General features: G+C 43.5%; 1 protein-coding gene across 1 annotated transcript; it reads left to right on the top strand.

Moving 5' to 3' along the window:
• The first annotated feature begins 37,324 nt into the window (after positions 1-37,324).
• On the top strand, positions 37,325-63,404 carry LOC311112394 (SLAM family member 5-like). The gene is made up of 6 exons (XM_084155504.1): positions 37,325-37,446; positions 57,881-58,192; positions 58,284-58,559; positions 58,700-58,816; positions 59,230-59,300; positions 61,507-63,404. The coding sequence occupies exons 1-6, from the start codon at positions 37,377-37,379 to the stop codon at positions 61,624-61,626; spliced, it is 966 nt and encodes a 321-aa protein (XP_084011630.1). The 5' UTR covers positions 37,325-37,376; the 3' UTR covers positions 61,627-63,404.
• The last annotated feature ends 8,685 nt before the right edge of the window (positions 63,405-72,089 follow it).

Raw genomic sequence — 72,089 nt, 5'->3', positions numbered from 1 at the left:
CCGGATGTGTACCAAACTCACTAAAAGTGGCAGTGATAAAGCCTCTCTTGAAAAAGCCAAACCTTGACCCGGAAAATATAAAAAACTATCGGCCTATATCGAATCTTTCATTCCTCTCAAAAATTTTAGAAAAAGCTGTTGCGCAGCAACTCACTGCCTTTCTGAAGACAAACAATGTATACGAAATGCTTCAGTCTGGTTTTAGACCCCATCATAGCACTGAGACTGCACTTGTGAAGGTGGTAAATGACCTTTTAATGGCGTCAGACCGAGGCTCTGCATCTGTCCTCGTGCTACTAGACCTTAGTGCTGCCTTTGACACCATCGATCACCACATTCTTTTGGAGAGACTGGAAACCCAAATTGGTCTACACGGACAAGTTCTGGCCTGGTTTAGATCTTACCTGTCGGAAAGATATCAGTTTGTCTCTGTGAATGGTCTGTCCTCCGACAAATCAACTGTACATTTCGGTGTTCCTCAAGGTTCCGTTTTAGGACCACTATTGTTTTCACTATATATTTTACCTCTTGGGGATGTTATTCGAAAACATAATGTTAACTTTCACTGCTATGCGGATGACACACAGCTGTACATTTCAATGAAACATGGTGAAGCCCCAAAATTGCCCTCGCTAGAAGCCTGTGTTTCAGACATAAGGAAGTGGATGGCTGAAAACTTTCTACTTTTAAACTCGGACAAAACAGAGATGCTTGTTCTAGGTCCCAAGAAACAAAGAGATCTTCTGTTAAATCTGACAATTCATCTTGATGGTTGTAAAGTCGTCTCAAATAAAACTGTGAAGGACCTCGGCGTTACTCTTGACCCTGATCTCTCTTTTGACGAACATATCAAGACTGTTTCAAGGACAGCTTTTTTCCATCTACGTAACATTGCAAAAATCAGAAATTTTCTGTCCAAAAATGATGCAGAAAAATTAATCCATGCATTTGTTACTTCTAGGTTAGACTACTGCAATGCTCTACTTTCCGGCTACCCGGATAAAGCACTAAATAAACTTCAGTTAGTGCTAAATACGGCTGCTAGAATCCTGACTAGAACCAAGAAATTTGATCATATTACTCCAGTGCTAGCTTCCCTACACTGGCTTCCTGTTAAGGCAAGGGCTGATTTCAAGGTTTTACTGTTAACCTATAAAGCGTTACATGGGCTTGCTCCTACCTATCTTTCCGAGTTGGTCCTGCCGTACATACCAATACGTACGCTACGGTCACAAGACGCAGGCCTCCTAATTGTCCCTAGAATTTCTAAGCAAACAGCGGGAGGCAGGGCTTTCTCCTATAGATCTCCATTTTTATGGAACAGTCTGCCTACCCATGTGAGAGACGCAGACTCGGTCTCAACCTTTAAGTCTTTACTGAAGACTTATCTCTTCAGTAGGTCATATGATTGAGTGTAGTCTGGCCCAGGAGTGTGAAGGTGAACGGAAAGGCTCTGGAGCAACGAACAGCCCTTGCTGTCTCTGCCAGGCCGGTTCCCCTCTCTCCACTGGGGTTCTCTGCCTCTAACCCTGTTACAGGGGCTGAGTCACTGGCTTGCTGGTGCTCTTTCATGCCGTCCCTAGGAGGGGTGCGTCACTTGAGTGGGTTGAGTTACTGACGTGATCTTCCTGTCTGGGTTGGCGCCCCCCCTTGGTTTGTGCTGTGGTGGAGACCTCTGTGGGCTATACTCGGCCTTGTCTCAGGATTGTAAGTTGGTGGTTGAGGATATCCCTCTAGTGGTGCGGGGGCTGTGCTTTGGCAGAGTGGGTGGGGTTATATCCTTCCTGTTTGGCCCTGTCCGGGGGTTTCTTCGGATGGGGCCACAGTGTCTCCGGACCGCTCCTGTCTCAGCCTCCAGTATTTATGCTGCAGTAGTTTATGTGTCGGGGGGCTGGGGTTAGTTGGTTATACCTGGAGTACTTCTCCTGTCTTATCCAGTGTCCTGTGTGAATTTAAGTATGCTCTCTCTAATTCTTTCGTTCTCTCTTTCTCTCTGAGAACCTGAGCCCTAGGACCATACGTCAGGACTACCGGGCATGCTGACACCTTGCTGTCCCCAGTCCGCCTGGCCTTGCTGCTATTCCAGTTTCAACTGTTCTGCCTGCGGTTACGAAACCCCTACCTGTCCCAGACCTGCTGTTTTCAACTCTTAATGATCGGCTATGAAAAGCCAACTGAGAGACCTGAGCCCTAGGACCATACATCGGGACTACCGGCCGTGGTGACTCCTTGCTGTCCCCAGTCCGCCTGGCCTTGCTGCTATTCCAGTTTCAACTGTTCTGCCTGCGGTTATGGAACCCCTACCTGTCCCAGACCTGCTGTTTTCAACTCTTAATGATCGGCTATGAAAAGCCAACTGAGATTTATTCCTGATTATTATTTGACCATGCTTGTCACTTATGAACATTTTTGAACATCTTGGCATGGTTCTGTTATAATCTCCACCCGGCACAGCCAGAAGAGGACTGGCCACCCCTCATAGCCTGGTTCCTCTCTAGGTTTCTTCCTAGGTTTTGGCCTTTCTAGGGAGTTTTTCCTAGCCACCGTGCTTCTACACCTGCATTACTAGCTGTTTGGGGTTTTAGGCTGGGTTTCTGTACAGCACTTCGAGATATTAGCTGATGTACGAAGGGCTATATAAAATAAAATTGATTGATTGATTGATTGGGAATGTGATGAAAGAAATAAAAGCTGAAATAAATCATACTCTCTACTATTACATTTCACATTCTTAAAATAAAGTGGTGATCCTAACTGACCTAAGACAGGGAATTCTTACTAGGATTAAATGTCAGGAATTGTGAAAAACTGAGTTTAAATGTATTTGGCTAAGGTGTATGTAAACGTCTTCAACTGTAAACTGAACAAGTTCCACAGACATGTGACTAACAGAAATGGGGGGGGGGGGGGGGGGGGGTCAAAATCAAAACTAACAGTCAGCATCTGGTGTGGCCACCAGCTGCATTAAGTACTGCAGTGCATCTCCTCCTCATGGACTACACCAGATTTGCCAGTTCTTGCTGTGAGATGTTACCACACTCTTCCACCAAGGCATCTGCAAGTTCCCAGACATTTCTGGGGGGAATGGCCCTAGCCCTCACCCTACGATCCAACAGGTCCCAGACGTGCTCAATGGGATTGAGATCCGGGCTCTTTGCTGGCCATGGCAGAACACTGACATTCCTTTTTTGCAGGAAATCACCAACAGAAAAAGCAGTATGGCTGGTGGCATTGTCATGCTGGAGGGTCATGTCAGGATGAGCCTGCAGGAAGGGTACCACATGAGGGAGGAGGATGTCTTCCCTGTAACGCACAGCGTTGAGATTGCCTGCATTGACAACAAGCTCAGTCCGATGACGCTGTGACACACCGCCCCAGACCTTGACGGACCCTCCACCTCCAAATCGATCCCGCTCCAGAGTACAGGCCTCGGTGTAATGCTCATTCCTTCTACGATAAACTGGGAATCCGACCATCACCCCTGGTGAGACAAAACCGTGACTTGTCAGTGAAGAGCACTTTTTGCCAGTCCTGTCTGGTCCAGCGACGATGGGTTTGTGCCCATAGGCGACGTTGTTGCCTGTGATGTCTGATGAGGAACTGCCTTACAACAGGCCTACAGGTCTCAGTCCAGCCTCTCTCAGCCTATTGTGGACAGTCTGAGCACTGATGGAGGGATTGTGCGTTCCTGGTGTAACTCGGGCAGTTGTTGTTACCATCCTGTACCTGTTCCGCAGGTGTGATGTTCGGATGTACCGATCCAGTTCAGGTGTTGTTACACGTGGTCTGCCACTGCGAGGGCAATCAGCTGTCCTTCCTGTCTCCCTGTAGCGCTGTCTTAGGTGTCTCACAGTACGGACATTGCAATTTATTGCCCTGGCTACATCTGCAGTCCTCATGCCTCCTTGCAGCATACCTAAGGCACGTTCACGCAGATTAGCAGGGACCCTGGGCATCTTTCTTTTGGTGTTTTTCAGAGTCAGTAGAAAGGCCTCTTTAGTGTCCTACGTTTTTTGGAGCAGAATTCTGCTGCATCCCCGAGTTCCACTGGCATTGCTCATCTGTACAGGACACCCCTGTCAATCCTCCATTCACAGCATTCTCCACCTTCAACAAAAAACTACTGTTAGAATAGTCAATTACAGTACAGAACACTAGTTTACATGGTGTTCACAGTTCCCTTTTAACTAGTAGGTTTATGTTATGTTGGTCATTTCCTATTTGATTGTAAAACTCACCTTGATTCTGTACCTACAGTGAGGGAAAAAAGTATTTGAACCCCAGCTGATTTTGTACGTTTGCCCACTGACAAAGAAATGATCAGTCTATAATTTTAATGGTAGGTTTATTTTAACAGTGAGAGACAGAATAACAACAACAAAAATCCAGAAAAACGCATCTCAAAAATGTTATAAATTGATTTGCATTTTAATGAGGGAAATAAGTATTTGACCCCCTCTCAATCAGAAAGATTTCTGGCTCCCAGGTGTCTTTTATACAGGTAACGAGCTGAGATTAGGAGCACACTCTTAACGGGAGTGCTCCTAATCTCATCTTGTTACCTGTATAAAAAGGCACCTGTCCACAGAAGCAATCAAACAATCAGATTCCAAACTCTCCACCATGGCCAAGACCAAAGAGCTCTCCAAGGATGTCAGGGACAAGATTGTAGACCTACACAAGGCTGGAATGGGCTACAAGACCATCGCCAAGCAGCTTGGTGAGAAGGTGACAACAGTTGGTGCGATTATTCGCAAATGGAAGAAACACAAAATAACTGTCAATCTCCCTCGGCCTGGGGCTCCATGCAAGATCTCACCTCGTGGAGTTGCAATGATCATGAGAACGGTGAGGAATCAACCCAGAACTACACGGGAGGATCTTATCAATGATCTCAAGGCAGCTGGGACCATAGTCACCAAGAAAACAATTGGTAACACACTACGCCATGAAGGACTGAAATCCTGCAGCGCCCGCAAGGTCCCCCTGCTCAAGAAAGCACATATACAGGGCCGTCTGAAGTTTGCCAATGAACATCTGAATGATTCAGAGGAGAACTGTGTGAAAGTGTTGTGGTCAGATGAGACCAAAATGTAGCTCTTTGGCATCAACTCAACTGGCCGTGTTTGGAGGAGGAGGAATGCTGCCTATGACCCCAAGAACACCATCCCCACCGTCAAAAACATTGAGGGGGAAACATTATGCTTTGGGGGTGTTTTTCTGCTAAGGGGACAGGACAACTTCACCTCCTCAAAGGGACGATGGACGGGGCCATGTACCGTCAAATCGTGGGTGAGAACCTCCTTCCCTCAGCCAGGACATTGAAAATGGGTTGTGGATGGGTATTCCAGCATGACAATGACCCAAAACACACGGCCAAGGCAACAAAGGAGTGGCTCAAGAAGAAGCACATTAAGGTCCTGGAGTGGCCTAGCCAGTCTCCAGACCTTAATCCCATAGAAAATCTGTGGAGGGAGCTGAAGGTTCGAGTTGCCAAACGTCAGCTTCAAAACCTTAATGACTTGGAGAAGATCTGCAAAGAGGAGTGGAACAAAATCCCTCCTGAGATGTGTGCAAACCTGGTGGCCAACTACAATATTCCTGTAGGTTGTACTAATATTGATTGTGTGTTGGGAAATAGCGTTGTGTGAATGTGGTATGAAAGTCGTGGGAATATGGGAATGAGTTAATCTGAAGTTTTGAGAATAAGCGGTTGATATAATGATATCTTGGGGTTTGTAAAAACACTGCTTGTCATAGAATAGTGTGAGATGTTAGTTCAGGGAATAGTGACCAGTCTATAGGATTCTTGGAGGATTTTATGACTGAGGGGGCAGGGTCTAGGTAGTTAGCGTTGTTGTTCTGATTGGAACTAGATTATGGTAAACTAACTTGTGGCAATAAAGAATCATTAGAAATACGAATGGTTTGGTTGATATGAATAGATTTGACTAATGCCATGTTCTAGTTCGCGGGTAAAAGAGAGACAGTCCAGCGAGTACGAATCGAGCTTTAAGAGACACTTGAAGTAGAAATCTGAATAGTTTAATGGAGAACATTTCTTTGACTAATTCTAATTGTTGTTATTACTTTATTCTATAGTTTGCGTAACACCAGTGACATATGCAAATAGTTAATGAATTCTAGAACGATAATTTGTTTACGTTATGTGGACCAATGGAGTGTAGGTAGTTTCAAATATTATGCTGATGGGATAGCACCAACTTTATGTAGGTTCTAGATTTGTTAAACAACAAGTTGGTATTTGAAACTAAATTAATGCAATAGGCTGCAGTAATAACATTATCAGAAAAAGGCACAATCTAATGCAAAACAGCTATTACCTATGTCATTGATTCAGTAATGAGACCAGGATGATAGTAATAATAGAAATCTAGGTAGGAGAATTTAGGATAGGGACTAGCTGTCCAGATATAGACAAAAAAGGATGAGTTAAGGAATACATGCAGAGACGAAATATAGAACGATACGTGTGAGGTTTTGGAATTGGCAACAATTGAATTAGAAACCATACCTCACCTTAACAGTATTGGGGAAAAAATATTACATTCTTGTGTGACACAGGGGCATGTTGCACAGCGATCTGTGCAGCCGACAGGCCGAAGGGATTAGGATTAATTGGGAAAAAATTCTGGTACACTGGGCCTCAGGCCATCAACTTATAGAGCGATTACCATTCAGGAGGAGAAGCATGCATACCCGTACTGATATCAAGCCTATGTCCAGTTAAACTGCTAGGAAGAGACGCTATGACTCAGTTGAACGTAGCTGAATCACCGACTGAGAGGGGTATGAAGGCATATGTGGTACGGGATAACATGGTAGTGAGCGGGGAAGGAGAGCCAGGCTATAACCAGGAATTTGGGAAAGTTTGAACCTCAGGAAGGAAGCCAAATTTTAATTTATGTAGATGTGGTCCCATGTAGCTCAGTTGGTAGAGCATGGGTAATTTCACTGTGTGTGTGTGAAGTGGGAATCTGACCTAGGGTCGAATTGCTCGCTCTTACTTAAATCCATGGCTGTCCTATGTTATCAGTGACTGAAAGCAGACTGTGGCCTTTTGCTTCTCTCCTCAAACAAAGTGGAATAAGTGGCTAGGGTTGAGCAGAGTTCAGGCTAAGCCTTTGTCTCTCCTTGGCTATCTGCTTGATTGATTACAGCATGATGGGGTGGGGTTTGTGTATGTTTGAAAGATTTAAGTATGGACCTGTCATGTCCAACAATCAGTCTTCAGGTCAAGCCCGGGAGAGCCGTGGTTGAACAGAGTTTAAACTAAAGATAAGGGATTGATTGATTGTATTACTATTGATTCTGAACTGAATGAAAGTCGAATTTAGCCGCCATAATAGACAAAGGAAGTGGGCGGAGCGATAAAGAAGCAAGGGGCAGTCTCAAAAGAAGGGATATGGCATAAGGATAATTTACCAATATTACCTAAGTGATTGTTTAGATATGTGGCAATATTGACACATGGGCAGAGCCATGTGTCAACAGGGGGGATGATGGTAGATGGTAGGATTAAAGATAACTAGATGGAGGAGAGGACGAAATACTTAAAGAATTTTATTTTATTTTGGATACAGTCTAGAAAGAAAATACTAATATAAACGGTATGATTAGAGAGGGGTTAAGGAAAACACACAGGAGCACAGGTAGAAATTGGGTACAATGTTTACCAATAGTATTAATGACTATAAGGATAACCCCAGATAAAAATGGACTGTCCCCATTCGAGAAATTATTTGGTAGACCATACAGAATGCCCGAGTTAGGAGGACCAGCGCAGGCAGAGATAGAAACTGAGAACACCTTAGCCGAAAACATGAGAAGGTTGTTTGTTAACCACACCCGTATGTCAAAGGTTTTGTGCCCCACAGGTGAACTAAAGGAGAAGGTGACCCTCTTTATCCAACCAGGTGACTGTGTGTGGATCCCTAAAGAAGAAAGACTGGAAGCAGCCCCGTTGGGAAGGCCCCTATCAGGTTCTATTGGTCACCGCCTTTGCCATTAGAATAGCAGAAAGAGCAACCTGGGTCCACGTTACCCACTGCAAAAAGGTAAGAACACATACAAGCACCACTGAACACACGCAGAGTTAGAGAGAAGAACTAGACCAATAGGGTCCGGGGATCACCTCTGTTAACGAAGATCTCTTACCCCGACCTATCATCACTGTAGTGTGTTCTTAGGGTGTGAGTATGGGGTGGTACCAAGCAGAAAGACTAAGGGCAGGAGAGGGTTGGTGGTTTTTGGGAATATGGGTAACCCTGAGCATCATAGTCTCGGCAATGGTCCTGATCCACCACCACCCCGCACAAATTACGCTATGCCCTTACCATTGTTAAGAAGTAAAAGAGAAGCGACCCGACATACTGACCGTCAAGGACAAGTGACCTACAAAATAGGAGTCAGAGAAGGGGGGACGGCAAGATTCAAAATTAAGATTAGGGATCTTATCGGCGCGGGTAAGCAAGCAATTTGGGATTATAAAATCCCTTTATATTTATGTTCAGCTCCCTCTGCGGATTGTTCCTGGGGACGGGGATATGAGACCGGGCGGGACTGGACATCCAGATGGGGGATAATAAGGTATAAAGACATCCCCACGGAGATGGTAGTGACAATAGCAAAGGTCACTAAGGAGGACATGAAAATAACTTACTGGGCTTGCGTGGGCGCGAGTACGGATGGGATACCTGTCTGCGATTACAATTGGTAGAGACCAAAGAGACGAAGTCCCCAGGTCCTGTCATTAATCCATTAATAGCACCAAACCGAGTAGACCAGTCAAGGGAAGACGGAGTCAATTCGACTAACTCGTCCACTATGAAAGATTTTCTCCTCCAAGAAAGGAACCAAGGGGAAGTAGAGGGTATCCCTGATGAAAATCTCTGGTTAAAGTGGATGAAGTACACCGCCAGGGCTTTGGGGCAGACCAATTGTTATGCATGTTCCATTGGGCAACAGACAATGTTGACCGCCCCAATGCCACAGGCAATGTTTCCCTGTGTATTAGACCTGGGGTAATATAAAAAAGAACCCAATTGTACAGGGATTGGGCTAGCAAAGTTTAATTACTCGGCCAACCCACCTAGGTTCACTTTAACTCCTGGCAAGTACCAGTGTTACAGACATAGAAATGGCACCCGTAACTTGGGTGATTTTGATGGCTGTAAGGAGATAATGAATGTGACTGATTTAAATAGGGAAGTACAGGAGAAAGTTATGAACCTTACCATCCCTCTGACTGATGTGTGGTGGGCCTGTACTAACAAAGGGAGCATTCGACAGACATTACCAAAAGGGTGGGTAGGTACTTGTGCCCCAGTATTGTTGGTCCGGCCTGTAAGAATTGGTCATCAAAGACCAGTTACAGGGGGAATAGTCAGGAGGAGAAGAAATATAGATCAGGAAGGAAATAGCCCAATTTGGATAGATGGTATAGGCGTCCCCAGGGATGTTCCAGACGAACACAAAGCTATGAATCAAATAGGGGAGTGCTTTACCATAATGTGGATTGGATTAATTATATCTATTACAACCAACAACGATTTATTAACCAGACTAGGGATGCAGTAAAGGGGATCTCTGAACAATTATCCGCCACCTCACTCACCTCACTGGTGTCTGTAGAATGGTGGGGGGCCATTGTTGCACATTTATCCCTAACAACACCGCACCGGATGGGACAGTCACCAGAGCTCTTGCAGGATTGACTGCTCTAAGTGAAGAATGGGCTGAGAACTCAGGAGTTAATACATCTTTGATAGGGTGGTTTGATGAAATGTTTGGTAAATGGAAAACCATAGCAGCCACCATCTTGGGGGCTGCCATCGCTTGTATGGGTATGCTTGTATTATGTGGTTGTTTTCTTATTCCCTGTGTCCCAGGGTTGGTGAGTAAGGCGTTGGAGAATGCAGTGTCTCAACAAATGGTGAGATATGGACGGACTACAGACTCTGACCAGTGGAATGGGAAATACGATCCTCCAGGCTTGGTGGATAACGAAGACTTTGACCCTGATAATCTGCAATTAGATAAAACTTTTATTGGTTCTGACGTGTGAAGGTCATAGGGAAAATGACCTATGATTGTAGACCTATGATTGTAAAGTAGTTAATAGAACTAATCTCTGAGGTTAATCATGCTTGTAAATACATTTATACTGAGGGTGTAAACATTTAGTCAAAAGGGTGGATTGATAGATAAATTAGTATGTTTATTGTAATAACTAAAGGATTCCACCCCAATACTGTATAAATGTGTAAACTGTGTTAGAGTTATAAGACAATAAACCCACTAACAGAGGGGAGGGGTAGAAACTGCTGGAGACAAACATTCCAGGGGAAAGGAGACCTAGAAACTGTCAAACTTAAACATTCTATACTGGGGAAAGTCACAGGCCGCCTAAAGGTGGGCGGAGCAAAGTTCCTTTGTGTGAAGGCATGTAAAAGGGCTGTGTGTGTTTTTAGCGCCAGAGCTCTCATGAATAAAAAGACTGACCTATTGCAGAACGGGACTTTGTTTAATTCATTATTAAACCAGAGCCTTACACCCTCTGTGAATTATTCAAAGCTTGAGTGATAGTTGAGTTCCACCATTGAGATAACAAAATTCTCGTGACATTCCCACATATGCTGAGCACTGCTTTTCCTTCACTCTGTGGTCCAACTCATCGAAACCATCTCAATTGGGTTGAGGTCGGTGATTGTGGAGGCCAGATCATCTGATGCAGCACTGCATCACTCTCCTTCTTGGTCAAATAGCCCTTACACAGCCTGGAGGTGTTTTTGGGGTCATTGTCCTATTGAAAAACAAATGATAGTCCAACTAAGCGCAAACCAGTTGGGATATCGTATTGCTGCAGAATGCTGTGGTAGCCATGCTGGTTAAGTGTGCCTTGAATTCGAAATAAATCACCAGTGTCACCAGCAAAGCACCCCCACAGCAGCAATTCGACCATGAAGGCCTGATTCACACAGTCTCCTCTGAACAGTTGATGTTGAGATGTGTCTGTTACTTGAACTCTGTGAAGCATTTATTTGGGCTTCAATCTGAGGTGCAGTTAATCACCAATTTCTGAGGCTGGTAACTCTAATGAACTTATCCTCTGCAGCAGAGGTATCTCTGAGTCTTCCTTTCCTGTGGCGGTCCTCATGAGAGCTAGTATCATCATAGCGCTTGATGGTTTTTGTGACTGCACTTGAAGAAACTTTAAAAGTTATTGACATTTTCCGGATTGACTGACCTTGATGTCTTAAAGTAATGATGGACTGTCCTTTCTCTTTGCTTATTTGAGCTGTTCTTGCCATAATATGGACTTCTGTATACCAACCCTACCTTGTCACAACACAACTGATTGGCTCAAACGCATTAAGGAAACAAATTCCACAAATTAACTTTTAACAAGGCACACCTGTTAATTGAAATGCATTCCAGGTGACTACCTCATGAAGCTGGTTGAGAGAATACCAACCATGTGCAAAGCTGTCATCAAATCACATTTTATTTGCCACATGCGCCGAATACAACAGGTGTAGACTTTACCGTGAAATGCTTACTTATAGCCCTTAACCAACAGTGCATTTATTTTTAAATAAAAAAGTAAAATAGAACAACAAAAATGTGTTGAGAAAAAAAGAGCACAAGTAAAATAAAATAACAGTAGGGAGGCTATTTAGAGGGGGGTACCGGTACAGATTCAATGTGCGGGGGCACCAGCTAGTTGAGGTAGTTGAGGTAATATGTACATGTGGGTAGAGTTAAAGTGACTATGCATAAATAATTAACAGAGTAGCAGCAGCGTAAAAAGATGGGTTAGGGGTGGGGGGGGCAGTGCAAATAGTCCGGGTAGCCATGATTAGCTGTTCAGGACTCTTATGGCTTGGGGGTAGAAGCTGTTGAGAAGCCTTTTGGACCTAGACTTGGCGCTCCGGTACCGCTTGCCGTGCGGTAGCAGAGAGAACAGTCTATTACTAGGGTGGCTGGAGTCTTTGACAATTTTGAGGGCCTTCCTCTGACACCGCCTGGTATAGAGGTCCTGGATGGCAGGAAGCTTGGCCCCAGTACGTCCAATACGAGGTGAGTAATCGCTGTCCTGATATCCAGAAGCTCTTTTTGGTTATAAGAGACGATGGCAGAAACATTATGTAAAGAATAAATTACAAATAACGCAAAAAAACACACATAATAGTACAATTGGTTAGAGGGCTGTAAAACGGCAGCCATCTTCTCCGGCGCCATCTCAGAGGATAAGGCAAAGGGCGACATCAAGGCAAAGGGTGGCTACTTTGAAGAATTTAAAATACAAAATATATTTTGATTTGTTTAACACTTTTTTAGTTACTACATGATTCCATGTGTTATTTCATAGTTTTGATGTCTTCACTATTATTATTGCTATTATTAATTATTATTATTATTATTCAACAATGTAGAAAAATAAAGAAAACCCCTGGAATTAGTTGGTGTGTCCAAACTTTTGACTGGTACTGTAGATGGCGATAGAGAAGCATACATGCACACACGCACATGCAGGTGCACATTATGGGGGTGTTGTGGGGGGTTGGCGGAATCCATGTGTAGCCTGGTGAAAGTAAACCCAGCACAGGACAAACTAATTTGGGGTTGTTTATTCTGTTAGTAAAGTGCATAAAAACCAATGTGTGTACAATAAGTACAAAGTGAAATGGATAAACGGTTGTGGATCTACTTTCTATAAAAAAAGAAAATTCAAAGACCAATGCTTGAAATAATGTTATTATCAACTCCACAACGTGGTTCTGAGAGCGCTGGTATTCAGCTAGCAAGAAACTAACATCCTCATGTCAATCTGAAAGTATCAACAGCCTAACATGACCATCTGGCATAAATATTAAAAAAACAAACTCTTATACACTGCAGATGATGCAAAATATTATATATTCCGGTACAAGAGTAAGATAAAAAGTATTATTTACCCATCTAAAGTAATGTTGGACCCACGATGGATTTCAACAGCTCTCCAGTGTAATTGTTTGCTCTCACTCTTACACACTGCGCATGTGCAATCCCATAACCGATCACTCTTACGGACTAGGACCACAGGGGAAGTGTATGAGCTAGAGCTCGCCTGGATGACACCCTTCTTCAGAAGCTTGATGATGTGCTCCCTAAACTCTTTTTTCTGTGTAGGAGGAATGCGGCAGTAGGGCTGTGTTACTGGTGTGTCAGACCAAATGAATCTCGTGCTTGACTTTATCAGCGTAACCCAGGTCCTCATCCTGGAAAGCAAACCGTCTGAGTAACTTGCCAAAAGAGCAGCTAGCGCGGCTTGTTCGTCCTGTGTCCCACCGATGTTCTCTGAAGAATGACTCATGGATAGTGCTGACTTGGCTCCCGGTATCCAGCAAACAGTTTGCAGTGACCCCCCAATCTTGAGATCTACAACTGGACATGTGGCCACTGCGTGCTCAATAAACCTGTCACGACTACAAGTACTGTCGGGTAAGCCTACAGATTTCCCCCCGAATTGCCCGGCTCTTGGCAACCGAGGATGCTAGTTTTCCTGCACACCAGCAGCTTGTGTGGTAGTGGACTCATTTACTGACATGCTCTTCTTTGTGCACTGCTTAACAATATGTCCCACCTCTTTACACTTGAAGCAAATGGGCTGACCGTCATCAGTAAACTCTCGGTTTCCCACCTGTGTCATTACCAGTCTCCTCTTTGTTCAGAGCAAGACCCCGGACTGCTTTTGTTAGCTCCCCAATGGCTTTACTCTGCCACCACTTTAAAAACATCCTCCAAAGAGACAGCTGGTTTCTCCTGTACATCAATGGCAGAACACTGAGAATCCCTCACTGTCTTGTCACACAGCACTTTCCTACTCTTGACAGCCTTAGTGTTACTGGGCTGGTCCTCCAGTGATCAGGTGATTGCTTCCTCACGTACATCAAACAGAGTAGACTGAGGCCTCTTCCTGACTAACTAAGGATATATGAAGCCCTCAATGAACTGGTTTCTGACAGTTTTATCAACTTCATCCTCGGGAATGGCGTCTTGTTCTTGTTTCAGCACTCAACTAATTGTCTGCGAGAGTCCATATGAGTAATCACGGAAATCCTCTCCCTGATGGCGGCCATAGAAGTTGTGCAACAACTGAGATGCACTGCGCTTTTCTGTATAAGCCCCCCTTAGATACGAGAACAGGTCACTGGGCTGCTTTGACACCCCACCCGTGCGTAACCGCACTTCCTCTAAGGCTGACCCACTCAACAGAGACCATATGAAATCTACCTTTTCATCAGTACTCTGATCTCTGGAATGACATGTTCAACGTCCTCAATGAACTCGTCAACTGACCGACCATCCTTAGAGACATCACCACTAAAATAATGGATCTGACGCTCTCATGGTACATACACGTATGTCCTTGTGGACCCATTACCCAGAGCGGCAATAGTTGCCATTGCTTCGTCATGTTTCCTATCTAGCTCTGGAATATGTGACTGTAAATGAACTACAGGGTTACCCTCACAATCTCTGGATCCCGGCAGTCTGGTTACAGAAGTTCCACAGCAACCCCAGGCAGGCCTCACTGCCCATTCTCAGATCCCCTGGCACCGTCCCTCGTCAGATCTCTCTGGTCTGGTACCACTCTTCACCACTACCATAATTATGCAATTCACTACCCTAACAAAGCTATCAGAACCCCACTCCTGGTACCAAAATGTGTAGCCTGGCAAAAGTAAACCCAGCACAGGACACAAACTAATTTGGGGTTGTTTATTCTGTCGAAGCTTAGATTTTAAATAGGATAATGTAGGAGGGAAATCACTGCAAGGTGAAGACCCCATAAAGTAAAGTTCAGTCTAAGTCACAATCAAGTGAAATAAATATGTTAGTAAAGTGCATGAAAACCATGTGAGTTCAATAAGTACAAAGTAAAATGCATAAACAGTTGTGGCTCTGCTTTCTTGAAAAAAAAAAAAATACAAAGACCAATGTTCACAGTTAGAATGGAGTTTGTAACATTTCAAATATCTGACGTCCATGAACAAAATGACATCATGCATGAAAAACATTTTATCATAAAACAATATGAATACTTACAAAACACACTGTCCATGTGAGACCCTAACCCAACATGAAAAAGTAGACCATCATCTCACCCATACAGCACTGGGGGGGAAATATAATATCAACATATAGGTTACAATGAAAAAATGAAACAAAATACAACACCCTGACGCTTTACATTAAACAGAATGTCATTCTGATAATTACTCACGCTTCAAATACTGTTATTATCAACTCCACAATGTGGTTCTGAGAGCACTGGTATTCAGCTAGCAAGAAACTATCATCCTCATGTCAATCTGAAAGTATCAACAGCCTAACATGACCATCTGGCATAAATATTACAAAACAAACTCTTATACACTGCAGATGATACAAAATATGATATATTCCGGTACAAGAGTAAGATAAAAAGTATTATTTACCCATCTAAAGTAATGTTGGACCCACGATGGATTTCAACAGCTCTCTAGTGTAATTGCTTGCTCGCACACTTAAACACTGCGCATGTGCAATCCCATAACCGCTTGCACACATTAGGCCTTGGCCTTCAGGCCTTCAAACATATTCCTGAGGCAGATGTTTTCTTTGTTCAGTCACCTGCAGCCCAGCCTTAAATCAGGGAGATGCCAAAGACTCTTCCAAGCAGCGCTGTGTTACAAGTCCATTGGTTTTCAATTTCAACCAACCTACTTTAATAATAATATTTAATAATATGCCATTTAGCAGACGCTTTTATCCAAAGCGTACATACATTTTTGTGTATGGGTGGTCCCGGGGATTGAACCCACTACCTTGGCGTTACAAGCGCCGTGCTCTACCAATTGAGCTACAGAGGACCACAGAATGGACCACTTTCTCTCACTAACTTGGCTCTCTGCTTTTGAAAGTATTGATTGGTCATCCACCATCCATCAACATTCAAAGATTCTCTGGAGATTATGAAGTGAGAGAATGAATGCACACAGAATCGGTTAGACCGATACAGCTCTTTTTGAGGGACACGTACAGGATAAGTGAACTCTGTTAAAGTAAATGTATCTTACCCATTCTGTTGGCATCTCCCTATGGTGAATAGCACTGCAAAGATTTATGGGAACACCAACACTGCTGCTGGGATAACAGGATCAGGGGAGCAACTTTGGTTTTAGAAGGGGGGGGGGGGGTATATATAATTTGTATTATAATATTTTTTTTATACAGTCTGATAAACACTCCAAACAGCCTACCTGACCGCTCGGAGACGTCCGCATGGTGCTAAAGCACACTGTTGCCTGGTTTTGTATCACATTCCAATGATAAAACTGGGGGGGACAAGAATGCAATTTCAGAATGTGGAGGGAAACGTTGCTCCCCTTCCCCAGTGAAAGTTGTGCTCCTGAACAGGATAGTGTCTTTCTCCATGCCTCTCATCTTTGTTATATGTTGTGGAGTTGTGTGGGGGGAAAACAAATACAATACATTACATACATTGCTTTCAGAACCCAAGTTTGAATGAAACCCTAGTGCATTAGGAAAGTATTCAGACCACTTGACTTTTTCAACATTTTGTTACGTTACAGCCTTATTCTAAAATTGAATACATAGTTTTTTCCCCTCATCAATCTACACACAATACCCCATAATGACAAAGCACATTTTAGTCTTCTTGGGTATGACGCTACAAGCTTGGCACACCTGTATTTGGGGAGTTTCTCCCATTCTTCTCTGCAGTTTGGATATGGAACGTCGCTGCACCGTTACTTTCATGTCTCTCCAGAGATGTTCGATCGGCTTCAAGTCTGGGCTCCGGCTGGGCCACTCAAGGACATTCGGAGACTTGTCCCGAAGCCACTCCTGCGTTGTCTTGGCTTTGTGCTTAGGGTTGTTGTCCTATTGTAAGGTGAACCTTCTTCGCCCCAGTCCGAGATCCTGAGCACTCTGGAGCAGATTTTCATCAAGGATCTCTCTGTTCTTTGCTCCGTTCATCTTTCCCTCGATCCTGACTATTCTCCCAGTCCCTCCCACTGAAAAACATCCCCACAGCATGATGCTGCCACCACCATGCTTCACCCTAGGGATGGTATTGGCCAGGTGATGAGAGGTGCCTGGTTTCCTCCAGACCTGACGCTTGGCATTCCGGCCAAAGAGTTCAATCTTGGTTTCATCAGACCAGATAATCTTGTTTCTCATGGTCTGAGAGTCCTTTAGGTGCCTTTTGTCAAACTCCAAGTTGGCTGTCATGTGCCTTTTATTGAGGAGTGGCTTCCACCTGGCCACTCTACTATAAAGGCCTGATTGGTGGAGTGCTGCAGAGATGGTTGTCTTTTGGAAGATTCTCCCATCTCCACAGAGGAACTCTAGCGCTCTGTCAGAGTGACCATCGGGTTCTTGGTCACCTCCCTGACCAAGGCATTCTCCGCCGATTGCTCAGTTTGGCCGGGCGGCCAGCTCTAGAAAGTGGAAGTGTCTTGGTGGTTCCAAACTTCTTCCATTTAAGAATGATGGAGGCCACTGTGTTCTTGGGGACCTTCAAATGCTACAGAAATTTTTTGGTACCCTTCCCCAGATCTGTGCCATGACACAATCCTGTCTCGGAGCTCCATGTAAAATTCCTTTGACCTCATGGCTTAGTTCTTGCTCTGACATGAACTGTCAACTGTGGAACCTTATACAAACAGGTGTGTGCCTTTCCAAATAATGTCAAATCAATTGAATTTACCACAGGTGGACTCCAATCAAGTTGAAGAAACATCTCCAGGATGATCAATTGAAACAGGATGCACCTGAGCCCAATTTCGAGTCTCATAGCAAAGGGTCTGAATACTTATGTAAATAAGAAAATTCTGTTTTTTTGTTGTTGATACATTTGCAATAATGTCTAAAAACCTGTTTTCCCTTTGTCATTATGGAGTATTGGGTGTAGATTGATGAGGGAAAAAACAATTTTAGAATACGGCTTTAACACAACAAAATGTGGAAAAAATGAAGGGGTGCCTTCAGAAAGTATTCACACCCCTTGACCTTTTCCAAATGTTGTTGAGATTTTGTGTCATTGGCCTACACACAATACCCCATCATGTCGAAGTGGAATTATGTTTTTAGACATTTTTACTAATTAATAAAAAATGAAAAGCTGAAAAGTCTTAAGTCAATAAGTATTCAACCCCTTTGTTATGGCAAGCCTAAATAAGTTCAGGACAAATAATGTTTTTAACAAGTCACATAATAAGTTGCATGGACTCCATGTGCAATAATACTGCTTAACATGATTTTTGAATGACTACCACATCTCTGTACCCCACACATACAATTAAGTGTAAGGTCCCTCAGTCAAGCAGTGAATTTCAACCACGAAGACCAAAGAGGTTTTCTAATGCCTCACAAAGAATCCACCTATTGGTAGATGGGTAAAAATATAAAAAACTAACATTGAAGCATGGTGAAGTTATTAATTACACTTTGAATGGTGTATCAATACACCCAGTGTCACGGATTCTGCCGAGGCTGCTCCCCCTCCTGGTACGAGCAGGCATCGGCGGTCGCCGTCCCCGGAGTACTAGCTGCCACCGATCTATGTTTCTGTGTGTGATTGCTTTTGTCTGTCTGTCACACCTGTGTCCAATTGTGTATTGATCACCTGTCCTATAAGCTCCGTCTTTTTGCTTAGTAGGATTGTGTGTTGTTGTTTTACTGTCGTTCGTGTTGGAGCTACCTTTTGTTTTCTGTTTTGGTTTGGTGTTTAGTGTTTTACGCATTGTTGCGTAATTTTCCCTCGCCTCGTCGTTTTGTCGAGGTCGTGCTCCTTTTGTTGGAATTTTGTCTACTTGGACTATTAAAGCTTTGTTGGACGTACCTCTGTGTCCTGCGCCTGACTCCTCCACCACCTCCACATCAGTACTTATGACAGAACAACACACCTACATGGAGTCAGCAGGAACAGCGGCGGCACCCGTATCACTCGAGGACCGGATCAATCACCAAGACGCTATGATCCGGCACCTTGGGGCCACCTTGGACGAGGTAGCCAACAAGCTGCGCCAGTTGGTGACTCGAGAGACACCGACGCACTCTTACAACATCTCGTCACCAACGGCCAGTCCTCCTCTCTCAGCACCGGAACCCAGTGGTATTCGGCTCTCGCTCCCGGGGGCATATGACGGTTCTGCAGCCGGGTGTCAGGGATTTCTGCTACAGGTGGAACTGTACCTGGCTACTGTACACCCGGCGCCCTCGGGATACGAGAGCGTCTCCGCCCTCATCTCCTGTCTATCCGGCAAGGCGTTGGAATGGGCCAACGCCGAATGGAGGGGAATAGACGCCGCAACCATCACCTACGCGGAGTTCTCCCGCCGCTTCAGGACTGTCTTTGATCATCCACCGGAGGGTAAAGCGGCGGGAGAGCGTCTGTTCCACCTCCGACAGGAGAAGAGGAGCGCCCAGGAGTTCGCACTGGAGTTCCGGACACTAGCAGCGGATGCGGGGTGGAATGAGAGGGCCCTCATCGACCACTACAGGTGTAGCCTACGAGAGGACGTTCGTCGTGAGCTGGCCTGCAGGGACACCAACTTGTCATTTGACCAGTTGGTGGACATTTCCATCCGTCTAGACACCCTGCTGGCCACCCGCGGACGTCCCGAGTGGGGGTCGTCCATTTCGCCCTCCAGCACCTCCGAGCCTATTCCTATGGAAATCGGGGGTGCTGGCGCTAGAGAGAGGAGGAGAGGGAACCCGAGGGGAGCCATCCCCTGCACCACCTGCGGTCGTGGAGGGCACACCGCGGCCAGGTGCTGGGGAGGGTCTCTTGGGAGAGGTGACAACAGGCCGCGCACTGGGGAGTCATTTCAGGTGAGCAGGCGCCCCACTTACCCAGAGCTTTCTGTTTGTCACATGAATATTCCTGTGAGATTTCCACAGGTGGCACCTCATTCCCAGCATAAGGCGCTAGTAGATTCAGGCGCAGCTGGGAACTTTATTGATCGGGCATTTTGTGGTAGGTTAGGGATTCCCCTTCGGCCGGTAGAACCTCCGTTTCCTGTCCACACCTTAGACAGCCGGCCGTTGGGGTCGGGTCTGATCAGGGAGGTCACAGCACCACTGACGATGACAACGCAGGGGGGTCACGAGGAGATCATTCAGTTTTATCTGATTGACTCTCCTGCGTACCCCGTGGTGTTGGGACTTCCCTGGTTAAGCACCCATGATCCTACCATAGCGTGGCAACAGAGGGCTCTTATGGAGTGGTCTGCCCAGTGTGTAGGGAGATGTCTAGGTGTTTCCTTAGGGGCGACCTCGGTAGAGAGTCCGAACCAAGTGCCCGCACTGCGCATTCCCCCCGAGTATGAGGATTTAGCACTTGCGTTTAGTAAATCGAGGGCAGCGCGGCTACCTCCTCATAGACAGGGGGACTGTGCGATAAATCTCCAAACAGGAGCGGCTCTGCCACGGAGTCATGTGTATCCCCTGTCTCAAGAGGAGACAGCGGCTATGGAGACGTACATAGCCGAGTCCTTGGCACAGGGATACATACGGCCTTCTACTTCCCCGGTCTCCTCGAGTTTCTTCTTTGTGAAGAAGAAGGATGGGGGATTGCGTCCGTGTATTGACTACCGTAGTCTCAATCAGATTACAGTTAAATACAGCTACCCACTTCCACTGATTGCGACGATGACGGAGTCATTACGCGGCGCGCGCTTCTTCACAAAGTTAGATCTCAGGAGCGCGTATAATCTGGTGCGCATTAGGGAGGGGGATGAATGGAAGACAGCATTTAGCACAACCTCGGGTCATTACGAGTATCTCGTCATGCCATACGGGTTAATGAATGCTCCTTCAGTCTTCCAATCCTTTGTTGACGAGATTTTCCGGGACATGCATAGGCAGGGTGTAGTAGTTTACATCGACGACATCCTAGTGTACTCTACTACACGAGCCGAGCATGTAGCCCAGGTGCGCCGAATGTTGAGAAGACTGTTGGAGCATGACTTGTATGTCAAGGCAGAGAAATGCCTGTTCTTCCAGGAGTCCGTCTCCTTTTTGGGTTATCGGTTGTCCGCGTCTGGTGTGGAGATAGAGGTAGACCGGGTATCGGCCGTGCGTAATTGGCAAACTCCAACTACTGTAAAAGAGGTGCAGCGGTTCTTGGGTTTTGCTAATTACTACCGGAGGTTTATTCAGGGTTTTGGACAGGTTGCAGCTCCCATTACATCTCTACTAAAGGGGGGTCCGGTTCGTTTGCAGTGGTCGGCTGAGGCGGACAGGGCATTTGTTAAACTTAAGAACCTGTTCACCTCGGCTCCCGTGCTGGCGCACCCGGATCCCTCTTTACCCTTCCAAGTAGAGGTGGACGCGTCTGAGACCGGTATTGGGGCAGTCCTGTCACAACGGTCCGGCGCGCCACCTAAACTCCGCCCCTGTGCCTTCTACTCTAAGAAGCTCAGCTCGGCGGAGCGCAACTATGACGTTGGGGACAGGGAGCTGTTAGCCGTTGTTCAAGCTCTAAAGGTGTGGAGGCATTGGCTTGAGGGGGCTCAACACCCTTTCCTCATTCTGACAGATCACCGTAACCTGGAGTACATCCGGGCAGCTAGGAGATTGAACCCTCGTCAGGCTAGGTGGAACATGTTCCTAACCCGATTTGTTTTCAAGATCACATACATCCCAGGGTCCCAGAATGCTAAGGCAGACGCCCTGTCCCGGCGGTATGACACAGAGGAGAGGTCTAACGAGCCTACTTCCATATTGCCGGAGTCTTGTTTGGTGGCTCCGGTGGTTTGGGAGGTCGATGCGGAAATCGAGCGGGCACTGCGTACCGACCCTACTCCCCCCGAGTGTCCTGTGGGGCGGACGTACGTTCCGCTCGAAGTTCGTGATCGACTTATTTATTGGGCTCATACATCACCCTCCTCTGGACATCCAGGTATTGGCCGGACCGTGCACTGTCTTAGCATGAAATACTGGTGGCCAACGTTAGCTAGGGATGTGAGGGTTTATGTCTCCTCCTGCTCGGTGTGTGCCCAGTGTAAGGCGCCTAGACATTTGCCCAGGGGTAAGCTACATCCCCTGCCCGTTCCACAACGACCATGGTCCCACCTCTCGGTAGATTTCGTTACCGATCTACCCCCCTCCCAGGGGAATACCACCATTTTGGTCGTTGTGGATCAGTTTTCTAAGGCCTGTCGTCTCCTTCCTATGCCGGGTCTCCCTTCTGCCCTACAAACCGCTGAGGCCCTGTTCACCCATGTGTTCCGGCACTATGGGGTCCCCGAGGATATAGTGTCTGACCGAGGTCCCCAGTTCACCTCCAGAGTTTGGGGGGCGTTTATGGAACGGTTGGGGGTCTCGGTGAGCCTTACCTCGGGGTACCACCCAGAGAGCAATGGGCAGGTGGAACGTGTAAACCAGGATGTGGGTAGGTTTTTGAGGTCCTATTGCCGGGACCGGCCGGAGGAGTGGTCGAGGTTCCTCCCCTGGGCAGAGATAGCCCAGAACTCTCTCCGCCACTCCTCCACCAATTTAACACCTTTCCAGTGTGTCTTAGGTTATCAGCCGGTCCTGGCGCCATGGCACGAGAGCCAGATCGAGGCTCCTGCGGTGGACGAGTGGATTCGGCGCTCGGAGGAGACGTGGGAAGCTGCCCATGTCCATCTGCAGCGTGCCATCCGTCAACAGAAGGCGAGCGCCGATCGCCACCGCAGTGAGGGCCCGGTGTACGCACCGGGAGATCGAGTCTGGCTCTCGACTCGAAACCTGCCCCTCCGCCTGCCCTGCCGGAAGCTGGGTCGGCGGTTTGTGGGGCCCTTTAAAGTCCTGAGAAGATTGAACGAGGTGTGTTACAGGTTACAACTGCCTATAGAGTACAAAAATATTAACCCCTCGTTCCATGTGTCTCTTCTCAGGCCGGTGGTAGCTGGTCCACTCCAAGATAATGAGATAGGAGAGACCCCTCCGCCCCCTTTGGACATCGAGGGGGCCCCGGCGTACAGAGTCCGGACCATCTTGGACTCGAGGCGCCGGATGAGTGGTCTCCAGTATCTCGTGGAGTGGGAGGGGTACGGTCCGGAGGAACGGTGCTGGGTGCCCAGGAGGGACATCCTCGATCCATCCCTCCTGACTGATTTCCACCGTGGGCATCCCACGCGCCCAGGTCCGCGTCCTCCTGGCCGTCCCCGAGGCCGGGGTCGGCGCACGGCTGGAGCCGCGCGTCAAGGGGGGGGGTACTGTCACGGATTCTGCTGAGGCTGCTCCCCCTCCTGGTACGAGCAGGCATCGGCGGTCGCCGTCCCCGGAGTACTAGCTGCCACCGATCTATGTTTCTGTGTGTGATTGCTTTTGTCTGTCTGTCACACCTGTGTCCAATTGTGTATTGATCACCTGTCCTATAAGTTCCGTCTTTTTGCTTAGTAGGATTGTGTGTTGTTGTTTTACTGTCGTTTGTGTCGGAGCTACCTTTTGTTTTCTGTTTTGGTTTGGTGTTTAGTCTTTTACGCATTGTTGCGTAATTTTCCCTTGCCTCGTCGTTTTGTCGAGGTCGTGCTCCTTTTGTTGGAATTTTGTCTACTTGGACTATTAAAGCTTTGTTGGACGTACCTCTGTGTCCTGCGCCTGACTCCTCCACCACCTCCACATCAGTACTTATGACACCCAGTCAGTACAAAGATACAAATGTCCTTCCTAACTCAGGGATTTCACCATGAGGCCAATGGTGACATTAAAACAGTTGCAGAGTTTAATGGCTGTGATAGGAGAAAACTGAGGATGGATCAACAACATTGAAGTTAATCTACAATATTAACATAAATGACAAAAAGTGAAAAAAAGGAAGCCAGTACAGAATACAAATATTCCAAAACATGCATCCTGTTTGCAATAAGGCACTAAAGTAAAACAGCAAAAAATGTGGTAAAGAAATTAACTTTATTTGCTGAATGCAAAGCGTTATGTTTGGGGCAAATTCAACACAATACATCACTGAGTACCACTCTTCACATTTTCAAGCATGGTGGTGGCTACATCTTGTCAAGGTCTTGGTAGTTTTTAAAGATAAAAATAAATGGAATAGATCTAAGCACGTGCAAAATCCTAGAGGAAAACCTGGTTCAGTCTGATTTCAAACAGAATGGGAGACAAATTCACCTGAGTGGCCCAGCGACAGTTTTGACTTAAATCGGCTTGAAATCTATGGCAAGACTTGAAAAAGGCTGTCTAGCAATGATCAACAACTAACTTGACAGAGCTTGAAGAATAAGAATAATGTGCAAACATTGTACATTCCGGGTGTTTAAAGCTCTTAGAGACTACCCAGAAAGACACAGCTTTAATCGCTGCCAAAGGTGCTTCTACAAAGTATTGACTCAGGGGTGTGAATATGTAAATGAATATTTCTGTATTTCATTTTCAATGAATGTGCAAACATTTCTAAAACATATTTTCACTTTGTCTTTATGGGGTATTGTGTGTAGATGGGTGAGATATTTATTTATTTAATCCATTTGGAATTTAGGCTGTAACACAACAAAATGTGAAATAAATCAATTTCTGAAGGCACTGAGTGTAGAAAACATTAGGAACACCTTCCTAATATTGAGTTGCACCCGCTTTTTCCCTGTGAACAGCCTCAACTCGCCGGGGCATGGACGCTACAAGTATCGAAAAGCGTTCCACAAGGATGCTGGCCCATGTCGACTTCAATGATGTCCTTTGGGTGGTGGACCATTCTTGATACACACCGGGAAACTGGTAAGTATGAAAAACCTGGCAGCATTGCAGTTCTTACCCTGTTCAAAGGCACTTAAATATTTTGTCTTACCCCATTGATGCTCTGAATGGCACACATACACAATCCATGTCTCAATTGTCTCAAGGCTTAAACATCCTTCTTGAACCTGTCTCCTCCCCTTCATCTACACTGATTGAAGTGGATTTAACAGGTGACATCAATAAGGGATTATGGCTTTCACCTGGATTCATCTGGTCAGTCTATGTCATGGAAAGAGCAGCTTTTCCTAATGTTTTGGACACTCAGTGTATATACCTACCATAATAGAACATAGAAGGCTACTACATTTACATTTACATTTTAGTCATTTAGCAGACGCTCTTATCCAGAGCGACTTACAGGAGCAATTAGGGTTAAGTGCCTTGCTCAAGGGCACATTAACGTCATTTAGCAGACGCTCTTAGCCAGAGCGACTCACAAATTGGTGCGTTCACCCTATAGCCAGTGGGATAACCACTTTACAATTGGGGGGGGGGGGGGGTAGAAGGATTCCTTTATCCTATCCCAGGTATTCCTTAAAGAGGTGGGGTTTCAAATGTCTCCGGAAGGTGGTGAGTGACTCCGCTGTCCTGGCGTCGTGAGGGAGCTTGTTCCACCATTGGGGTGCCAGAGCAGCGAACAGTTTTGACTGGGCTGAGCGGGAACTATGCTTCCGCAGAGGAAGGGGAGCCAGCAGGCCAGAGGTGGATGAGCGCAATGCCCTCGTTTGGGTGTAGGGACTGATCAGAGCCTGAAGGTACAGAGGTGCCGTTCCCCTCACTGCTCCATAGGCAAGCACCATGGTCTTGTAGCGGATGCGAGCTTCAACTGGAAGCCAGTGGAGTGTGCGGAGGAGGGGGGTGACGTGAGAGAACTTGGGAAGGTTGAACACCAGACGGGCTGCGGCATTCTGGATGAGTTGTAGGGGTTTAATGGCACAGGCAGGGAGGCCAGCCAACAGCGAGTTGCAGTAGTCCAGACGGGAGATGACAAGTGCCTGGATTAGGACCTGTGCCGCTTCCTGTGTAAGGCAGGGTCGTACTCTCCGAATGTTGTAGAGCATGAACCTGCAGGAGCGGGTCACCGCCTTGATGTTGGCGGAGAACGACAGGGTGTTGTCCAGGGTCACGCCTAGGCTCTTCGCACTCTGGGAGGAGGACACAGCGGAGTTGTCAACCGTGATGGCGAGATCATGGAACGGGCAGTCCTTCCCCGGGAGGAAGAGCAGCTCCGTCTTGCCAGGGTTCAGCTTGAGGTGGTGATCCGTCATCCATACTGATATGTCTGCCAGACATGCAGAGATGCGATTCGCCACCTGGTTATCAGAAGGGGGAAAGGAGAAGATTAGTTGTGTATCGTCAGCGTAGCAATGATAGGAGAGACCATGTGAGGATATGACAGAGCCAAGTGACTTGGTGTATAGGGAGAAAAGGAGAGGGCCTAGAACTGAGCCTTGGGGGACACCAGTGGTGAGAGCACGTGGTGCGGAGACAGCTTCTCGCCACGCCACTTGGTAGGAGCGACCGGTCAGGTAGGACGCAATCCAGGAGTGAGCCGCGCCGGAGATGCCCAGCTCGGAGAGGGTGGAGAGGAGGATCTGATGGTTCACAGTATCAAAGGCAGCAGACAGGTCTAGAAGGACAAGAGCAGAGGAGAGAGAGTTAGCTTTAGCAGTGCGGAGAGTCTCCGTGACACAGAGGAGAGCAGTCTCAGTTGAATGACCAGTCCTGAAACCTGATTGGTTTGGATCAAGAAGGTCATTCTGAGAGAGATAGCAAGATAGTTGGCTAAAGACGGCACGCTCAATAGTTTTGGAAAGAAAAGAGAGAAGGGATACTGGTCTGTAGTTGTTGACATCAGTGGGGTCGAGTGTTGGTTTTTTGAGAAGGGGAGCAACTCTCGCTCTCTTGAAGACGGAAGGGACATGGCCGGCGGTCAAGGATGAGTTGATCAGCGAGGTGAGGTAGGGGAGAAGGTCACCGGAGATGGTCTGGAGAAGGGAGGAGGGGATGGGGTCAAGCGGGCAGGTTGTTGGGCGGCCTGCAGTCACAAGTCGCAGGATTTTATCTGGAGAGAGAGGGGAGAAAGAAGTCAAAGCATAGGGTAGGGCAGTGTGAGCAGGACCAGCAGTGTCATTAGACTTAACAAACGAGGATCGGATGTCGTCAACCTTCTTTTCAAAGTGGTTGACGAAGTCATCCACAGAGAGAGAGGAGGGGGGGGGGGGGGGGGGGGGGGATTCAGGAGGGAGGAAAATGTGGCAAAGAGCTTCCTAGGGTTAGAGGCAGATGCTTGGAATTTAGAGTGGTAGAAGGTGGCCTTAGCAGCAGAAACAGATGAAGAAAATGTAGAGAGGAGGGAGTGAAAAGATGCCAGGTCGGTAGGGAGTTTAGTTTTCTTCCATTTCCGCTCCGCTGCCCGGAGCTCTGTTCTGTGAGCTCGCAGTGAGTCATCAAGCCACGGAGCTGGAGGGGAGGACCGAGCCGGCCGGGAGGATAGGGGACACAGAGAGTCAAAGGATGCAGAAAGGGAGGAGAGGAGGGTTGAGGAGGCAGAATCAGGAGATTGGAGGGAGAAGGATTGAGCAGAGGGAAGAGATGATAGGATGGAAGAGGAGAGAGTAGTGGGAGAGAGAGAGCGAAGGTTGCGGCGGCGCATTACCATCTGTGTAGGGGCAGAGTGAGTAGTGTGGGAGGAGAGCGAGAGAGAAAAGGAAACAAAGTAGTGGTCGGAGACTTGGAGGGGAGTTGCAGTGAGATTAGTAGAGGAGCAGCATCTAGTGAAGATGAGGTCAAGCGTATTGCCTGCCTTGTGAGTAGGGGGGGACGGTGAGAGGGTGAGGTCAAAAGAGGAGAGGAGTGGAAAGAAGGAGGCAGAGAGAAATGAGTCAAACGTGGACATAGGGAGGTTGAAATCCCCCAAAACTGTGAGGGGTGAGCCATCCTCAGGAAAGGAACTTATCAAGGCGTCAAGCTCGTTGATGAACTCTCCAAGGGAACCTGGAGGGCGATAGATGACAAGGATATTAAGCTTAAATGAGCTAGTGACTGTGACAGCATGGAATTCAAATGAGGAGATAGACAGATGGGTTAGGGGAAAAATTGAGAATGTCCACTTGGGAGAGATGAGGATTCCTGTACCACCACCCCTCTGACCAGATGCTCTCGGGGTATGCGAGAACACATGGTCAGACGAGGAGAGAGCAGTAGGAGTAGCCGTGTTTTCAGTGGTGATCCATGTTTCCGTCAGCGCCAGGAAGTCGAGGGACTGGAGGTTGGCATAGGCTGGGATGAAGTCAGCTTTGTTGGCAGCAGAACGGCAGTTCCAGAGGCTGCCTGCGACCTGGAACTCCAGGTGAGGGGTGCGTGCAGGGACCACCAGGTTAGAGAGGCAGCAGCCGTGCGGTGTGGTGCGTTGTTTGTGTAGCCTGTGCAGAGAGGAGAGAACAGGGATGGGCAGAGGCATAGTTGACAGGCTGTAGCAAATGGCTACAAAAATGCAGAGGAGATCGGAATGAAATGAGCTAAGCATCTGGGAGAGGAGAGAGGGGGGCCTCCCTCACCAAAAACTTCTACCTCAGAAACTAAAATTGTTTCACTGAACCACCCGAACAAAAACTCTCCCAACTTCCACCTTTAGAAATCAGAATTGTTGTGAACCACAGTTGTTCAATGTTTAAAGGAATAGACTCAACCCACTTTATTCAGCTAGCTAACTATGACACCATAGCTGACTAGCATGCTAGCATCCAATAACACACAGTTTAACACACAGTTAAGCACCAATACTTGGTCACAACAAACCACCAATAGTGTGTTAACTAGCTAACTAGCATGCTAGCATCCAGTAACACACAGTTTAGCACAAACACTTGGTCACAGCAAACCACCAATAGTGTGATAACACACTAAACAGATCATTCGTGTCTGTGTCAAGTTCCTTTCATGACGCAGCAATGATTCAACGTTGGCTAGCTAGGACAAGTATATTGTAATTAGCTACTACCGTACAGTTCGCTGGTCGTGTTGGGTAGCTAGCAATGGCCACTGTGTTGACTTTGTTTGAAGAACGGCTAGCTAGCTAGCTTCGTGCTACACCCGGCACACAATGGCTACTGTATTGACTCTGACTCTGTTCGAAAAAACGGCTAGTTAGCTCGCTTCGTGCTACAGCCGGCACGGCGGAAGACACTGCCAAGACACAGTAACTACCCACAATACCTAGCTATGACGCCGTAGCTAACTAGCAAGCTAGCATCCATTAACACACAATTTAGCACCAATACTTGGTTACAACAAACTGCCAAGAGTGTGTTAGCACACTAAACAGATAATTCATGTCCGTGTCTAGTTCCTTTCATAACGCATAACGCAGCAAAAATTAAACGTTGGCTAGCAGCACATTAACATTGGAAACAGCTAATCGTTACCAGTAGCTACCCGCTAGCTAGCTAGCCTCGTGCTTCGATACTACGGAAACCTACAATAACAACAATACTAACCTATAATAATACAATACCTAACTACAACTAACTACCAACCTACGATCTAATATATGGTTAAGCTTTACTCAACACCATATGAGAAGCTCTCCACCGTTGCTAATCGTTGCTAATCGTTACCAGTAGCTACCCGCTAGCTAGCTAGCCTCGTGCTTCGATACTAACCTACAATTACCTACGGAAACCTACAATAACAACAATACTAACCTATGATAAATACAATACCTAACTACAACTAACTACCAACCTACGATCTAATACATGGTTAAGCTTTACTCAACACCATATGAGAAGCTCTCCACCGTTGCTAATCGTTGCTAATCGTTACCAGTAGCTACCCGCTAGCTAGCTAGCCTCGTGCTTCGATACTAACCTACAATTACCAACGGAAACCTACAATAACAACAATACTAACCTATAATAAATACAATACCTAACTACAACTAACTACCAACCTACGATCTAATACATGGTTAAGCTTTACTCAACACCAAATGAGAAGCTTACCTCCTGCTTACCTCCAGCTAGAGAGCTAGAGAAAAACACGACCTCTCCCGACTGCTGCTACTTCCCCTGCAATACTACAGTGCCTTGCAAAAGTTTTCATCCCCCTTGGCGTTTTTCCTATTTTGTTGCATTACAACCTGTAATTTAAATTGATTTTTATTTGGATTTCATGTAATGGACATACACAAAATAGACCAAATTGGTGAAGTAAAATGAAAAAAATTACTTGTTTCAAACAATTCAAAAAAATAAATAACGGAAAAGTAGGGCGTGCATATGTATTCACCCCTTTGCGACGAAGCCCCTAAATAAGATCTGGTGCAATCAATTACATTCAGAAGTCACATATTTAGTTAAATAAAGTCCACCTGGGTGCAATCTAAGTGTCACATGATCTGTCACATGATCTCTGTATATATACACCTGTTCTGAAAGGCCCCAGAGTATGCTACACCACTAAGCAAGGGACACCACCAAGCAAGCGGCACCATGAAGACCAAGGAGCTCTCCAAACAGGTCAAGGACAAAGTTGTGGAGAAGTACAGATCAGGGTTGGGTTATAAAAAAATATCTGAAACTTTGAACATCCCACGAAGCACCATTACATCTATCATAAAAAAATTGAAAGAATATGGCACCACAACAAACTGCCAAGAGAGGGCCGCCCACCAAAACTCACGGACCAGGCAAGGAGGGCATTAATCAGAGAAGCAACAAAGAGACCAAAGATAACCCTGAAGGAGCTGCAAAGCTCCACAGTGGAGATTGGAGTCTCTGTCCATAGGACCACTTTAAGCCGTACACTCCACAGAGCTGGGCTTTACGGAAGAGTGGCCAGAAAAAAAGCCATTGCTTAAAGAAATAAATAAGCAAACACGTTTGGTGTTTGCCAAAAGGCATGTGGAAGACTCCCCAAACACATGGAAGAAGGTACTCTGGTCAGATGAGACTAAAATTGACCTTTTTTGCCATCAATGAAAACGGTGTGTCTGGCGCAAACCCAACACCTCTCATCACCCCGAAAACACCATCCCTACAGTGAAGCATGGTGGTGACAGCATCATGCTGTGGGGATGTTTTTCATCGGCAGGGACTGGGAAACTGGTCAGAATTGAAGGAATGATGGATTGCGCTAAATACAGTCTTCCAGAGATTTGAGACTGGGACGGAGGTTCACCTTCCAGCAGGACAATGACCCTAAGTATACTGCTAAAGCAACACTTGAGTGGTTTAAGGGGAAACATTTAAATGTCTTGGAATGGCGTAGTCAAAGGCCACAATCCAATTAAGAATCTGTTTGTATGACTTAAAGATTGCTGTACACCAGTGGTACCCATCCAACTTGAAGGAGCTGGAGCAGTTTTGCCTTGAAGAATGGGCAAATATCCCAGTGGCTAGCTAGATGTGCCAAGCTTATAGAGACATACCACAAAAGACTTGCAGCTCTAATTGCTGCAAAAAGTGGCTCTACAAAGTATTGACCTTGGGGGGGTGAATAGTTATGCACGCACAAGTTTTCAGTTTTTTTTGTCTTATTTCTTCTTTGTTTCACAAAAAAAAATATTTTGCATCTTCAAAGTGGTAGGCATGTTGTGTAAATCAAATGATACAAACCCCCCAAAAATCCATTTTAATTCCTGGTTGAAAGGCAACAAAATAGGAAAAATGCCAAGGGGGTGATACTTTCGCAAGCCACTGTATACAAGATGATGCAAACTGCAAACAGTTCACAGTGAAATTCTCAATTCTCTCCACTAGATGGTGGTATTTAACAACCTGCAGTACACTCTGCTTCATCACTACACAACAAACCTACTATTCGCTCCCTGTATCTCAAGAGAAATGGGTATTATAGTCTAATGAGCTGATGGCAATAATGGATTATATGGTTTCTCACACATACGTCTTCTCCAAGGCCTCCATCTCCATAGGGTGTTGTGATGTTGATGGTGATGGTGATGGTGTGAACAGGGACGGCCTGTTCAATAGGGCGATATGGGCGACGCACTGCCAAACGGGAAAAGGAAGGGATATTTTTTCTAATCAATTATATCACGGCAACAGTAGTTATCAGTGTTCTAATCTGATCTGACTGCCACTAAATGTCAAATCAGGCTAAAGTCGTGCTTCAAATGGCCCCGCCCGTTTTTGGGGCGATTTCAGTCAGGTTGAAAATCGCCCAGAAGTCTCTCATAGCCTGTCATGTAAAATCTATTTTTTTCAAATTTCAAAGCTTTCAATACAATCTCTATGGGTGTCTGTGGGCTTGCACTTACGCGCTTTCGTCATACGTGACGTAACCATGAACGTAACTAAGAAAATAGCGGCTAGCAGCGTCTCTGTTGCGACCTGCAGTGTGGCGTTATCTTATGTTTTTAATTTGTACACTTAGTGGCGTTATTTTATGTTTTTAATTTGTACACTTAGTTTACAAACATTCTGCCAACCATAGATTTCCAGTGGTGGGTTTTGGACTGATCTTGTTGATCGTGTACATACCCGCTACGAACGGACTAAATAATGAAAACGCTGCTGGCAGCAGAATCCAATACAGCTGGGAGACTTGGCTGGATGACAGAGTCCCGGACAGAGAAGTGGAGCCGGCCGGCTTCACCCTGGTCAGAGCGGACCGCGATCTGACAGTCACAGGGAAAATCGATCCTGGTAAGAGAGCGACTCTGTACCCCCGACATTGAACTGCTTTCTGTGTCACTGCGACCTTACTATCTGCCCCGTGAGTTCCCCCAATTGTTTGTTACCGTTGTGTACTGTTGATAATCACAAGTTTACTGGAGAACTGAGACCAAGTAGAGACTTTGGACAGGGTGGATATGGTATAATAAAGGCAGTTTATTCAGAGGTAAAGATATCTGGAATCGCGTGCACGGACTCGTTCGTCAAACTCTTAGGGAGCTATCTGAAGAGAGCCCCGAAAACATTGTGTGCAGACATTTTATACAATAAATGATGTAGGTTGAATCTAGTAGTTCTGATCTTCTGATTGGTCCTGATGAGTTGGGCGAGGTCCCCTCCACTGTTGCATTGGCTCTGAGTCGGGTTCTCTGTCTTCAAATGTTCAGCCTAAAGAGAGGGGATTTTTGTGTGTGTGTGTGTGTGTTTAACAGTGATGATGTGTGTGTGTGTGTGTGTTATCAGTGATGATGTGTGTGTGTGTGTGTGTGTGTGTGTGTGTGTGTCCTCAGAGCAAGAACTCGTGAGTTGGAAGAACTGAGAGACCTATGGCGTGGGTGTTGTCCTTGGCCACCTGCTGACAAGGCTGACAAGATAGGACTCTTTTGTCCATTGTTATAGGATAGGAACAGCATTGATTGAAAACAAACGCCCAACACAAAATGGGTCATGCACAAGATTTTAGTCAGACCAAGCTATAACATTACATATTTACTACGACAGTACATTCAACCAAAAGCTAATATAACAAAGGCATCAGAGATTATTTATAATCTGTCACAGAAACTGGAATCCATCTCCCCAGATCAGTCAATAAATGCTTCTGGTATTGACTTATATGCTGCCCCTGTCTTCATGTTGTTGCTGGACATATCTTTTTTAAAATGTGTGTAGGTCACCTAAATCATCAGAAAAATTGCCCCTCCTGAGAATTTTTTCAGGAGCCGCCACTGGGTGTGAATACTGACAGGGTTGGCAGCTACACCACTGTAGATGGATTTGGAATCTTCTCTCTCTACCTCCGGAGGGAGAGACAGGCTGGTGATGAGATCAGGGGTGTAATCATTAGTCCAAACAGTTGCAACTAAAATGACAGGTTCTATTGGACAAATTCAGGTAGGTCCCTTCCCGTTCCGTTTGCTTCTGTTTAAGAAATGTTTTGCAACAGAATTGGCGTAATCTTATGATAAGCTGTAGACCACACTATTTACCAAGAGACTTTTCATCTATATTTTTCATAGCTGTCTATTTACCACCACAAACCAATGCTGGCATTAAGATTGCACTGAATGAGCTGTATAAGGCCATAAGTGAACAGGAAAACGCTCATCCAGAGGCAGCGCTCCTAGTGGCCGGGGACTTTAATGCAGGGAAACTTAAATCCGTTCTACCTCATTTCTACCAGCATGTTAAATATAATAATAAATAATAATAATAATAATAATAATAATAATAATGTGCAACCAGAGGGAAAAAAAAACTCTAGACCACCTTTACTCCACACACAGAGACGCATACAAAGCTCTCCCTCGCCCTCCATTTGGGAAATCTGACAATAACTCTATCCTCCTGATTCCTGCTTATAAGCAAAAACTAAAGCAGGAAGCACCAGTGACTCGGTTAATAAAAAAGTGGTCAGATGACGCAGATGCTAAGCTACAGGACTGTTTTGCTAGCACAGACTGGAACATGTTCCGGGATTCTTCAGATAGCATTGAGGAGTACACCACATCAGTCACTGGCTTCATCAATAAGTGCATCGATGACGTCGTCCCCACAGTGACCACACGTACCTACCCCAACCAGAAGCCATGGATTACAGGAAACATCCGCACTGAGCTAAAGGATAGAGCTGCCGCTTTCAAGGAGCGGGACTCTAACCCGGACGCTTATAAGAAATGCCGCTATGCCCTCAGACGAACCATCAAACAGGCAAACAGTCAATACAGGACTAAGATTGAATCGTACTACACCGGCTCTGATGCTCGTCGGATGAGGCAGGGCTTGAAAACTATTACAGACTACAAAGGGAAGCACAGCCGCGAGCTGCCCAGTGACACAAGACTTCCAGACGAGCTAAACCACTTCTATGCTCGCATTCGAGGCAAACAACACTGAAGCATGGCGATGTCATTTACAAAATAGCCTCCAACACTCTACTCAGCAAATTGGATGTAGTCTATCACAGTGCCATCCGTTTTGTCACCAAAGCCCCATATACTACCCACCATTGTGACCTGTATGCTCTTGTTGGCTGGCCCTCACTACATATTTGTCGCCAAACCCACTGGCTCCAGGTCATCTATAAATCACTGCTAGGCAAATCCCTGTCTTATCTTAGCTCACTGGTCACCATAGCAACACCCACCTGTAGTCTTCGCGCCAGCAGGTATATCTCACTGGTTATCCCCAAAGCCAACACCTCCTTTGGCCGCCATTCCTTCCAGTTCTCTGCTGCCAATGACTGAAACGAACTGCAAAAATCTCTGAAGCTGGAGACCCTTATCTCCCTCACTAACTTTAAGCATCAGTTGTCAGAGCAGCTTACCGATCACTGCACCTGTACACAGCCATTCTGAAATTAGCCCAACCAACTACCTCATCCCCATATTGTTATTTATTTTGCTAATCTTGCACCCCAGTATCTCTATTTGCACATCAACTTTTGCACATCTATCATTCATACGAAATTGTAACTATTTTGCACTATGGCCTATTTATTGCCTTACTTCCATAACTTACTACATTCGCACACACTGTTTATATATTTTCTGTAGTATTTTTGACTTTATGTTTTGTTTACCCCATATGTAACCATATGTAACTCTGTGTTGTTGTTTTTATCGCAATGCTTTGCGTTATCTTGGCCAGGTCGCAGTTGTAAATGAGAACTTGTTCTCAACTGGCTTACCTGGTTAAATAAAGGTGAAATAAAAAAATAAATAAAAATACATGAGAGCTCCAGCTGTTCCGAATGACTATGTGATCACGCTCCCGTAGTCGATGTGAGTAAGACTTTTAAGCAGGTCAACATTCACAAGGCCGCAGGGCCAGACGGATTACCAGGACGTGTACTCCGAGCATGTGCTGACCAACTGGCAAGTGTCTTCACTGACATTTTCAACATGTCCCTGACTGAATCTGTAATACCAACATGTTTCAAGCAGACCACCATAGTCCCCGTGCCCAAGGACACTAAGATAACCTGCCTAAATGACTACCGACCCGTAGCACTGACGTCTGTAGCCATGAAGTGCTTTGAAAGGCTGGTCATGGCTCACAACTACACCATTATCCCAGAAACCCTAGACCGACTCCAATTTGCATACTGCCCCAACAGATCCACAGATGATGCCATCTCTATTGCACTCCACACTTCCCTTTCCCACCTGGACAAGAGGAACACCTACGTGAGAATGCTTTTCATTGACTACAGCTCAGCATTCAACACCATAGTGCCCTCAAAGCTCATCACTAAGCTAAGGATCCTGGGACTAAACACCTCCCTCTGCAACTGGATCCTGGACTTCCTGACGGGCCGCCCCCAGGTGGTAAGGGTAGGTAACAACACATCTGCCACACTGATCCTCAACACGGGGGCCCCTCAGGGGTGCGTGCTCAGTCCCCTCCTGTACTCCCTGTTCACCCATGACTGCATGGCCAGGCACGACTCCAACACCATCATTAAGTTTGCCGACGACACAACAGTGGTAGGCCTGATCACCGACAATGATGAGACAGCCTATAGGGAGGAGGTCAGAGACCTGGCCGTGTGGTGCCAGGTTAACAACCTCTCCCTCAACGTGACCAAGACAAAGGAGATGATTGTGGACTATAGGAAAAAAAAGAGGACTGAGCACACACCCCATTCTCATCGACGGGCTGTAGTGGAACAGGTTGAGAGCTTCAAGTTCCTTGGTGTCCACATCACCAACGAACTATCATGGTCCAAACACACCAAGACAGTCGTGAAGAGGGCAGGACAAAGCCTATTCCCCCTCAGGATACTGAAAAGATTTGGCATGGGTCCTCAGATCATCAAAAAATTATACAGCTGCACCATCGAGAGCATCCTGACTGGTTGCATCACCGCCTGGTATGGCAACTGCTCGGCCTCCGACTGCAAGGCACTACAGAGGGTAGTGCGTATGGCCCAGTACATCACTGGGGCCAAGCTTCCTGCCATCCAGGACCTCTATACCAGAGGAAGGACCTCAAAATTGTCAAAGACTCCAGCCACCCTAGTCATAGACTGTTCTCTCTGCTACCGCACGGCAAACGGTACCGGAGTGCCAAGTCTAGGTCCAAAAGTCTTCTCAACAGCTTCTACCCCCAAGCCATAAGACTCCTGAACAGCTAATCATGGCTACCCGGACTATTTGCACTGCCCCCCCACCCCCACCCCCACACCCTCCCCATCTTTGTACGCTGCTGCTACTCTGTTAATTATTTAGGCATAGTCACTTTAACTCTACCCACATGTACATATTACCTCAACTACCTCAACTAGCCGGTGCCCCCGCACATTGACTCTGCACCGGTACCCCTACTGTTATTTTATTTTACTTCTGCTCTTTTTTTCTCAACACTTTTTTTGTTGTTGTTTTATTTTACTTTTTTGTAAAAAAATAAATGCATTGTTGGTTAAGGGCTGTAAGTAAGCATTTCCCTATAATGTCTACACCTGTTGTATTCGGCGCATGTGGCCATCACATTTGATTTGATTTGATTTGATTTAATGAACACACCCCAGAGGACTGCTGGTCTGGTTGAGTCTATTCTCTCATCTGTACAAGGACAAGGTCACATCTTTCAGGTTATTCACAGTGCACACAATTGAACAGCTTGAGCTTTAGAGCAATGAATTACTTGTTCGGATGGAGAAGGCTTGCCAGACTGACGTTCATGCTGCTATATTTTGTCATTGATGGTATGTTTCCTTTGTTGTTACTGATTTGCTGCACTAACTGAAAGTGTATGTGGGAGATGATAGATAAGTAGCCTAATTATATATATATATTTGTTAAAGTTAAATGTTTTAATTAGTAATGTTGGTAACTAAATGTGGTCAAATTCGTAAATGGTAAATCATTTAAACATTGCCACATTTAAACAGTGTGTAGCGTATCGCTAAGTCTCATTCCAAAATATAATTCCTCTCTCTGGAGAGACATCTTGTATACTGTCTGATTATTAGACAAATATTTACAGTAAGGGAGAGATACTGACAGAGAGTAGGATCTAAAACAGAGCTCTTTCATGGGAAGCAAGAGGTGTAGGCTATAACAGTTTGAATCTATACACCAACTACAGAGTATGCCAATACTTTATTGATTCATAGACTAATTTAGATGAGAGATTAATAATATATTGGAAACAACATGCTGGCAGCCTGTTATAATTATTTGAGACTGAAGCTTTTCATTTGAAACTTAATACGTTTTTTCTTCTGGGGTGGGGTAGATTAGCTTTAAATTGCAATTAGATTGTAACTGCCATCAATGTAATTGTCTGCAGCACTTCCAATCCCCAATATGTTTTTTTTTCTTCTCGCAAATATATATATATATACATGTACATACATACACACACATACACATACATATACATATACACATACATACAGTGGGGGAAAAAAGTATTTAGTCAGCGACCAATTGTGCAAGTTCTCCCACTTTAAAAAGATGAGAGAGGCCTGTAATTTTCATCATAGGTACACGTCAACTATGACAGACAAATTGAGAAAAAAAAATCCAGAAAATCACATTGTAGGATTTTTTATGAATTTATTTGCAAATGATGGTGGAAAATAAGTATTTGGTCACCTACAAACAAGCAAGATTTCTGGCTCTCACAGACCTGTAACTTCTTCTTTAAGAGGCTCCTCTGTCCTCCACTCGTTACCTGTATTAATGGCACCTGTTTGAACTTGTTATCAGTATAAAAGACACCTGTCCACAACCTCAAACAGTCACACTCCAAACTCCACTATGGCCAAGACCAAAGAGCTGTCAAAGGACACCAGAAACAAAATTGTAGACCTGCACCAGGCTGGGAAGACTGAATCTGCAATAGGTAAGCAGCTTGGTTTGAAGAAATCAACTGTGGGAGCAATTATTAGGAAATGAAAGACATACAAGACCACTGATAATCTCCCTCGATCTGGGGCTCCACGCAAGTTCTCACCCCGTGGGGTCAAAATGATCACAAGAATGGTGAGCAAAAATCCCAGAACCACACGGGGGGACCTAGTGAATGACCTGCAGAGAGCTGGGACCAAAGTAACAAAGCCTACCATCAGTAACACACTACGCCGCCAGGGACTCAAATCCTGCAGTGCAAGACGTGTCCCCCTGCTTAAGCCAGTACATGTCCAGGCCCGTCTGAAGTTTGCTAGAGTGCATTTGGATGATCCAGAAGAGGATTGGGAGAATGTCATATGGTCAGATGAAACCAAAATAGAACTTTTAGGTAAAAACTCAACTCGTCGTGTTTGGAGGACAAAGAATGCTGAGATGCACCATACCTACTGTGAAGCATGGGGGTGGAAACATCATGCTTTGGGGCTGTTTTTCTGCAAAGGGACCAGGACGACTGATCCGTGTAAAGGAAAGAATGAATGGGGCCATGTATCGTGAGATTTGGAGTGAAAACCTCCTTCCATCAGCAAGGGCATTGAAGATGAAACGTGGCTGGGACTTTCAGCATGACAATGATCCCAAACACACCGCCCGGGAAACGAAGGAGTGGCTTCGTAAGAAGCATTTCAAGGTCCTGGAGTGGCCTAGCCAGTCTCCAGATCTCAACCCCATAGAAAATCTTTGGAGGGAGTTGAAAGTCGGTGTTGCCCAGCGACAGCCCCAAAACATCACTGCTCTAGAGGGGATCTGCATGGAGGAATGGGCCAAAATACCAGCAACAGTGTGTGAAAACCTTGTGAAGACTTACAGAAAATGTTTAACCTGTGTCATTGCCAACAAAGGGTATATAACAAAGTATTGAGAAACTTTTGTTATTGACCAAATACTTATTTTCCACCATAATTTGCAAATAAATTCATTAAAAATCCTACTATGTGATTTTCTGGAATTTTATTTCTCATTTTGTCTGTCATAGTTGACGTGTACCTATGATGAAAATTACAGGCCTCTCTCATCTTTTTAAGTGGGAGAACTTGCACAATTGGTGGCTGACTAAATACTTTTTTTCCCCACTGTACATATAAATACATATACATACAGTGGGGAGAACAAGTATTTGATACACTGCCGATTTTGCAGGTTTTCCTACTTACAAAGCATATAGAGGTCTGTAATTTTTATCATAGGTACACTTCAACTGTGAGAGATGGAATCTAAAACAAAAATCCAGAAAATCACATTGTATGATTTGTAAGTAATTAATTTGCATTTTATTGCATGACATAAGTATTTGATACATCAGAAAAGCAGAACTTAATATTTGGTACAGAAACCTTTGTTTGCAATTACAGAGATCATACGTTTCCTGTAGGTCTTGACCAGGTTTGCACACACTGCAGCAGGGATTCTGGCCCACTCCTCCATACAGACCTTCTCCAGATCCTTCAGGTTTCGGGGCTGTCGCTGGGCAATACGGACTTTCAGCTCCCTCCAAAGATTTTCTATTGGGTTCAGGTCTGGAGACTGGCTAGGCCACTCCAGGACCTTGAGATGCTTCTTACGGAACCACTTCCTGGCTGTGTGTTTAGGGTCGTTGTCATGCTGGAAGACCCAGCCACAACCCATCTTCAATGCTCTTACTGAGGGAAGGAGGTTGTTGGCCAAGATCTCGCGATACATGGCCCCATCCATCCTCCCCTCACTACGGTGCAGTCGCCCTATCCCCTTTGCAGAAAAGCATCCCCAAAGAATGATGTTTCCACCTCCATGCTTCACGGCTGGGATGGTGTTCTTGGGGTTGTACTCATCCTTCTTCTTCCTCCAAACACGGCAAGTGGAGTTTAAACCAAAAAGCTCTATTTTTGTCTCATCAGACCACATGACCTTCTCCCATTCCTCCTCTGGATCATCCAGATGGTCATTGGCAAACTTCAGACGGGCCTGGACATGCGCTGGCTTGAGCAGGGGGACCTTGCGTGCGCTGCAGGATTTTAATCCATGACGGCGTAGTGTGTTACTAATGGTTTTCTTTGAGACTGTGGTCACAGCTCTCTTCAGGTCATTGACCAGGTCCTGCCGTGTAGTTCTGGGCTGATCCCTCACCTTCCTCATTCATGATCATTGATGCCCCACAAGGTGAGATCTTGCATGGAGCCCCAGACCGAGGGTGATTGACCGTCATCTTGAACTTCTTCCATTTTCTAATAATTGCGCCAACAGTTGTTGCCTTCTTTCCAAGCTGCTTGCCTATTGTCCTGTAGCCCATCCCAGCCTTGTGCAGGTCTACAATTTTATCCCTGATGTCCCTACACAGCTCTCTGGTCTTGGCCATTGTGGAGAGGTTGGAGTCTGTTTGATTGAGTGTGTGGACAGGTGTCTTTTATACAGGTAATGAGTTCAAACAGGTGCAGTTAATACAGGTAACGAGTGGAGAACAGGAGGGCTTCTTAAAGAAAAACTAACAGGTCTGTGAGAGCCGGAATTCTTACTGGTTGGTAGGTGATCAAATACTTATGTCATGCAATAAAATGCAAATTAATTACCTAAAAATCATGGATTTTTGTTTTAGATTCCGTCTCTCACAGTTGAAGTGTACCTATGATAAAAACTACAGACCTCTACATGCTTTGTAAGTAGGAAAACCTGCAAAATTGGCAGTGTATCAAATACTTGTTCTCCCCACTGTACATATACATACACATATCCTTTTTTAAAATATATTTCCCTTTATTACTTTCCAACCCCATCACCCCTTCCCTAATTGGAGTAAACTAGTGAACAACAAAGCTTAGGCCTCTACTTCCAGCTTAACATACTATGTACATTTTATGGACATAGTCAATTTTACAATATTTCTATTTGGTTTGTTTTTACTCCTGAACTTCCTGTACCTCTCAGATCATTTTCATGATGTCCATCCGGTTTGCTTCTATATGCCGTATTTTTCTAACTGTGCTCTTTCACAAAAGCTCTCAATGTATAACCTATATACTTATTATGGACACAGTATGCTTTACATTAGTTATCTTGTTGTTATTAGTTGTTGTTAGTTGATATTAGTCCCATCCTTCAGCTCCATTCAACAACTCCCAATTTCAATCTCTTAACACCATCCATATTGGATTTCTATTTGCCATATATTTTTCAACTGTACTGTGATGTTTCACAAAAGTTCTGAACCCTTCTATTCTCATTGTTTCTACAGATTGTAAATTGAAAATATATATTATTGATCGATTGACTATGACTTTTTAGATCACCCAGTAGTGCTATCTGCAGGGTTAGCTCCAGGTAAATATTGCGATCCTTCAGCCATTCCTGGACCTGTGACCAAAAACAAGCTACAAATGGACAGTACCAAAACAAATGATCTAATGATTCTGTCTCTTCGCAGCAAAATCTGCAGAGCTGGGAAGATTGTATCCCCCATATAAATAACATTATATTGGTAGCAAGAATTTTGTATAATAATTTAAACGTTTTGAATCCGGTGTCTTTTTGCGAATACAAACACTATGCCATGGAATCTGTACGTCAAAAATCTCTTCCCAACTATTTTGCAATCTATATGAATCATTGAAGAACAATGGACATGGCTTCATCCCCAAAATGAAGAAATCCTTTCATGGATATCAATATGTAAAAGTCATTAGGTTAAATTAACATTCAAACTCAGTGGTATTTAAGCTACATTCGAATGGGACATTAGATTTTTCTCCTCTAAACAGGACATGTTGGTGATTTCCTGTGATTATGTCGTCAGTGGCTGTCTGTCAGTTAGAGACACCAGATGGTTGAGCTAGAGACGATTTACTTTGTTAAAAAGGTAATGGTCTGGTCACTGGTCAGCCCACCAAAACTGAGATGTTCCTCTGGTCATGCTGCTCTGTGCCTCAAGATGAATTTCATCGCGTGGGACAAAAAGAGCGGTGTTTTTTTTGCGTGTAAGTGTCTCACTTGAATGTCTTGACTGAGAATAAAGACATTCAAGAGCAATAAGAGCTACGACCCTGTACAAACTCTTCAGAATTTGTTCTGTGGGTGTCACCGAGTAGGCTAATACCTAATTTCAAGGATCCACAATCCAGATGTAATGCTTAGGGAGTTATGGCCCTGCTTTTTGTTGCAGAAATGGAGCCACTGAGCTTTTATCAGTATTTCCAGCATTAACCACAAGCGTTGCTGCAGGTAGAAATTCTAGAAAATGTTCTGTAATTGACACAAGCTCTCTCCAATCAATCAATGTCTGGTTGTGCATGTGTGTTTGTCGGGGGATCGCCTGAGCCAGGGGAGGCATAGTTTTACAAATCTTAGCGGGCTTTCACAACAAATTAGTTTGGAGCATTTTATCCGAACTCTGGCGCGTTTCCCCCCTTATTTTGGATCGTTGGACTGGTGTGAAAACTATCCCACTGTCAGGAGCGCATTAAACAACGGGCAGTGGTTTTCTCGAAAAGGGTTGTCTTGGTCCGATTTCATTTGCTGCAGATGAGAATGCAGTCCAGACCATACAGCAAAATGACCAGAGGTGCGCAGTATTATTGGTTGTTTGTTTGACTGCGAGCATTTGATGAAACGCATGTATTAGAATAACTTGATTTGAATGAAGAGAAACACCTTAAAAATCCCTGAATGTATAATTATTGTGCATTGTATATCTATAGGATACATTGAAGTTTATCTTTCATTATTTTAGGCTATCTGGTATTAGTGCATAAGCCTAAACTATAGGGCTCAACTGAATGCACGCCAAGTAGCCTACACAGCCAATCGCCAAATAATGCTTTTGGGAACGGGCAGAAAAACATAATGTCAATCCATGGAGGCAAAAAGGACATTGCCTAAATATAATTCAATAAGAGAAAAGCTGTGAAAGGAGAGTTGAAAATAAAGAAAAGGGATGGCCAGACAAGTCATGTTTGGGAAATATTTGGTGAAGTGGTAAAAGAGGATGACAGCAGTGCGGCTATGTTCTGTTTGATGATTGTGAGGCACTATACACATTCGACAGTCACAAGAAGGGACTTCAAATAGGCCTGTGGCATGTCAAGGGAACTGTAGCCTACTGTTTAGATGGGTTAAATGGAAAGTGAAATCTGGACATTGACTAATCAGAATGTACTGTTATTTGGCAAACTCCAAAGTTCTCTGATAATACTAGTCTCGTGCGAATTGACATCCTTGTGTTTAGAGAGAAATGTCTGAGTTTCACAGGGATTGCTTGCGGTTTGAACAAGAAAATAAAACTGATTCGATACATTGAAAGAAGTGCAGAGCATACAGTGCATTTGGAAGACCCCTTCCCTTTTTCCACATTTTGTTACATTACAGCCTTATTCTAAAATTGATTTTTTTTTACAAATCCTCATCAATCTACACACAATACCCCATAATGACAAAGCGAAAACAGGTTTTTAGACATATGTATATATATACACCTTATTTAAATAAGTATTCAGACCCTTTCCTATGAGAATCGAAATTGAGCACAGGTGCCTCTTGTTTCCATTGATCATCCTTGAGATGTTTCTACAACTTGATTGGATTCCACCTGTGGTAAATTAAATTGATTGGACGTGATTTGGAAAGGCACAAACCTGTGTATATATAAGGCCTCACATTTGACAGTGCATGTCAGAGCAAAAACCAAGCAATGAGGTCGAAAGAATTGTCCGTAGAGCTCCGAGACAGGATTGTTTCTAGGCACAGATCTGGGGAAGGGTACCAAAAAATTTCTGCATCATTGAAGGTCCCCAAGAACACAGTGGCCTCCATCATTCTTAAATGGAAGAAGTTTGGAACCACCAAGGCTCTTTCTAGAGCTGGCTGTCCGGCCAAACTGAGCAATCGACGTAGAAGGGCCTTGGTCAGGGAACCAAATGGTCACTTTGATAGAGCTCCAGAGTTTCTCTGTGGAGATGGGAGAACCTTCCAGAAGGACAACCATCTCTGCAGCACTCCACCAATCAGCCCATTATGGTAGAGTGGCCAGACGGAAGCCACTCCTCAGTAAAAGTTACATGACCGCCCGCTTGGAGAAGATTCTCTGGTCTGATGAAACCAAGATTGACCTCTTTGGCCTGATTGCCAAGCATCACGTCTGGAGGAAACCTGGCACCATCCCTACGGTGAAGCATGGTGCTGGAAGCATCATGCTGTGGGGATGTTTTTCAGCAGCAGGGACTGGGAGACTAGTCAGGATCGAGGGAAAGATGAACGGAGCAAAGTACAGAGAGATCCTTGATGAAAACCTGCTCCAGAGCACTCAGGGCCTCAGACTGGGGCGAAGGTTCACCTTCCAACAGGACAATGACCCTAAGCACACAGCCAATACAACGCAGGAGTGGCTTCGGGACAAGTCTCTGAATGTCCTTAAGTGAAACAGCCAGAGCCTGAACTTTAACCTGATCGAACATCTCTGGAGAGACCTGAAAATAGCTGTGCAGCAACGCTCCCCATCCAACTTGACAGAGCTTGAGAGGATCTGCAGAGAAGAATGGGAGAAACTCCCCAAATACAGCTGTGCCAAGCTTGTAGCGTCATACCCAAAAAGACTTGAGGCTGTAATCGCTGCCAAAGGTGCTTCAACAAAGTACTGAGTAAAGGGTATGAATACTTATGTAAATCTGTTTTTGTATTTTTAGTACATTTGCAAAAATGTATAGAAACCTGTTTTTGGTTTGTCATTATGGGGTATTGTGTGAAGATTGATGAGGGGAAAAACAATTTAATCCATTTTAGAATACGGCTGTAATGTAACACAATGTGGAATATGTCAAGGGGTCTGAATACTTTTCGAATGCACTGCATGACATGAAAATAGGGCTCTTTGGCCACACACACCAGCGCTGAGTTTGGTCTTTGAAAGAACAATGCATATGTAGAAAATACCTCTTCCCTACTGTAAAATATGGTTGTGGATCTTTGATATTATGGAGCTATTTTGCTTCCACTGGTCCTGGGGCCCTTGTTAAGGTCAATGGTATCATGAACTTTACCAAGTACCAGAACATGTTAGCCAAAAAACCTGGTTGCCTCTGCCAGGAGGCTGGAACTTGGCCGCAAGTGAATCTTCCAGCAAGGCAATAACCACTAGCACACATCCAAATCCCCAAAGAAATGGTTAATTGACCACAAAATCAACATTTTGCAATAGCCATCTCAGTCTCCAGACTTTAACCCTACTGAAAACCTGTGGTTTTAATTGAAAAGGGCAGTCCATAAGCGCAGACGAAGGATATCAAGGATCTGGAAAGGTTCTGTATGGAGGAATAGTCTAAGATCCCTCCCAATTTGTTCTCCAATCTCATAAAACATTTTAGAAAAAGGCTCAGTGTCATTATCCTTGCAGGGGGAGGGTGCTGGAGTATTGAAAACAGGAGATCAAATAATACTTTTTTTGTATTACTTGTTAAACAAAATCTCTTACTCTGAACAGTTGTTTTAGTATTAAAAATTATTTTTTAATCGATTTTTGGAGCATACAATATAGCTCAGTATAAAATATTTTTTGCTCATCTTTATCAAGGGATCCAATAATTCCCGACAACACTGTACACCCAATTTATACAGTTCACTATAGAAGGAAAAATACATTATGTACATTGAGCTAATAGTAACCTAATGCCTAATTGAGGCCAAATGCCACATACAGTAAGCTTATGTCTCTTCAGAGGATGTGACAATGAAACCAGTGCTTAATTTGAGAACAGGATCTGGCAACTCTCAGTTTTGGACTGTTCCGAAACCTATTTTCCAGGATCCGGTACCTCTCATGGCAAGAAACATAATTTTCACTGTTTGCAATGTAAAAGGTAGAATAAAAGTGATCAGAGTTAATTAGAGCTGCCTTCTCTGTAATTATCTCTGCTCTGATAGACATGACCCTTCAACTACCATCTCTCCAGAGTTGTACTTCATCATTTATTTCCTTATAGAATAATGGGAAGGGTGCTGGTGGGGCTGCAGAACTCCTGAGAAATTGAAATACGTTTGCGAAAGTTATAGAATTACTGCAGTCTGTTCAGAAATAAATGAAATATTTCAGAATACTACACCAGGAGTAGGTCTATAATTTAGCCACAGAGGATCAATGTTTTTTTTTCTTCTTTTTTGCCTAGCTGTGGATTTTGTGTAGCCCAATCACAAGGCATTGCCTACAGTCGGGAAAGCTTGGCAAATGTGTCAGTGAACAGCTTGCAGCCAAAACAGGCCTTTCGCAAATATTTAAACTATGGTTGTGGGATAGAACAGGTTTGAAAGCAAATGGCTCCTGCTGATACAAAAATACTTATATATACGAAAATATTTGATCAACTTCCAAATAGGCCTATTGAGCGAAGAGCATTGTTTTTACAAACTAAAACGAGAGAACTGGCTTTTGGAACTGGAAAGCTTTTTTAGGACTTTAATTTCCTACTCACATTGTACAATGTGTGTGTGTCTCCTCCACACACCTAGGTCTAGGCTTTTGATGGATTCAAGACAAGGTCGTTTTTAATGTTCTCACATTCTCAGTTTGTCATTGTCAAAGTAGCCTGACATTTCAATCATTTGTGCAGTATTAAAAAATATTCTGCTAAAGTCTCCAGTCATGTAAAATGACATAGAATTGCATGAAATGCATTTATAAAAGGCTACAAAAAAAATTCTGCAAACGCTCTAGTCTAAACCACTACGCAAATGCGATGATATGCATGCAATGCTTTATTATAAAGGTGATTTTCCAGTACCTAAGAGCTTCCCAGGTCACCCACCTATCGCGCTCACTTTTTGTTCCGGCATCTCCCGATTGACAAATTAAGCAGTCAATGAAACATTTGCTGCACCTTGCTCATAGCCAAAACCTTTTTTGTGTGTGCATATAATCATTGCAGGAACAGTCAGTGCATATGGGTGGAGGTAATCAGCTCTAAATTAGCTGTTCAACAGACTTGCTTACATTGAAAAGCTGTCTCTGGTTTGAGATTTGATGCTCCGATAGGGTAGCGGACAGAACAGTCCATGGCTGGGGTGGCTGTAGTCTTTGATGATTTTCCGGGCCTTCCTCAGACACCGTCTGGTGTAGATGCCCTCAATGGCTGGGAGCTCAACCCCAATGATGTACTGGGCCGTCCACACCACCCTCTGTAGAGTCACGGTCTGTAGCTTGCTCACAGGACTCGAGTCTAGCTGACTGAAAGCTGCAGCTGACTGAAAGCTCCTACTACTGCACCAGTAGGACAACCATCAAGCTCTGATCACTTTTTTTGTGTTGTCAACACTAAACCTTATTTCAACCAGTGGCGATTGTAGCATGTAAATCTTTGTGGGGCAAAAAAATTAATAAAGTGGGATGCATGACAGCAAAGACACTACACAACACACTAAACAATACATTAATTGCCCACAAATTGTTAGGGCCTACATAAAGCTATCCCAACAGCAGTTCCAACATCTTACCACTGCTACACCTGGCTATTAGTGGAGACTTGTCTGGCAGCGAAACAGTTCATTCAGCCTCATTTACTGCCTTAAAAAAAACAGCTGATATGGCTGACTTGCTTAAACAAATGTGGTTTCTAATGACAATTGAGATGTACAAACTATGGCATAAGGGGACGACAAGCGGATAAGAGACAGTCCGTAATTTCGATTAAGATATTAACGAATGAGCTAGGACGGACGAAGTCAGTATAACTATTTATTTAGCACTTTTGAAATGTACAGCGACAGAATCCAGAACATGGGCCGTTCTTATAGTGTTCTCCTGTTGGAAATTGTTTAGTGGACTATGAGATAAAACTGAGTTAATCAAGAACATATAGTTAACATTCTTTGTGGCTAACTGAATTGGGTCATTTCACTGTGTGTGTGGGTAAAAGAGGGAATCTGACTTAGGGTCAAATTCCTTGCTTTTACTTAAATCCAAGGCTGTCCTATCTTATCAGGGACTGAAACTAGCCTGTAGCCTTTTGTCTCTCTCTTCACACAAAGTGATAAAGAGCGGTGCCAGGGTTGAACAGAGTTTAAACTAAACATTAGTGTTTTTGCAAGATAAGGGATTGATTGAGTGTATTCCTATTGATTCTGAACTGAATGAAAGTCGAATGTAGCCACCACCATAGACAAAGGGAGTGGGCGGAGCAATAAAAGAGCGGGAAACTGAGAAGGGAGGGATTTAAAGCTAGGGTTTGTGGAGGGCACTAAATAAGATGGAGGGAGAGAAGAACAGGGGCCGCTACTCTGCAGACCGGCCTGGCTTTGTTGAAATTGTAATAAAGTCATTCTTAGTTCTACAAAAACTCTGGAAGTATTTTGATTTGTAATAAAGTATAGTGATTATTTTCCACAACACTCCCTGTACACCAAGTCAGAACCATAGAATAAATGAAGGGGGCATATAAACACACAATGAAAGCTCTTACAATATTCTGTGATTACATTTCTCTAAAACAGGTTATAGGCTACATGTGCACCACTAAGTCAGAACAGTAGGCGAAATTAAAAGGGGTAAATAGACCAAATTATTAGGGTGAGGCACATGGGCTACTAACATCTTACTACACAACATACACTTAGTATTGCTTTCTTAGCTACAGTATACATATCTTCCTGACATACAGTGGGGAAAAAAAGTATTTAGTCAGCCACCAATTGTGCACGTTCTCCCACTTAAAAAGATGAGAGAGGCCTGTAATTTTCATCATAAGTACACGTCAACTATGACAGACAAAATGAGAAAAATAAATCCAGAAAATCACATTGTAGGATTTTTAAGGAATTTATTTGCAAATTATGGTGGAAAATAAGTATTTGGTCAATAACAAAAGTTTCTCAATACTTTGTTATATACCCTTTGTTGGCAATGACACAGGTCAAACGTTTTCTGTAAGTCTTCACAAGGTTTTCACACACTGTTGCTGGTATTTTGGCCCATTCCTCCATGCAGATCTCCTCTAGAGCAGTGATGTTTTGGGGCTGTCACTGGGCAACACGGACTTTCAACTCCCTCCAAAGATTTTCTATGGGGTTGAGATCTGGAGACTGGCTAGGCCACTCCAGGACCTTGAAATGCTTCTTACGAAGCCACTCCTTCGTTGCCCGGGCGGTGTGTTTGGGATCATTGTCATGCTGAAAGACCCAGCCACGTTTCATCTTCAATGCCCTTGCTGATGGAAGGAGGTTTTCACTCAAAATCTCACGATACATGGCCCCATTCATTCTTTCCTTTACACGGATCAGTCGTCCTGGTCCCTTTGCAGAAAAACAGCCCCAAAGCATGATGTTTCCACCCCCATGCTTCACAGTAGGTATGGTGTTCTTTGGATGCAACTCAGCATTCTTTGTCCTCCAAACACGACGAGTTGAGTTTTTACCAAAAAGTTATATTTTGGTTTCATCTGACCATATGACATTCTCCCAATCCTCTTCTGGATCATCCAAATGCACTCTAGCAAACTTCAGACGGGCCTGGACATGTACTGGCTTAAGCAGGGGGACACGTCTGGCACTGCAGGATTTGAGTCCCTGGCGGCGTAGTGTGTTACTGATGGTAGGCTTTGTTACTTTGGTCCCAGCTCTCTGCAGGTCATTCACTAGGTCCCCCTGTGTGGTTCTGGGATTTTTGCTCACCGTTCTTGTGATCATTTTGACCCCACGGGGTGAGATCTTGCATGGAGCCCCAGATCGAGGGAGATTATCAGTGGTCTTGTATGTCTTCCATTTCCTAATAATTGCTCCCACAGTTGATTTCTTTAAACCAAGCTGCTTACCTATTGCAGATTCAGTCTTCCCAGCCTGGTGCAGGTCTACAATTTTGTTTCTGGTGTCCTTTGACAGCTCTTTGGTCTTGGCCATAGTGGAGTTTGGAGTGTGACTGTTTGAGGTTGTGGACACGTGTCTTTTATACTGATAACAAGTTCAAACAGGTGCCATTAATACAGGTAACGAGTGGAGGACAGAGGAGCCTCTTAAAGAAGAAGTTACAGGTCTGTGAGAGCCAGAAATCTTGCTTGTTTGTAGGTGACCAAATACTTATTTTCCACCATAATTTGCAAATAAATTCATTAAAAATCCTACAATGTGATTTTCTTGATTTTTTTTCTCAATTTGTCTGTCATAGTTGACGTGTACCTATGATGGAAATTACAGGCCTCTCTCATCTTTTTAAGTGGGAGAACTTGCACAATTGGTGGCTGACTAAATACTTTTTTCCCCCACTGTATTACATCATTTACAAGACATTTTTGGACTCACCTTGTTGTGCTCACTTGAACAGGAAGGCGATCCATCGTGGGCAAATTTAGTCATCAGAGAAAGAGGCCGGATTTACAATCCTGAGTTGGATGACCGAGGGCCAGACAAGTCATGTTTGAAAAATGTTTGGTGAAGCGGTAAAAGAGGATGATAGCAGTGCGGCTATGTTCTGTTTGATGATTGTGAGGCGCTATACACATTCGACAGTCACAAGAAGGGACTTCAAATAGGCCTGTGGCATGTCAAGGGAACTGAAGCCGTCTGTTTAGATGGGTTAAATGGAAAGTGAAATCTGGACATTGACTAACCAGAATGTACTGTTATTTGGCAAACTCCAAAGTCCTCTGATAATACTAGTCTCGTGCAAATCGATATCCTTATGTTTAGAGAGAAATGTATGAGTTTGACAGGGATTGCTCGCGGTTTGAACAAGAAAATAAAACTGATTCGATACATTGAAGGAAGTGCTGCGCATACAGTACATTCGGAAAGTATTCAGACCCTTTCCCTTTTTCCACATTTTGTTACATTACAGCCTTATTCTAAAATTTTCAATCTACACACAATACCCCATAATGACAAAGTGAAAACAGGTTTTTAGACATATGTATATATATATATACCTTATTTAAATAAGTATTCAGACCCTTTCCTATAAGACTTGAAATTGAGCACAGGTGCCTCTTGTTTCCATTGATCATCCTTGAGATGTTTCTACAACTTGATTGGAATCCACCTGTGGTAAATTCAATTGATTGGACATGATTTGGAAAGGTACAAATCTGTGTATACAGTGAGGGAAAAAAGTATTTGATCCCCTGCTGATTTTGTACGTTTGCCCACTGACAAAGAAATGATAAGTCTATAATTTTAATGGTAGATTTATTTGAACAGTGAGAGACAGAATAACAAATAAAAAAAATAAAAAACGCATGTCAAAAATGTTATAAATTGATTTGCATTTTTATGAGAGAAATAAGTATTTGACACCCTCTCAATCAGAAAGATTTCTGGCTCCCAGATATGTATTTTATACAGGTAACGAGCTGAGATTAGGAGCACACTCTTAAAGGGAGTGCTCCTAATCTCAGCTTGTTACCTGTATAAAAGACACCTGTCCACAGAAGCAATCAACCAATCAGATTCCAAACTCTCCACCATGGCCAAGACCAAAGAGCTCTCCAAGGATGTCAGGGACAAGATTGTAGACCTACATAAGGCTGGAATGGGCTACAAGACCATCGCCAAGCAGCTTGGTGAGAAGGTGACAACAGTTGGTGCGATTATTCGCAAATGGAAGAAACACAAAAGAACTGTCAATCTCCCTCGGCCTGGGGCTCCATGCAAGATCTCACCTCGTGGAGTTGCAATGATCATGAGAACGGTGAGGAATCAGCCCAGAACTACACGGGAGGATCTTATCAATGATCTCAAGGCAGCTGGGACCATAGTCACCAAGAAAACAATTGGTAGCACACTACGCCGTGAAGGACTGAAATCCTGCAGCGCCCGCAAGGTCCCCCTGCTCAAGAAAGCACATATACAGGCCTGTCTGAAGTTTGCCAATTAACATCTGAATGATTCAGAGGAGAACTGGGTGAAAGTGTTGTGGTCAGATGAGACCAAAATGGAGCTTTTTGGCATCAACTCAACTCGCCGTGTTTGGAGGAGGAGGAATGCTGCCTATGACCCCAAGAACACCATCCTCACCGTCAAACATGGAGGTGGAAACATTATGCTTTGGGGGTGTTTTTCTGCTAAGGGGACAGGACAACTTCACAGCATCAAAGGGACGATTTACGGGGCCATGTACCGTCAAATCTTGGGTGAGAACCTCCTTCTCTCAGCCAGGGCATTGAAAATGGGTCGTGGATGGGTATTCCAGCATGACAATGACCCAAAACACACGGCCAAGGCAACAAAGGAGTGGCTCAAGAAGAAGCACATTAAAGTCCTGGAGTGGCCTAGCCAGTCTCCAGACCTTAATCCCATAGAAAATCTGTGGAGGGAGCTGAAGGTTCGAGTTGCAAAACGTCAGCCTTGAAACCTTAATGACTTGGAGAAGATCTGCAAAGAGGAGTGGAACAAAATCCCTCCTGAGATGTGTGCAAACCTGGTGGCCAACTACAAGAAACGTCTGAGCTCTGTGATTGCCAACAAGGGTTTTGCCACCAAGTACTAAGTCATGTTTGCAGAGGGGTCAAATACTTATTTCCCTCATTAAAAAGCAAATCAATTTATAACATTTTTGACATGCGTTAATTTTTTATTTTTGTTGTTGTTATTCTGTCTCTCACTGTTCAAATAAACCTACCATTAAAATTATAGACTGATCATGTCTTTGTCAGTGGGCAAACGTACAAAATCAGCAGGGGATCAAATACTTTTTTCCCTCACTGTATATAAGGTCTCACAGATGACAGTGCATGTAAGAGCAAAAACCAAGCCATGAGGTCGAAGGAATTGTCCGTAGAGCTCCGAGACAGGATTGTGTCTTGGCACAGATCTGGGGAAGGGTACCAAAAAATGTCTGCAGCATTGAAGGTCCCCAAGAACACAGTGGCCTCCATCATTCTTAAATGGAAGAAGTTTGGAACCACCAAGGCTCTTTCTAGAGCTGGCCACCCGGCCAAACTGAGCAATCAACGTAGAAGAGCCTTGGTCAGGGAACCAAATGGTCACTTTGATAGAGCTCAAGAGTTTCTCTATGGAGATGGGAGAACCTACCAGAAGGACAAGCATCTCTGCAGCACTCCACCAATCAGCCCATTATGGTAGAGTGGCCAGACGGAAGCCACTCCTCAGTAAAAGGCACATGACAGCTCGCTTGGAGTTTGCCATAAGGCACCTAAAAGACTCTCAGACCATGAGATACAAGATTCTCTGGTCTGATAAAACCAAGATTGAACTCTTTGGCCTGAATGCCAAGCATCACGTTTGAAGGAAACCTAGCACCATCCCTACGGTGAAGCATGGTGCTGGAAGCATCATGCTGTGGGGATGTTTTTCAGCAGCAGGGACTGGGAGACTAGTCAGGATCGAGGGAAAGATGAACAGAGCAAAGTACAGAGAGATCCTTGATGAAAACCTGCTCCAGAGCACTCAGGGCCTCAGACTGGGGCAAAGGTTCACCTTCCAACAGGACAATGACCCTAAGCACACAGCCAAGACAACGCAGGAGTGGCTTCGGGACAAGTCTCTGAATGTCCTTGAGTGAAACAGCCAGAGCCTGGCTTTAACCCGATCGAACATCTCTGGAGAGACTTGAAAATAGCTGTGTAGCAACGCTCCCCATCCAACCTGACAGAGCTTAAGAGGATCTGCAGAGAAGAATGGGAGAAACTTCCCAAATACAGCTGTGCCAAGCTTGTAGCGTCATACCCAAGAAGACTCGAGGCTGTAATCGCTGCCAAAGGTGCTTCAACAAAGTACTGAGTAAATGGTATGAATACCTGGGGCCCTTGTTAAGGTCAATGGTATCATGAACTTTACCAAGTACCAGGACATTTTAGCCAAAAACCTGGTTGCCTCTGCCAGGAGGCTGGAACTTGGCCGCAAGTGAATCTTCCAGCAAGGAAATAACCACTAGCACACATCCAAATCCCCAAAGAAATGGTTAATTGACCACAAATTCAACATTTTGCAATAGCCATCTCAGTCTCCGGACTTGAACCCTATTGAAAACCTGTGGTTTGAATTGAAAAGGGCAGTCCATAAGCGCAGACGAAGGATATCAACGATCTGGAAAGATTCTCTATGGAGGAATGGTCTAAGATCCCTCCCAATTTGATCTCCAATCTCATAAAACATTTTAGAAAAAAGGCTCAGTGTCATTATCCTTGCAAGGGGAGGGTCCTGGAGTATTGAAAACAGGATATCCAATTATCGTGACTCCCATCTTTTAGAGATTTTTTTGTATTTCTTGTTAAACAAAATCTCTTACTCTGAACAATTGTATTAGTATAAAATAATTTTAAAAAATCGATTTTTGGAGCATACAATATAGCTCAGCATACGGTATTTTTTTCCTAATCTTTATTAAGGGATCTAATAATTCCCGACAACACTGTACACCCAATTTATACAGTTAACTATAGAAGGACAAATACATTATGTACATAGAGCTAATAGTAACCTAATGCCTAACTGAGGCCAAATGCCACATACAGTAAGCCTATGTCTCTTCAGAGGATGTGACAATGAAACCAGTGCTTAATTTGAAAACAGGATCTGGCACCTCTCAGTTTTGGACTGTTCCGAAACCTATTTTACAGGATCCGGTACCTCTCATGGCAAGAAACATAATTTTCACTGTTTGCAATGTAAAAGTTAGAATAAAAGTGATCAGAGTTAATTAGAGTTGTCTCCTCTGTAATTCTCCTGCCCCCCCCCCCCAAAAAAAAAAACGTAGCCTAATATCAGGCCGCACCGGATATTCTAAGAATTGATTCGGGTTGGGCCAGCTCGGATTTATGATTTGCGCAACATTGTAGCCTAGAGACCAACTTGTGGCAGTTACTGTGGTGCGAGAGAGAAGCGTGCCTGTATCTCTCACAGAACCAGAATGAGATTCACTTTCTATGATCTCTTTCCTTGACCTTGCAACTACCATCTCTCCAGAGTTGTACTTCATCATTTATTTCCTTATAGAATAATGGGAAGGGCGCTGGTGGGGCTGCAGCACTCCTGAGAAATTGAAATACATTTGCGAAAGTTATAGAATTACTGCAGTCTGTTCAGAAATAAATGAAATATTTCAGAATACTGCACCAGGAGTAGGTCTATAATTAAGCCATACATTTTTTTTATTACATTTTTTTATAGCCTAGCTGTGGATTGTGTGTAGCCCAATCACAAGGCATTGCCTACAGTCGGGAAAGCTTGGCAAATATGTCAGTGAACAGCTTGCAGCCAAAACAGGCCTTTCGCAATATTTAAAATATGGTTGTGGGATAGAACAGGTTTGAAAGCAAATGGCTGCTGCTGATACAAAAATACTTATATATATACGAAAATATTTTATCAACTTCCAAATAGGCCTATTGAGCGAACAGCATTGTTTTTATAAAACTAAAACGAGAGAGATAGGCTTTTGGAACTGAAAAGCTTTTTTAGGACTATAATTTCCGACTCATATTGTACAATATGTGTGTCTCCTCCACACACCTAGGCCTAGGCTTTGATGGATTCAAGACGAGGTCTTGAACCTGGCTATCAGCGGAGCCTGGCTATCAGCGGAGCCTTTTCTGGCATCAAAACAGCTGAAATGGCTGACTTGCTTAAACAAATGTTGTTTCTAATGACAATTGAGATGTACAATCTATGGCATAATGGGAGGACAAGCGTATAAGAGACAGTCCGTAATTTCGATTAAGACATGAATGAACGAGCTAGGACGGATGTGGTCAGTATAACTATTTGTTTAGCACTTTTGAAATGTAGCGCGACAGAATCCAGAACATGGGCCGTTCTTATAGTGTTCTCCCTGTACACTAAGTCAGAACCATAGAATAAATGAAGGGGGCATATAAACACACAATGAAAGCTCTTACAATATTCTATGATTACATTTCTCTAAAACAGGTTCTATGTGCACCACCAAGTCAGAACAGTAGGCGAAATTAAGAGGGGTAAATAGACCAAATTATTAGGGTGAGGCACATGGGCTACTAACATCTTACTACACAACATACACTTAGTATTACTTTCTTAGCTACAGTATACATATCTCCTTGGCAGATTACATCATTTATGCAGCAGCATACAATACATCCAACTTGTTGTGTAATGTTTATGAGCGCTGATATGTTTTATCTATAATTTCTCTTCATTATTTATCTTCATATGACAAGGATTAAAAAGGATTTGCCAGTAGCTTGTCGACTTGATTCATGATGATGACTGCTAGCTAAGATTTTGAAAGTATGATGTTGACATGATCAGTCCAATCAAAGCTACTGTACATTTTAATGTGATTTGACGTCATTTTATCTGTGGCCAATGACCTTGAGCCTTCTTGGAAGGGCACTTCTAATGTAACTCTATGGCAGGACCCAAAGGGCTTGAATATTCTACCCTTAGACTTGGCGGTGACGTAGTGTCCCCATGAGTGACAGAACACTGAGCCAATCACGGCGCAACGCTCCGTATCTTCTGCTGGCTTGCCCCACCATGCCAGAAATCACTGATGTAGGCTGAAACACCTGCATTTTGGAGCTGCTTTACTCAAGAAAATATAAAAGAGACCATGTTTGTATGCGGCTTTATTAACTAAATTATATATATTTTTTTACATTGTTTGCAAACTGATATGTGACATGTATTAATGCCAAAATAACATGCAAAACAGGCAAGCCCAAAAACGTGGGCTCTGCCCCACCTTCCCTGAATGACGGGTCGCCACTGGTTTAAACAAATAACACATAGGCTAATGCCTACATTAGTCCTCTATCATGCTGCAATGCACCTCTGACCATGAAATTGAAAGGATGCAATCCAGGCTATATTACGGTTTAAGAGGCTGTAGTGGAAAATCACGTTGTAGTATTTTTTGTGAAATATCCCTGTCGTGCTTTTCAGTGATCTTTGACTTTTTTTATTTTGGAAAGAAAATTAAAGTCAATTGGTGGAAGATTTTCCCTTGCTCAGATAATGTATTTCAGACAACATATTCAACTACCAGTCGTAACACTTGTTTCCTGACTTCACATCACATCAGGCCTGTAAATAACTAAGAAGGACTGTGATACTCAAGTCAGTAGTGTCATTGCAGGCGACTACATTGCAGACGTGCAGCAAAAATTAACTAATGATTGAATGTCATTGTCATCTTCAGTGCAGTCTGGCATCAGATCACAATATCATATGGATGTGGTTACTGACATGTTAAACACTTATCCAGGCATTGTGATATTTGGTGTGCGACTGTTTTGCAGACCTCCTGGAATACTGCTATTGTGTTGATATTGAGTCTTTCTCTGTCCACAGTACTCTGTGCTTCCCAGCAAACAGTCCAGTCTGCGACACAGCAGGTGAAAGGCATCTTGGGACAGTCTTTAACTTTTCCAGAGAGAGTGTTTAAAAATGGCTATTTAAGGTATGGAGAAGACACTAATGCATTTGTGCTCAATGGACAAAGCCAAATAGATCCAGAAGAGATATTTAAAAATCGCCTTCACTGGGACAATGTGACAGGATTATTCAGTCTGTCAGACGTACAGATAGAAGATGCTGGTGTTTATTCTGTGGAGAATAAAGATGGAGGGAAGAGGACATCTAAATTTAACCTCACTCTTTACTGTAAGTGTGTTTGTGTGTGTGTGTGTGGTATATTACAAAAACATTAAATATAAGTTCCATTCCTCCAATTTATTTACTTTTTGTCTTCCAGCTGTTGTTTCCAAACCTCAGGTGACGGAGTGTGACAACAGCTCCTGTAGTGTGGTGTGTTCTGTGGACAACGAAAAAGAGGTGACTTTGACCTTGTACCTGGGAGAGGAAAAACTCAACCAGACCAGCAGTCGTGATCTTACCACCAACCTCCGTTTGGAGGTAGAGGGAAAGGACTACAACTCTGCCTACAGCTGTGTGGCTGCCAACCCTGTCAGCAACAAGACAGCGCTTGTCCCAAAATGTTGCAGTGAAGATGGTCATCACAAGGAGACAGGTAAGAGTATGAATTCTGAATTAAAGCAATATAGCAACTACCAAAATAATTAAGTGAAACTATTAGTTGAGCCCATTTAAAACATACTGCCAAAGCCTTGCAATATTTTACACTATATCCTTGTGTTTTATTTATTTCAGACAGTGATGAGATGACTCGGGGTATGCTTATTATTGCTGTAATCTGCGTTTTGGTTGTCTTGGGGCTGGTTGGACTTGCTATCTATCTAAAGAAGAGGGGAAATGAACACTCACAAGGCAGGTATTTATCTTTTAGAGGTGTAAGGTCAGTCAAAACATGTCATAATCAGCTTTTTTTTAAATCAAGGATTTTGAAAAAGGTAGGAACTGTTTGCTTGAACACAGGATGCAGGTCAAATAAAGTGGCACACTTCCTCTGCTTGGTCAGACAGTATTATTATCTCAGACCTGTCTGATACACTTCTCTAAATGTTGAAAAAGCAGAAAGCACACACACGAACACACTCTGACATTACTTTATAGATTGGCTTCCATGGCGCCAAAAAGAACGCTAGCAGTGAGACAGGTACCCATACTAACATGAGTCCTGAGTGTTTGCGGAACCTGTCCTGGGGGGTGAGCATCTGTATGTCTCTGTCAGTTAGTCACACCCTCGCCTTGTATTTACTTGACTTTATTTGTCTTCATAGATTCATCCGAAAGAGTGCAAGTTGACATTGAGTATGCAACGATTACTTACAAAGAACAAACTGATAACCAGGTTAGTAAAAATGCTACAGGCTGATAGACAATACACCAGCTTTTGCAGCCCTCATGGCTACAACTGTAAGATTTAGCACTATGCAAGGATCTTATACAGTGGGGAAAAAAAGTATTTAGTCAGCCACCAATTGTGCAAGTTCTCCCACTTAAAAAGATGAGAGAGGCCTGTAATTTTCATCATAGGTACACGTCAACTATGACAGACAAAATGAGAAAAAAATCCAGAAAATCACATTGTAGGATTTTTAATGAATTGATTTGCAAATTATGGTGGAAAATAAGTATTTGGTCAATAACAAAAGTTTCTCAATACTTTGTTATATACCCTTTGTTGGCAATGAAACAGGTCAAAAGTTTTCTGTAAGTCTTCACAAGGTTTTCACACACTGTTGCTGGTATTTTGGCCCATTCCTCCATGCAGATCTCCTCTAGAGCAGTGATGTTTTGGGGCTGTCGCTGGGCAACACGGACTTTCAACTCCCTCCAAAGATTTTCTATGGGGTTGAGATCTGGAGACTGGCTAGGCCACTCCAGGACCTTGAAAAACTTCTTACGAAGCCACTCCTTCGTTGCCCGGGCGGTGTGTTTGGGATCATTGTCATGCTGAAAGACCCAGCTACGTTTCATCTTCAATGCCCTTGCTGATGGAAGGAGGTTTTCACTCAAAATCTCACGATACATGGCCCCATTCATTCTTTCCTTTACACGGATCAGTCGTCCTGGTCCCTTTGCAGAAAAACAGCCCCAAAGCATGATGTTTCCATCCCCATGCTTCACAGTAGGTATGGTGTTCTTTGGATGCAACTCAGCATTCTTTGTCCTCCAAACACGACGAGTTGAGTTTTTACCAAAAAGTTATATTTTGGTTTCATCTGACCATATGACATTCTCCCAATCCTCTTCTGGATCATCCAAATGCACTCTAGCAAACTTCAGATGGGCCTGGACATGTACTGGCTTAAGCAGGGGGATATGTCTGGCACTGCAGGATTTGAGTCCCTGGCGGCGTAGTGTGTTACTGATGGTAGGCTTTGTTACTTTGGTCCCAGCTCTCTGCAGGTCATTCACTAGGTCCCCCCGTGTGGTTCTGGGATTTTTGCTCACCGTTCTTGTGATCATTTTGACCCCACGGGGTGAGATCTTGCGTGGAGCCCCAGATCGAGGGAGATTATCAGTGGTCTTGTATGTCTTCCATTTCCTAATAATTGCCCCCACAGTTGATTTCTTCAAACCAAGCTGCTTACCTATTGCAGATTCAGTCTTCCCAGCCTGGTGCAGGTCTACAATTTTGTTTCTTGTGTCCTTTGACAGCTCTTTGGTCTTGGCCATTGTGGAGTTTGGAGTGTGACTGTTTGAGGTTGTGGACAGGTGTCTTTTATACTGATAACAAGTTCAAACAGGTGCCATTAATACAGGTAACGAGTGGAGGACAGAGGAGCCTCTTAAAGAAGAAGTTACAGGTCTGTGAGAGCCAGAAATCTTGCTTGTTTGTAGGTGACCAAATACATATTTTCCACCATAATTTGAAAATAAATTCATAAAAAATCCTACAATGTGATTTCCTGGATTTTATTTTCTCAATTTGTCTGTCATAGTTGACGTGTACCTATGATGAAAATTACAGGCCTCTCTCATCTTTTTAAGTGGGAGAACTTGCACAATTGGTGGCTGACTAAATACTTTTTTTCCCCACTGTATCTGTAAGTCTGACAGACTGAATAATCCTGTCTCATTGCCCCAGTGAAGGCGATTTTTTTCAAACTTGAGTTGCACAGACCACCTGAGTCTGATACCCGGCCTGATGTCATTGCAACCAGTTTTGCCCATATGATATGGTTGGGTTGCACAATGAGAAGCCACACAGCACATATGGTATATAGTAAGGCCTTTGTTCTTCACATTGTCTTTTAGAGCATTTGCTAAGTCTGTGGATTTTTTAAGTTAGGCTTCATGATTCCTCCCACTAGCTTTAGGAATGATCCTAGGTGTGACTGTTGAGTTACCTACTGCGGAACAATGATAGTAGACAAGAGGGCGTCAGGCGTGTTCTGTTTCCTTCCTTCCTTTGGCACAAATTATTTAATAAATAATATTTTTTCGTATTCCTTTTGTTGCTTTCCCACCTCTTTTCTCTCCCCTCTCTCTGCCCCCTTTTCCCTGTCCCTCTCCGTCCTTCCCTCCCCTACCACCCTCTCTCTGACTAGGAGGAGCAAACAGGTATACCAGAACTGGAATCGTGTAGAGACAACCCTGAACTGACATCAGTTTATGATAAACTCCTGTTACATCGCATGGCGGCCACCGGGGATGTTCACACAGCATGAAGGAGCAAAATGGGAAGTCACTGAGTAGCCGACATGACAACACACATCCTGGAGAGGATGGTATATCATAAAGAGGACGTTGAAACAAAATGAAAGTAAAACAATATTCACCCAGAAAACCTTTTAGAGGCACAGTTGTTATGGGAGAAAATTCCCCTGGAACTGTTGCGCTGATGTTATAATTTCAGGCTTTCTTTGTAAGTCATTCTCACAGACCTTCTGTCAAATAGAGGCCTCGATGACATCAATGATACGGACCAATTCAATAGTTATGCATTGAGTTAGTAGCAGGATCAGAATAATCCTTCTTTTTAAATGACTTTGTCCCAAATCCCAATTTATAGGTTACAACAAATTGAACCCATCTTTTAATATAATTTACTAGTGTGTTTGCCATGCTACTGCTGGGCCAATGATTCTTATAATGTCTGTTCTGTTGTTTAAACGTAGGTGCCTTTCCTGTATCTTTTTATAGCTGGTCATTGTTTAGCTAGCCAGTGGATAGCAGCTGTGTACATATTATAAAAAGAGCAGGCGTTTGAGATAAAGCCACTTACTCGGTAGACGCAATGGCTGTAAGGCTACGTTGGAAACAAAAGGCTGTTTGGGCTAAATTGTAGCTCTTAATTAGCTTGTTTCGTTTAATATGATGGACCATTTATTGGTTGTCCCTATCTATGTAGCACATCCTCCCTTAAGAAGACAATCACTCCTTCCTGCAAACTCCGACAAACTCCTGCAGACACGGCAGACTCCATCTATCAGAGCATTTTGTGTTCCACCTACATTAGTCCAGCCTTTGTATCTGTGCCAACACAGATTACTGTGACCCGAAAATAGCTAATTTGTTGATACCATAGTTGTTGCATTGTAGGCTATTTCATTTTTATGGATCTCTATTTCAGAGTAGTTACTGAGACTAAATATGAAGATATAATTCACTTTTCACTATTTAAAAATAACCTCATGACTTATTCAAACTGATAAAGAAAAACATGTTGTACTGAGCTTCAATATATTAAGTCAAAGACTTACCATACGTTTAATTTAAAGGTAACAATTTGTATATTTCCTGAAGTTTAATAGTCATCAATACCCTAGTCATCAATGCTTGAAATATATAATTTATTTACATACCCTATCGCAACCCAAAATATGATGTTAGATCACTCCATTCTCCATTTATATTTTGGTTGTCATTTAAATCTTTGTAAACAGAGAATGTATTGCTTCAGATTACCTGTGTGAACTGTCATTCTTTGAAGCCATAGCTGCCTCTATGAGTTAGAGAGTGGAATTTATCCAGAGACATTTCTCCAGAAACACAACTCCATATTTTGGTTTTAATGTAGGCTACGTCTAGGGTGAAATATGAGGGACTACTGTAATTGTTTGGTGGATTCTCTATTTATTGAGCTTAAGCATATATCCTGTCACTTTGCATGCCATTTATACAAATTCAAGCATTCTTTTGAGAAAATGTTGGCCTTTTCTTCCAATCCTTTCCCCCATCTAGTGGTTGAATGTTTATATATTTCAGTATACTGTACATACTGCAACATGTTTTGCTCTGAGACAGTGTACTGTACTGTAAACTGTAAGTGTTTTGCTCTGAGACAGTGTACTGTAAATTGAGTAAGTGTACCTTAAATCATGTGCAACCAAAATGTTCTCAAAACTTTCTATGCGTTTATGTTTGGACTGTGGTCACGCATTTTTGTGCCAATGTGCCATTATTGTGACATTATTGTGAGTAACAATTAAAACATTTGAAATATGCCATGTCGATGATATTTTGATTGTTTAAATCACATTTGGTAGCAAACCATGAGAGCCTCATTTATCATTCTGTGTATTTATGTTATTTTTTGTTCATTTTAATATTGTTACATTGCTGTGTAATTGATTTTATATTATAGATATGCTGTGGTAGAGTGTAATAATATGTTGTGTTATGTACTGTTATATTTTGTATGTAATTGCGCAATTGTTATTGGACCCCAGGAAGTTCAGATTTCACAATGTCCAACATTTCGTTACAGGAAATGAGTAACATTATTGTATAAAACATACATTATCTTTACACTCTTTCAGTCTGTAGCAGCATGGACAAAGTGGTGAGCACCTTTACACTTTCAATTTGATTCCTGATCTATATTTAGCATAGCTGCACAAAGTGACGTTTTCAACTAAATCATGAAAGTTGGGTATGGAAGCAATCTTTCCCAGTTGAAAGCAGTTAATCACCAAACCTGAATTCAAGCAATAACGACACTGGATTATAGCTCCCATCCAAATGTTGTGAATGATATATATTCATGTCATAGTAATTGTTGTTTAATTATAACTGGATTATAGCTCCCGTCCACTCTGAGTGGGTGAAAACGTGCTTCGGTGAAGAAATTTCACTTCCTTATGTTATAAAATACATTTTACCAAGACAAATACGATTATTTATGTTCTGAATCGTTCAGTGGTATCTTTCTCTAACATGTCATTAACATTATATCAAAAAAGTCGGATTTCGTAACCTCATGCATCTGACAATTAGCACTGAATTCTGTTGACAGAGCGGTACCTTTTTCTCACAGTAAATTATGAGGATTTTACATGTTGTCGTGGTCCTCTGCAAAGTTGTTTCCGTGGGATGCAAAAAGCTAAATGAACATGACACGAGCTGAATTAAATGTAAAAGGCTTTGAAAATAAAAAGCTTGCGATAAGCTTAGTGCTCCGTTGTCATTTCACAGAGATATGCTTATTTTTGTGAAAAATCTTTGAAAAAATAACTGGAATTTCGCATTAATATGAAAAGCGTATACTAAAATATGAAAACACTACAAGTCATGTCTCAAAATCGATATCTATCTTACCTCTATATTGTTTTATGTCCTCCAGATTCGAGAATAAAGATGACGATTTCAACGGTGAGCCTGTCAATTAGTCTTAATTCTCACACAGCATCTAGTTTAGCTAACACAATGCTATTTTCCAGGTTTTTTACCACTTTCTTTCTCTGGCCTCCATTGATTTAGTCACCCTAACATGATGACCAGACCGCAGGTGCGCCACCATGCGCATGTTGATTTTCTTTCCTTCCACACCAGACACGATCAGGACACGCTGGTTGAAATATCAAAACAAACTCTGAACCAACTATATTAACTTGGGGACAGGTCGAAAAGCATGAAACATTTATGGCAATTTAGCTAGCTAGCTTGCTGTTGATAGCTAATTTGTCCTGGGATATAAACATTGGGTTGTTATTTTATCTGAAATGCACAAGGTCCTCTACTCCAACAATTAATCCAAAGATAAATTTGTAAACCAAGTTCAGGCTTCCTTCAGGCTTCTTCTTCTTCTTTGGACTTTATATGTCAGTTGGCAACCAACTTTAAGATGCATTACCACCACCAACTGGACTGGAGTGTGGACCTCAGTTCATCTTTCAATCACCCACGTGGGTATATGCTCTTAAAAACCAATGAGGAGATGGGAGAGGCAGGACTTGCAGCGCGTCGAGCATCACAAACAAAACCAAGTTCTATTTTAGCGCCTGGCCACGCAGATGCTCACTTACGTGCGCGAGCAGTGTGGGTGCAATGATTGAATAACATGTATGTGTACATTTATTTTGCTATGCTTGCGTCGACGACGCGTTCGGTCTGGTCAGCATGTAATTTTGGCCATCCCACAAGGGAGTATCTACACAATTAACATACTATTTTACCCATTGGTCAAAATATGTGTTTTTGATTGGACATCCTAATTATATATATTAATGTCATAGTCCACTCCATTACACTCAAAAGTGACCTCAATTATTATTATATTTTTTTTTTTCACCTTTATTTAACCAGGTAAGCCAGTTGAGAACAAGTTCTCATTTACAACTGCGACCTGGCCAAGATAAAGCAAAGCAGTGCGATAAAAACAACAACAACACAGAGTTACACATGGGATAAACAAAACGTAAAGTCAATAACACAATAGAAAATCTATATACAGTGTGTGCAAATGTAGTAAGTTATGGAGGTAAGGCAATGAATAGGCCATAGTGCAAAATAATTACAATTTAGTATTAACACTGGAATGATAGATGCGCAGAAGATGATGTGCAAATAGAGATACTGGGGTGAAAATGAGCAAAATAAATAACAACTTCAACCAGTGAATGCTAGCGATGGCTAGCTATGCTAGCTATACTACCAGTCTTTCTTAAAGAGTGTTAGCAAGCTAATAGCACACCCTGCACACAAAAAGTTATATTTGTGAGGGTTATGCAGTAGAATGATAATGATATCACCAAAATATGTTGTATCGGACATTTCAAACAACAATCCCAGCTAATGAGAAAACAGTCATGGTATTTCATTTAATAGAATGAACAAGATTTAACAAGTCAACCTTGGGGCTAATTTGACTGGGTGTAACGACAGTAGAGAGGTGTGGCTGCTATGAAACGTTATTCCGTGGGGAACTATTAGAGGTTGATGTTCGCATCGTCACATTTTATTAAATAAAAGCCCTGCCACCACAACCTGTATTTTCTGTGAATTTCGATCCATTTCTGCAGTACAATTGACAACCATGGCTATGAATGCTAAAAAGCCCACCTTACTGAAGCACATGTTCTTCCCATCACTCTCTCTTGGTCTCTGCCTACTTACAGGAATCCTCTCAGGATCCCTCACCCTGTCTTCCTCTACCACTATCTTCACTGCTTCGGAATAATACATGTTCTGTACTACTCTAACCCTGGCAACCTCAATCTGCCTTTCTCTCACTGGACACCTCCGATCTCCAACCCTATGAGCACCCCCACAACTAACACACACAACTTTCTCCAGCCGATACCACACATTCCTTCTCATTGACAATCCTGAATTTGGGAATGGGTGCTGTCCTCATTAAACATTAATTTGCCTGATGGTTTTGATATCCGTTCATCATTATCTATTACACCTCATGGCACAACAAGCTTAATACTAATATATAAATATACTTTTCTTTCTTCAAACAGGCATACAACATGAAAAAGAAAGGAGGACCAAGGCACTCTTCATATAATTTATTAAAATGTCTTTATTTGTATGGCATGTTCAATGGAAATAAATATTTAAATCTCTGACGCATTTCAGGTGCATGGCCTTCTTCAGGGAGTACAAAGATATGATAATACAATGTCCTCTTTTGACCAGCATTTTCCAATCAACCCTGATTTGAAAGGGAGTGGTTACAGATTTCATTGGGCAACAATCAATCAATCAAAGTTGATTTATAAAGCCCTTTTTACATCAGCAGATGTCACAAAGTGCTATACAGAAACCCAGCCTAAAACCCCAAACAGCAAGCAATGCAGATGTAGAAGCACGGTGGCTAGGAAAAACTCCCTAGAAAGGCAGGAACCTAGGAAGAAACCTAGAGAAGAACCAGGCTCTGAGGGGTGGCCAGTCCCCTTCTGGCTGTGCCGGGTGGAGATTATAACAGTACATGGCCATTAAGGCCAGATTCTTCTCCAAGATGTTCAAAAGTTCATAGATGACCAGCAGGGTCAAATAATAATCACAGTGGTTGTAGAGGTTGCAACAGGTCAGTACATCAGGAGTAAATGTCACTTGGCTTTTCATAGCCGGGCATTTAGAGGTTGAAATAGCAGGTGGGGTAGAGAGAGAGAGCTGAAAACAGCAGGTCTGGGACAAGGTAGCACATCCGGTGAACAGCTCAGGATTCCATAGCCGCAGGCAGAAGAGTGGAAACTGGAGCAGCAGCACGACCAGGTGGACTGGGGACAGCAAGGAGTCATCGGGCCAGGTAGTCCTGAGGCATGGTCCTAGGGCTCAGGTCCGGGATGGGAGGGACAGAGGGAGTAATCAATACTATACACATAAAAATGAAATACTGTAGATATGTTATCAAAATGCAAATTAAGGCCAGATGCATCAGAACCCTGATTTAAACAATATATATATAACCTTGAATATGACTGGGCAAAGTGGTAAGAATAGGAGAGCCATCTATTTCATAGTACACTAGATCATTGCAGTCTAGACAAAGCGGAGGGCAATAAAGCAATATGTCCACTAGATGACAGCAAAGGAACCTCTCACGAATCTACAAGAAATGTGAGAAATTCATATCTTAATTACAACCAGGGTACTTAGTTGTCTGTAGTTTATAAATCCAAAAAAATTCCCTTTGGTTTAGCTGTTTAAGACGGTCCCCTTTTCTAATTGAGGCCGGAAACATGATCAATACCCATAGCTTGTATGGCGGCAGCATCGCCATGGTGTAAGGACTCATAGTGCCTTGCCATGGGGTAGTCTTCGTTGCCTACCCGAATGGCGTACTTGTTTTCCGCTAAGCGGTCTTGAAGGCATCTCTTTGACCGTCCAATGTATAATACCTTGCACTGTGGACTTTCCAATTTGTAGATGACATGAGTGGTTTTACAGTTAAGGAAATGCTTAACTTGATACTCCATTTTAGAAGCTGTGTCAACAAAGTACTTTTTCTGTGCAATATTTCTGTAATGGTTGCATTTATAAGAGCCCCTGTGTTTGTGGTCCAGCCAATTCTTTTGAGAGTCACCAGGAAGGTAGCTGAGGACTAATTTGTAATTTAGGGTAGGACATCTCTTAAAGCTTATGACTGGTGGCTCTGGGAAGACTTTGCGTAGTAGCGAATCACTTTGGATGAGGCGTACAACATTGTGTGAAAGAATCATAAAGTCAGTATTTTTTTATTACCCACAATCCTCTAAAAACAAGATAAGAAATGCAAGGTGATTAAATCCAAAGACTTCTAATGAGTTCAATTGTAAAATGTTCTCTCTCTTTGGTTATCATCCTGAAAGAGTCTTACATTTTGATTAACATATTTTGGTCAAATTAAATTAACAAATCATTTAAATGATTTGCCTACATTGTTTAAAATACATTTTTGGGGTATTTTGAAGGGCTGGAGCAGGGAATTTTACCCCGGGCTTCGGTGGGGAGAGGGGTTCAGCGTCTAAGCTGGGTGTGTTACTGCTGTCTGCTAGTTTTTGTGTTTTTATGCTGCCTTTTACATCCACTGAAACCCCCAAAAGTGTTTTCACAACACCAATATTTAGCTTGAGTGTTTCAGAGCACTTCATTTTGTGTATTAAAACACTTACATTGGGTTTACATACACACACCCTCCAAACACCAGATCTCAGCTTACTGCCTTCCCTCCAGGACCTCTACAGCACCCGGTATAACAGGAAGGCCAAGAGGATCATCAAGGACCTCAGCCACCCAAACCACGGCATGTTCACCCTGCTACCATCTAGAAAGCGGAGACAGTACAGGTGCATCAAAGCTGGGACAGAGAGACTGAAAAACAGCTTCTATCTCCAGGCCATCAGACTTAAATAGTCACCACTAGCCGGCCTCCTCCCTGAACTTAGTCACTGTTACTAGCCGGATACCACCCGGTACTCTACCCTGCACCTTAGAGACTGCTGCCCTATGTACAGTGTCTTTGAACACTGGTCACTTTAATATTTACATACTCTTTTACCCATTTCATATGTATATACTGTATTCTGTATGCTGTACATAACTTTTCTATTCAAATACTGTCCATAATGTCTAAACACGCCATCATATACATGTATATTTATATTCCAGACTCTGACATTGCTCGTTCTGATATTTCTTAATTTATTTATTTTTATTTTGGGGATTTGTGTGTATTGTTATAATTAGGGGGTACTTATATTGTCATAATAGTATAGTTACACTGTATGTACAAATGGGTAACCTGTGAACGTGTGAACTGTGAAATGGAAATGTTTTTTTTTGTTGCATATCCCACTTCCCCTGAGACATCATCAAAGAGTGGGGTCACGGCCAGGGATCAGCCAATATTGACGGTGACCCTGGAGCAATTAGGGTTAATTGCCTTGCTCAAGGCAGAACGACAGATTTGTAATTTTTGGTTACTGGCCCAATATTCCAAACTGCCAGGCTACCTGCCGCCCCAGTATTACAGTATTGCTGTGTTGGAGCTAGAAACAAAAGCATTTCGCTGCACCTGCGATAACATCTGCAAAATATGTGTATGTGTCTATGCTACCAATACAATTTGATTTGATTAGATGTATGATTAGGATTACTTCTTTCCATGGTTTCATTACACAACCATGCTGTTTTGAGACTTTCTACTTTTACAGTGTAGTGTCACACAGCTGCTGTCCCTAATCTTTGCTAAGACTCCACCATGGGGAAGAGACTAATAAAGCACTTACCATATCCTCAAAAGGTCAAATTCTAAAATATAAACATAAACCATAATAAGAATTTACGAATAAAATGTTTAGAAGTGGAGAAATTGTTGTTTTCTCTCATGCAAGTCATATGGGGTGAAAACTATTCAAGATTTAAAGAAGTATTATTAATTTAAAGTCAATTCAATTCTAGTAGAAAATGCTAGAGGATCATTCTAGTGAATAGGATCCTAAACCATTTTAGATAAACAGGAGTTTGGTATGTGAGTTTTGTGTGGGTGAGACATAAACACAGAAAGATATTGGGCATACCGTATGCTGGCGGCTCCCTTGTGTTGAAGAATATGCAGATCACAAATTTGCATACCTCATTCCTGGAAAATTTCAAAACAATGTTGTAGAAAAAAGCACTGTAAAGTTACACTCCCAGGCCTACCCACCCATGCAGAATAACCCTTTTTCCAGTCTTACACTTTCACTTTTAGAAATCCAAAGACCCCTATAGGCCTACATGGATCCGACAATTGTAAAAATGATGAGTAGACCTTTAGTATAATTGAGAACTATTCTGTTTGCTGCAGTGGAACGTATTCATAGCAGTGGTATTTCACCACATAGGCCTGTGTGTGAGACTGGACTCCTGTTCGCAGAGAAGACTGTGTGGGGCTGCTTCTCAGTGGGGTCAAACCACTTGTAACATGTGACAGAAAAAGGCAGACCACACGATGTGACAGACTGATGGGAAAGGAAATGAGTCTGTGATCACAAGCAGAGACACAGTCACATATCTACAGTGGGATCCGGAATTATTGAATGCCTTGATAAAGATGAGCAAAAAAGACTGTATGAAATAAATAATACACACCATTGTTGTGCGTGGCAAAACAACTATATTTTCATGCCATCTGACCATAGCACTGCCTGGAGTTTGCTAAAAGGCATTGGCACTTGGATTGGAACCGGTACTATGGTCATATGACATGAAAATAGAGCTCTTTGGCCACACACACCAGCGGTGGGTTTGGCCTTTGAAAGAACAATGCATATGTAGAAAATACCTCATCCCTACTGTAAAATATGGTTGTGGATCTTTGATGTTATGGGGCTATTTTGCATCCACTGGTCCTGGGGCCCTTATTAAGGTCAACGGCAACATGAACTTTACAGTACCAGGACATTTTAGCCAAAAAACCTGGTTGCCTCTGCCAGGAGGCTGAAACCTGGCCACAAATTAATCTTCCAGCAAGACAATAATCCCAAGCACACATCAAAATCCACAAAGAAATGGTTAATTGACCACAAAATCAACATTTTGCAATGGTCATCTCAGTCTCTGGACTTGAACCCCATTGAAAACCTGTGGTTTGAATTGAAGAGGGCCGTCCATAAGCGCAGACGAAGAATATCAAGGAACTGGAAAGATTATGTATATGGAGGAATGGTCTAAGATCCCTCCCAATGTGTTCTCCAATCTCATAAAACATTTTAGAAAAAGGCTCAGTGTCATTATCCTTGCAAGGGGAGAGTGCTGGAGTGTTGAAATCAGGGAACCAAACTATTGTAACCCCCATCTTTTTTAGATTTTTTGTACTACTTGTTAAACAAAATCTATTTTTCTTAACAATTGTATTAGTATAAAATGCTACATTTTGTATTTATTTCTGGAGCATACAATATAGCTCAGTATTTGTATTATTTATTTTATACAGTATTTCTTGCTTTTCTTTATCAAGGGATCCAATGATTCCGGACCCCACTGTGTATAAACAATGTATACAGTTCACTATAGGAGGACAAATACATGATGTACATTGAGCTAATAACCTGGGTAGCCTACTGCCTAATGGAGCCCACCTGCCACATACAGTAAGCCTCTGTCTATTCAGAGGATATGCAATGACACATTTGCTCTATCTTAATCATGGCCTAAAACTTTTTTTTTTTTTTGCAGTTAGGAAAAAAGGAAGTGTCTCATTGATATACATTACTTCTGTCTAGAAAATTACATTTGAATAATTTAGCAGACACTTATCTACAGGATACATCTACTTATTATCAGAATTGCTGTGTGTGTGCATGTGTGGTCGTGTATGTGTGTGTGTGTGTATGAGCTTTAGTGTGTGAGTGTGTGTGGGGGAGGGGGGGGGGGGGGTGTACATGAGTATCAGTGTGTATGTGTGGGTAGAGTCTATGAGTGTGTATAAAGTCAG

This window comes from Coregonus lavaretus (assembly GCF_964263955.1).
Source record: "Coregonus lavaretus genome assembly, chromosome: 38".
Lineage (NCBI taxonomy): Eukaryota > Metazoa > Chordata > Actinopteri > Salmoniformes > Salmonidae > Coregonus > Coregonus lavaretus.
The sequence above is the reverse complement of the archived record's forward strand: the minus strand, read 5'-3'. Positions and strand labels throughout refer to the sequence as shown.

What these genes read in the sequence shown, in the direction of transcription:
- LOC311112394 (XM_084155504.1), top strand. Translation starts at nt 37,377, where the DNA reads ATGAATTACTTGTTCGGATGGAGAAGGCTTGCCAGACTGACGTTCATG. An exon ending in GCTATATTTTGTCATTGATG is followed by an intron (nt 37,447 to 57,880) that starts GTATGTTTCCTT and finishes CTCTGTCCACAG; the next exon opens with TACTCTGTGCTTCCCAGCAA. An exon ending in GGGAAATGAACACTCACAAG is followed by an intron (nt 58,817 to 59,229) that starts GCAGGTATTTAT and finishes TTGTCTTCATAG; the next exon opens with ATTCATCCGAAAGAGTGCAA.